The sequence below is a fragment of the Ochotona princeps genome, chromosome 2 (genome assembly GCF_030435755.1).
Source record: "Ochotona princeps isolate mOchPri1 chromosome 2, mOchPri1.hap1, whole genome shotgun sequence".
Taxonomy (NCBI): Eukaryota; Metazoa; Chordata; class Mammalia; order Lagomorpha; family Ochotonidae; genus Ochotona; species Ochotona princeps.
In genome coordinates, this window is record NC_080833.1 from 99,455,608 (window position 1) to 99,527,259 (window position 71,652).

A 71,652-nucleotide genomic window follows, 5' to 3' on the forward strand; every position below is an offset into this window, starting at 1 on the left:
AGTTGGAATTGGTGTGGGCCAGTCAAACAAGATTGCTGTATCTGCTGGGACAGTAAGAGGGCCAAGTCAGGCTGGACCTAGAACCCACTGGTGTGTGCGAGATCTATGACTAGGAGGTGACCTGATGGAGGAGCCTGGGGAACTCCTTTGTCAGGATGCAATCCCTGCAGGTGAGCACAAGAACCAAGATTGGGAGCAGGTCAGATCAAGTTATGTTATAGTACTCACCGGCATACGTGTAGATCAGGTCTGTGAGGGCAGGTTGAGCTGGGCCAGTTCATAGCACCCACTGGCAGATGTAAGAACCAGGACAGGGCGAAACACAGGCTGGCTTTGGCCGCAATATCAGTCAGTTCATATTAGGGCCAGGACTAGGGGCAGTCCAGGCTGGGCTAGGCTGTAGCACCTGCCAGTATAAGCTGGAGATAGGGGCAGGTTGAGCTGAGCCAGTCTACAGCACCCGCCAGTGAATCCCGAAGGGAAGTGAGTCATGCCAGACTGGGCTGCAGCACCCAACAACACTGGTAAGGCCCCTGGGGAGGGGTGAACCCAGTAGGGGGCTGTAAGGGTTACTCTGCTGGGCCAGTGCGCTTCTCTTGAGCGTGAGAGCTGAGACTGGGAACAGATCAGGTTTGGCAGATCTGCAATATCTGTTGATTTGAAAGTGAGCTGGGTTAGGGGGAGAACCAGGCTGGGCTAAGTGGTGGCATCCACTGGTGCATACATGAGCCAGAGTAAGCACAGGCTGTCAGGGTTTTGCTGCAGCATCAGCTGCCAATGTGCTGGCAATGGTGGCAAGTCCTGTCAGGCTGGACTGCAGAACTACCTGGAAAGTGCAAGATCTGGAGCTAGGTTGGGCCTAGTAGGGAAACCGGGGACACCCCCTGATGGGCTGCAGTTCTTACAGGTGAACATGAGAACCAGCCCTGGGTTGGGTCTGGCTGGACAGATGGTGGCATCTGCTGGCATGACTGTGGACTGAATAGTGGGGTCAGTTGGGTCAAGTCAGGCTGCAGTGCTCATTGGTGTGTATAAAAGCCAAACAGGATGCGGAACAGACTGGACCAGTCTGCTGCACGTACTAGCATGCACAGGAACTGAGGCTGGGGGAAGGCCTGGTGGAGGTTATTGGGACCTGGGACCTTGATACTGTGTTTAAGGTATCAGTCCTTTTCTTTGGCCTTGAATTTAGCAGCTGTGAGCTCACCCGCAAGCAGTGATTAGTTCTACAGGTCCAGGTGATTACCCAAGTATTGGATGAAAGCAACAGCTTGAGAGAATCATTTCTTTCTCCAGTGGCTTTGGTGAAGGCATCCAAGCCTGGGCGTGACCTTAGAGAGTGTCTATTCTGCTCAATCATTTTTTCAATCATCCTATTTGTTATTACTCTTTTTTCCATGGATGTCATATGTCAAAATAAATTTTCCCACCACGATTAAGTTCTACTGGCTTTCTTATCATGAAAAAAAATTTAACAACCACAGTGGGTATTTTTCATTTTGGGGCCTGCCCAGCAGCAAATCGTCTTCATTTATTTGGGGAATTTGCCTAATGAAACAGATACTCGGGTCCCCGACCCTCACTGTCCCTGGTTCCCATCAGATGGACGTGAGCTCACAAGGCTCACAACTGGCCATAGGGTGGTGTCACCTGGGATTGCTGCCTCTGGAGGCAAGGGACACAAAGAAGGTGTCAGAGTTTAGAATGCATTTTCTTGGGGGCTGGCATTGTAGCAAAGCAGGGTAAAGGTTCCAGCTACAATGATGGCATCCATACCAGTGTTGGTTTGAGTCCCAGCTGCTCCACTCTGGATTCAGCTCCTTGCTTATGGCCTAAGCGGTGTAGGATGGCCCAAGTGTTTGGGTTTCTGCACCCATGTAGGAGACCAGGAAGTAGTAGCTGGCTGCTGGCATTGCCCTGGCCCAGCCCTGGCTGCTGTTGTGGCCTCTGGGAATTAGCAGATGAAAGACTTCTGTCTCTCCCTCTATCTTGCAACTCTAAATTTCAAAATAAATAAATCTTCTAGAAAGAAAGGAAGAAAGAAATAGAGAAGAAAGAATAAAGGAAGAGAGAAAGAGAGAAAAGAAACAAAAGAAAGAGAGAAAGAAAAGAAAAAAGAGAGAAAAAAAGAGAACCCTTTCTTCCTAGGCAGCAGCATTCCGTGTCCTGAAGTGGAGGTCCCAGCAGGCCAGTGTCTGATGTCCAATGCCACCCCTCAGCCGGCCTGCTCCTGGCGGTAACCTTGGCAGAGAGCCCCCAAGGCTTAGTCTTGCCTTGCTCAGGATCCTCTCCAGAGTCCAGTCCTCTTGCCTTGCCACTTGTTTTAGAACCAACTGCCGTGTTCCATGGACTTCTTTTCTGCTTCAGTCAACTAGACTTAGCTTGTGTTGTTTGCAGCCAAAAATCCTTACCATGAGCTTTATGATTTTACCCACAATGCTACAGAGCTGAGGTCATTCCGGCCACATCAGGAGACAGGTCTATATTAGCTGGTGCAGCCTTTGCTGGCCATCTGCATGCTTTTTTTTTGTTTTTTTGAGCTTTCACAAATGTTCAGAATAGCTTCTTTCCTATTGCTTCATTTCTACTCCTGCAGATCCCTGGGGACTGGGAATTCCCAACTGGAATCCACTGATGCCACTGTAGATCCTCAATCAAGAACATTCAAGCGACTTAGAGCTTCCCAATGAGGATGGCTAGTCTTTCCTTCTTACTGCACATGGCCCCAGAATCTGGGGTCTCACGGAACTCAACGGGAGGTAGGAGAACTGTGCGTGTCTGTGTGTGCCACAGTCTGCTGTTTGGTGAGGGTAGCACTGAGGAAACCAAAAAGGCTCAAGCGCCAGGGAAAAGGGTGAAAATGTTTGGAACAAAATATCTCAGTGGCAGTGGAGACAGAGGCAATGTGACTTCAGCTTCTAGAAAGAGCTCAAGCACAATGTGCAAAAGCAACAGCCAATGACCTGAGTGCTGACAGGACAAATGTCAGCCTCTGTCACGGACCAGATGAGAAGCTCTCCCCAGAATGAGTGCAGCTCTCTAAGGGGAACCCAAGGTTCTTGGTGGAAAGTTCACCAAATCAGAGTGAAGTCTGGGGCCAGTATCGTGGTGCAGTGAGTTAAGCCACCATTTATGATGCCTGCATTCCACAGGTTCGAGCCCTGGCTACTCTGCTTCAAATCCCGCTTCCCGCTGATGTACCTGAGAAGGCAGCAGATGATGTTCTAACAGATTGGGAGGCTACGGGTGGGGAGCTGGATGGGCTTCTAGGCTCCTGGCTTTAACCTGGCCCGGTCTCAGCTGTTGAGGCTATTGGGAGGATGAACCAGTGGATGAAAAGTTTATTTTCTTTCTCTCTTGCTCTCTCTGTGTCACCCTGTCTTTCAAAGAAAAACACATATAAAAAAAATCTTTCTTTAAAGATGCAGAGAATGACCCTGGCATGGTAGCCTAGTGGCTAAAGTCCTCGTCTTACACATGCTGGGATCCCACATGGGTATCGGTTTTAATCCTGGCTGCTCCACTTTCCATCCAGCTCCCTACTTGTGGCCTGGGAACACAGTCGAGGATGGCCCAAAGCCTTGGGACCCTGCACCCACGTGGGAGACCCCGAAGAAGCTGTGGGCTCCTGGCTTCGGATTGGCTCAACTCTGGCTGTTGCAGCTACTTGGGGAGTGAACCAGTGGATGGAAGATCTTTCTCTCTGCGTCTCCTTCTTTCTGTAAATCTGCCTTTCCAATAAAAATAAATAAATGTTTAAAAGAAAAAAGATGTGAGAATGCAGCCACCACATGCTTGTGGTTTGTTCTGTTACCGGGTGACACGAGACAGCTGAACACAGATTTTTCAGGAGCATATTCCCTTCACAGGCAAGCAGATGTATTGGTTCCTCATGGCAGGGGCTTCCCTTGTTTCATTTAGTGTCTTCAGCAGGTTGAGGAGGTGTTGCAGCCTCCACTGTAAGGGTTAGAAACACGGGTCACACTGATTAGGCAGCCGAGCAAACTCACACAGCTTGTCAGAGGTACACCGCAGATTTTGGTGTCATTTTCTGTGTATCTCGGGGTCTCGTGCAGCCCGTTCTACCAAGCCACCTCCCACAGAGGAACTTCAGATCATGAGCACCTGAGATGCTTCTGGAAGGCACTTCTAGTGGAAGAGACGCCATTGACAGAGGTCAGATGTGCGCAGGATGTTGAGAACACGTTCATTGCACAGAACCTTGTGCACTCATCTAAGGAGAAGTAGCAGGGATCCTGTGCAGGGGGAGAAAAACAGAGAATAATAGAGGGAGTGTGGTTAATTAATGCAGCAGGGATTGAAACACGGTGGAGCAAACGCTGATCCCAGAATATGATACAATAAGCAGCTTCATTACAAAGACAATTTATGTGGTAGGAGAGATAATAACAGGAGAAAGAGGAAAATGTAAAAACAAATTAGTCTGCTGGAAAACACTGATGTGAAAATATTTATTAGGGTTGATTTGTGAGAGAGCTTTCTCTGATCAACATTTACAGAACTGTCTCTTTAAAAAAATCTTAAAAAAAAAAAATATAGGTCAGGCTGGATAGATTTCTGTGTGCTTTTCCTCTCCAGGGAGAGGGACCAGCTGAGCTGGTCAAAGGCTCCCTGCATGGTGATTCCAAGATTTCACTTAGGAGATCTCTCTATGACTGTCATTTTTAAAAGCTGGTCAACTCCATGGCCCTATTTCTTTCCCCCTACTCTGAATTCCCCACAGGGTTTAAATTAAGTCAGCCTACATTTGGAGTTGTGTGCTGTTCTCTGGGTACCACACTGTAGAAGGGACTTTGGTGTGCTCTGCCCCTGAAGAAGAGAACCCAGACCAATGGGTGGGAGCCGCTCCAAGGTAGGTTTTGACTCGGTATGGGAAAACCCTATGTGCTGCGATTAAAGCCCTCCAACAGCGTGCACTGTGGCCTCTGGAGAGAGTCGACTCCCAGGAAGCAGAGGTGTCTGCACAGCTGTCCAAGTTTTTCTGGGAGAGATTTTGTTTTACTCAGTTTCTATCCAATTCCGGCACCGTCTGATTGGTTGGTTTTCAAGCTCTGTGTTGTGTTTTGCCAAGTGATAGCTCTGTTTTGGATTTTCTATCTTAATTACTATCCTCTCCTTTTTCCACAGGGGGGAAAAAGTTGACAGAACAGCATCGCTCAAAACCTACAGTTAAAATCCCAAGATCATGCAGTCTGACTGTGTCATGCTCCTCCTACTGGGGAACCTGACCCGGATGTGGCTTGATTATCACAGCTGGTGTCTTTCCATCCATTGAACAAACAGTGACAGCCCTGGCACCTCCCAGTAGTCCTTCGGCAAGATGAGCAAGGGACAGGAACGCACCTTCTAGAACACCAGAGGCTTGTTTCAATGCGTTCTTGTCTATACTCCACCATACACCACCATGACTATCTCGCCTACTCCTTCTCTTTTCTTCCTTTCTTTTTCTTTCTTTCTGTCTCTCTCTCCCTCCATTCCTCTCTCCCTCCTTTATTTCCCTCCTTCCTTCCCTCATTTGAGATTTTTATCTGAAAGTTAGAATTACAGAGAGAGAGAGAAAAAGAGATTTTCCATCTGCTGGTTCATTCTCCAAATGACCACAATGGTTGAAGTTGCGCTGTTCTGAAACCAGGAGCTAGGAGCTTCTTCTGGGTCTCCCACATCGGTGAAGGCTCTTAAGGCTTTGGACCATCTTCTACTGCCGTTCTGTGCCACAAACAGGGCACTGGATAAAGCAGCTGAGACTAAAACCCATGCCTACATAGGATGCCAGTGCTTCAGGTGGAAGTTTAGCTCATCATGCCATGGTGCCATCCCCTCAGCCACTTGTTACTCATCTTTAGTGGCCATGTCTAAATTCAAGTTCTCAGCCTTGTGTGTCACAGAGACCTGCAAGCAATTACATGGCCCCACTGTGATTTGTTTACACACTGAAACCAGAGTCCAGATGAACTTTTTCAAAATCACTGTCCACCTTGTGTATGTTTTTGGCTATCAGCCCTCAGAAGGAGGTTGATTGTAGTCCACGATTCTGGAGCTTCACAGTGCGAGACGGTTACATGGCAACGGACAGGAAATGTGCTTGTCTTTCTGCTCATCTATGTCCATTTTCATAAACTCACTGGGATTCAGTCACAGGACCGCACCCTAACGACTTAATCTAATCCTAATCCCTTCCTAAAGACCTTTCCTCGAAACACCCTAATTGAATGAAATGCCCATCTTCCTGGCGCTAAAGACATTTAGGCCTGTATACCTGAGTTGAGGGGGCAAACACTGAAGGTGTGGATTTCTCAGTGGCTTCCCATCATGGCTGGGATTAAAAACGGCCTTGACCTCAGCCTTTCTTGGCCTGGAACCTCCATGTTCTTCCAACTATGCCTTCCTCTCCTTGCTCTCCCCCGTCCCATCTGTACTGTCCTTTCTTGCACCCACGTCACCCTCCATCATGGGACTCTTGCCCCTCCCTGTCCTTCTTCCTGGGGACAATGTGCTTTCTATCCCTCCTAACCAGGTCAAAACCACCTGACCTTCCAGCTCCTTGTCACTGAAGCTTCCTTGGAGAGGCCTCCCCTTGGCCTTCTGGCTCACTCTGCCCGCCTGGCTCCTCGGTCACACATCTCTGCGTCTCTTTCCCAGTGTCTCCCACTAGCAGCCAATTGGACCTTCATTCCCATGATGACTTGCTCTTCCTGCTGGACTTGGTTTCAGGTAGAGCCTGAAGTATGTCTAGTATGCTGGTTTGGCACCTCTGAATGATCAATGGGAAGAGGTTGGTTATGCCAACGGACTTCAGTGCCCGGACAGAATCATCTGGAAACAGTAGGTGGTTGCTGACATGCTATGCACTAGCCCCACTGCAATCCTCTTCCTCACACCCCAAACCTCCATAACTACTAATGTCAGAGAGCCTACCAATGTCTACCCACTGCTGTGGTTAAGAGCTATCCATGTAATTTAGTCTCCTTTTCTAAGCAATTAAGTTGAGTTTGATCTATTTATAAAAATCTTTCTCCAATAAGACATCATTAAATTCCAGAGAACATGAGGCAGCTGCAGTGCTTGGCTGGAATGATTTAGAAGGGGAAAGGAAGTATGACCGGGGTGCCTCACCCTGTGGATCCTCCTGCCCCTTGCAGGCACCTTCCTGTGGAGAGGTGGCTCCTTCGCCGCTTCTCAAAACACGAGTCATGAGAAGGAAGCACATGAGAGACCTTGAGAAGCCTCCCTGGCCTGTGGGGTGGGGCTGCCCACTTCCTGGGAGGCATCAGGCCACCGCGTCCGCAGCTCAGCAGGGCTGTGTGTGCTCTGCTTCCTAAGCTGTGAGTTTCTGGAGGGCAGCACCTGAGTTTGCCATTTTTGCATTCCAGTGCTCTTCGCAGAACCGGATTTTGGGCTGCCATTTGTGGCAATTAGCTTGCTCTGCTTACACACACACACACACACACACACACACACACACGCACAAGCACACACACAGAAAATAAGCCCCTCTGGCTCATCCACATGCAGCAGCCACATCACATTTTCATTTCTCAAAGACACCAGGATCTTTCTGGTACACCTTCCATAGGGGTAATCCAAGAGACGAGCAATTGCCACCCTGGGCAGTAAGTCCTTGGGGGGAAGAGAGGCAGAGAGGGGCAGAGCTGGTGACCAGTGATGCCTTCTTCATTATTTAACTTGAGGCCATCACGGTGGTTCCAAGCTCACCATGGCTGAGCACTCTCCTTCCAATGCCGCTGGGTGCAGTGCTCTCCCGTCTCCACCTGTCTCCTGCAGCGCCCACCGTGAGCGCCCCACGTGTGCCAGCCCAGTGCTATTGTAGGGCTGGGCTTGTTGCAGGAGCCCATGGTGTGCGTTGTCAGTCCTGGAGGGCTCCTGCAAAATCCAAGACACCATCATCACCCTGCCAGCATCCACGTCACCCTCTTCTTGAGTTGTCCTTACTTTTTAGTTGCTCCATTTCTTTCCTTTGTTTTCCAAGTTAAAGGCTAACTAACAATGAATTGAGAGTACTGCAACCATTTGTGGCCATCATTAATTTCATGGTCCTCTGCATTTATTAAGTCTTATTTCCTCTCCATAATCTCCTTTTCCCTTGATATTTGTGAAAGCACATCTCACTCTTGAGTGCATTGACTGGTGAGATCTAATTCAGATCCCCCAGCCCCCACCCTTACCTTTTCCCAGGAAGCTCCAAGTGAGGCAGCGTCATCTTGCCGAATTCTCTTTTCTGCCCCACTCTTTCCCCACAGAGTACTGAGGACACACTGATCGAGTACCGAGGACGCATTGACCGTGTTTCCCTTTCCCTTTAGAAGAAGTCCTAGGTGGGGCTTAGGTGGGGACCCCTGCTGGCTCCTTCTGCAGGTGATCAGGCAGGAGTTCTTCCTCAGCTGTTTTGCTGCTCGAGCCCATGACTGTGCCTGAAGCAGGAAGGGAGAAGCTGTCAGGTCTCTTCCAGGCAGCTCTGGTACCCTGGCCAGCAATAATGCCGGCCATAACTTAGTGAGGTCAGTGCCCATCACCAGTCACAGGGTACTTCTGAGTTTGCTTTGCAGAGACCCAGGGGTGCACCTGTCATTCTCCCCCTTGGCCACCTGCAGGCATCATGATTACAGCTCTCCCTGGGTGTTTGGCCTTTTGCTTCTCATTTAACCCTTGCCACATTATGCCTTGAATTGAAATTGGCCATTTGCAGGTCCATCTCCTTTATGTGACCAAAAATTCCCCCTCACTCTTTTGCAACCTAAAGATATTTTGGGTCCTGTGGGCCCCATTTCTCTGATATCATTGCCAAAGTTGTTTTAGAAACATCTCTGGCCTCTTTGTTTTAGCCTCTATACATAACCGCAGTGGTGCTGCAGGTTAAGCAGCTGGTTGGGATCCTCACATCCCTTGTAAGATTGCCCAGTTCCAGGTCTGGCTACTCTGCTTTTGATGTAGGTTCCTGCTAAGGCACACCTTGGAGGTGATGGCTCAAGTACCTGAGTCCCTGTCTATTAGGAAGTTTCGCCATTTACCCAAGATGCCAGATGTCAGCAAGTCTCAATGGAGATCTCTTTATTCAGTGTGGAGAGGGAAAGGAGAATGGGGAGAAAGCAGGACAGAGGGAGATGGCCATGGGGAGGGAGGAGAGGCATGGGGGGTTGGTTTCTGCCATTGTGGCAGGAGGGGGGCTCCAAGGGAGCTCAGCAGGGGAGGGAGGAAGCCACAAGTGTGCAGGAAGGAGGGAGGGATGGAGGAAGGGATAAGGAAGAGAGGAGAGGAGAGAAGAAGAGAGGAAAGAAGAGGAGAGGAGGAAAGAAAACATAGGAGTGTTATTGGCGGTACAGTGCAACAGGGATTGGTAGATATGGTGGTAGGCGGGGCTAGGGATATGGGACCCCAAGGGATTGGTAGACAGGGCTGTCAGATACAAAACTGGGCCTAACTAAATAGCTGCAAGGCTTTACAGAAATGAAACTGAAACCAAACTTTAAGGGAATGGAAACATAAAGGGAAACAACTATTTAAAGCAGCAGGTCTAAAATGGTGTGTGGGGGGCGTCTCATCCATCAATCTTCGGGGATGATGTTGGAGTCACTCCTCATGCTTCCCACATGGAGGACCCGAATGAAGTCCCTGGCTCCTGGTTCTGACTTGGTCCAGCTCTGGCTTTTGTGGCCATCTGGGGCGTGAACAAGTGCATGGAAAATCTCTGTCTCTCTCTGTTTTCTTTCACTCTCTCTTGCTCCAGTTCTGCCTTTCAAATGAACAAATTTGTTTAGAAAAAAAATCCCCACAGCAATTGATCTGCTTGGATCTTTAAAGTGTACCATCTTCTCCATTCACACTGGATGGAACTCCCCTGGCCACAGTGGACATTATGGGGTCCAATCCACACTCGGCTCCCTTCTCTCGACAGCCCCCTTGCTTTTCTTTCCATTACCCCCAGGTACTTAAGGGAATGGAGAAGTGGCATAGGCTTAACCAGTCACTGTAACCCCACCCCCTGGCTATTCTCATTGGCTCATGGGTAAGCACATGAGCCAGTTCAAGCCAACGAGACTGGAGAGGACTTTGAGTGAAGACGTTTGGAACAAAAGGCTTCCTTCCCGGCCTTCTGCAAGAGCTTCCAGAAATGGGTCACAAGTTGCACTGAGAAGAGTCCAGCAGAAGTGACGTTAGTGCGGAAGTAATCTGAGCCAGGAGAGAGCCGAGTGCTCCAGCCGCTGCCGGCTGCCCCCCACAGCGTGCATGCGCAGGAAGCAGGAAAGAGAGCAGAGCTCAGAGCACTCAAGCACCCCAACATGGAATGTGTGTGTCCCAAGAAACGGCTTCAACACTGAGCCGAATGCCCACTCCCTCACCGGCCTTTTAACTCCCACCTCAGACTCTGTACCTCTCCCTTTCTCTTTTTAAAAACATTCATTTATTTTTTTTATTGGAAAGGCATTATTTATTTGTATTTGAAAAATAAAAGAGAAGGAGATACAGAGAGAAAGATCTTCCATCTGCTGGTTCACTCCCCAAGTGGCTGTGATGGCTGGAGCTGAGCTGAACTGAAGCCAGGAGCCAGGAGCTTCTTCCAGGTCTCCCTTGTGGCTGTAGGGGCCCAAGGCCTTGAATCATCCTTCTTTACTTTCCTAGGCCATAAGCAGCAAGCTCAATTGAAAGTGGAGCAGCCGGGATATGAACCATCGCCCATATGGGATGCTGGCGCCACAGGGTGGAGGATAGCATGCTGCACCATTGCACCCGCCTCTGCATTTGCTATGCTCTCTGGAATGCTCTCCCACCAGACAGCTGCTCGGTCGCACTCTCTTCCTTCCAGGCTCTGCTGAATCGTCGTCTGTTCACTTCGGCCATTCTTGACTCTGCCTAAAAGAGCACTTCCTCATCACTCCACTGCCTCTTGTCTTGCGTTCTTTTTCTTGGTGGTTTTTATCACCACTGATGGGTTCTACACGAACGTGGTTGTGACCATCTGGACCTTCTGTTTAGAACTCACAGCCTGCCAGGAAACATGAGCTGCTTTGATTGCTGCTAAAGACTCAACTGCCACAACAGCGAGTGGCACACAGCGGGCCCCCCTGGCACTGCCCGTTCACCGATGGAACAGGCTCCCGTGGGAGCTCATGCCTCATGTGAGGGAGGGACTGTTCAGCTGAGTCCGCTTGCAGACCAAGCCCTCTGATACCACCTCTAGTCAATGTCCGCAGACAGATGAGCACTTAGTTATATTTGGTTACCACTTCCATCCCAATAGAATGGCAATACCTGCCTGGTGACGGTCCCTGTGGAATTCCAGAATACTGTCACACTCAGGGTCTGCTGAGCCCTCCCCAGTGGCTAACGACTACCAGGGTCGACACTGCCCTCCCCCGGAGGTCAGGGGAAGTGCACGTGGCTCCGACAGGCCAGGAGCCTTGGTCCTGGCCCGCCGCTCCTTCCACTTCTCAGTTCTGCATTTCTGCCCACAATTGTGCCGCTTTCTAGCCTGGCCTTGCCCACAGCCCTGTGGCCGTGTGAGGGGGGTGTGTTCCATGTGGTCTCTATGCATCCAACACTTCCAATTTCCTCTTCTCTAAGAGCTGATGAAATTCTGAAATTTTCCCGCATGAGATGGTGGGCTCTTTGGGGAATTCAAAAAAAAAAAAAAAAAAAAAGGATGGGGGGAAGCAGATGGCTCTTGGGAGATCCAAGCTTCCCTGTGAGATAAAAATCTCCCTCTTCCCCACCACCCCTGTACCGCCCCTGCAGGTCCATGGTAGCATGTCATCTCCAGCTGCCTTTTGTGTGTCAGGACCATGGCCAAGCAGCCCGCGAGCAGCCAGAACACAGTGCAGTCTCCTGCTGCGGCCTGCTCCCGCAGCCTGGGTTGCTCCTTCCCCGGCTGTTCCCCACGGACAGCATTAGCTTCTTTTTAAATTCCTTTCCCCTTGCTGAATCCACACACTGACGGCACTCAGAAACCCCAGCTGGCACATGGAGGCTGACTTGGTCTCACATGTAATAGATAAAACAGCAGGGGAACATGTCTGAGCAGAGGATGTCTTCCGGGCTGCAAGACTGCAAGAAACCACCAAGCTGCTGCTATGGCTCTGAGTCTGTTCAGGTCTGCTTGGTACATGTTGGGTGCACAGCACTGCCTTGCCACCCTGGGGAGGGATGAGGCCCGGGCTGCATGCCCTGCAAACATAGGCCATGCAAGGTGAGAGGAGGCGTAGGACACAGCCTCCTTTCCAGGGACATGCAGGTGAGAGGTGCTGAAGTGCTGGCATGGTTTTAAAGGTTGTCGGGCCAGACTTCCTCCTAACGTGGACACTCCAGCTACAGTCGCTGCCTGAGACACATGGCTGCCCCACACACGTGGTTGTGGTGCTTCTCAAAGGATGACAGCTCTTGGCCACACGTCAAGAAGCAACTTGCCTTTCCCTCCCCTTCAGTCTGGGCTGTGTGATGCCACCCACTAGTCAGACTCCAGAGTGCAGCTCATAAAAGGCTTGGCAGCTTCACCTGCTCTCTCAGAACACCTATTCCCGGTGGTCCCTCTTACGCTCCTTCCCAGGAGAAGCTCCCACACTTAGAGGAGCCCCAGGTCTATCCATAGTGCCCATGAGGCATGTCTGGGTCAATGGATCCTCCATCTTTCAGGTGCTGGTGCCAGGCATACCCAAGAAGCCAGCTCCAGTTGGCCAGTACCCAGATACTCACAGTATCCTGGCCACTGAAGCTTTCCTGGCAGGTCTCCAGCCCTGACAGTGGGTGGGGGCGGTGGAGTCATGGCCACAGATGCTGTAATTGGAACACAATGGTGGCCGTGTCATGCCGCCCACAGTGTGGCTGTTAGGACAGTGATAGAAGCCAGCACCTAAGCCACATTGCTGAGGTGAATGTGGAGCAGGAAAAGGGACCTGGGTACCTGCTCAGCTCCCCCCTCCAACCCAAACAGGTACACTCCGCTGCCCCCATCAGATCCCCGGTTCCAACCCCATGGAGGATGCTGTCCCCTGCTTCAGAAAATGCCAGATGTGATGTCAGTGGAGGCGCCCTCCCAGCCCCCCGTGAACACAGCCTCCTACGTGACCTACCAGCCCACAGATGGAGAGAGAGAGAGAGAGAGAGAGAGGTGTCTTGGGTGTAGCGCAATGACTCACTTGGCTAATTCTCCTGTTTAAGCACCAAGATCTTATATGGGCACCAGTTCATGTCCTGTCTGCTCTGCTTCCCATCCGGCACCCTGCTTGTGGCCTGGGAAAGCAGATGAAGACAGTCCAAAGCCTTGGGATCCTGCACTCATGTGGGAGACCTGGAAGAAGCTCCTGGCTCCCATCTTTGGCTTGGCTTGGTTCAGCTCTGGCCATTGTGGCCATCTGGGGAGTGAGCCAGCAGATGAAAGATCTTTCTCTCTCTGGATCTGCCTTTCCAATAAAAATAAATAAGTTTTTTGAATGGAGAAAGACAGAGAGAGAGAGGGAAAAAGAGAGAGAAAGATCTTGCATCTGCTGGGTCACTTCTTCAAATGACTGCAACAGCTGGGGTTGGTCCAGTCCAGAGCCAGGAACTCCAATCTGGGCCATCACCTGCTTGCCTCCCCTGGGGGCATTGCAAGGAAGCTGGATTGGATGTGGAGCAGCTGGGATTTGGGTCCCATCCTGCCAAGATCTGTCAAGCTGCTGGGGCTGCCCCGTCTGGCTGAGGCTCAGCGCATGTCCCACCTCCCCGCAGCTGGCATCCCTTTGATGTCTGGTGTCTGGTCATTCCATTTTGGTCTGTCCCTCATAGCCCTGACAATTACTGAGTGAGCAGTTCATTCCTGTTAATAACGCTTGCCTTCCTAGCCTTGAGGGCACGGACCGAGTGTGAGGAGGGTCATGGGGGTGGAGGTGAAGGGGGAGATGGGCTCTGACAGGCCTTAACGTCTTCATCTGCGGAAATATTTGTGCCACAAAGAAATTGTGTGGATGAAAGATTCTTATCTGGAGGATGGGGTGGGGCCGTCTAAACTGAAATCCGCTATGTAAATGCCAACCCGCAAAGCTCCAGCGTTCTAACCACGGGCAGGGAAATGAGCAAGGGTGCAGTTCGGGATGTCGCCAGAGGGTGGCAGTCGCAGGCAGGGAGTTGGCCCTGGTCCTTCGAAGGTCTGCGGCCCCGATGCTGCCGCGAGGGCCTGGCCCTGGGGGTGGGTGGCCCTGCCTGCCCTGTCTGCCCTGCCCTGCCCTGCCCTGCCCTGCCCTGCCCTGGCTGCCCTCACCGCTGCTCTCTGCCGGACTCGCTGCCCTTTCTCCTGGGGAGGAGGAAAGCGCACTCGGCTGTGCTGCCCTCACTTAGCAGTGCACAGGGTAGGCTCTCCCTGGCTGATCTCACCCACCTCATCACTATAGGTGTGTGTGTGTGTGTGTGTGAAAGTGCAGCCCCCACGGCCACGCTGAAAGTCGCCTTCCAGCACAGTCCCGGCGCCGTCACTTCCTGCACCTGTTGCAGCCCGGGAGAGGCTCTCCCAGCTGTTGCTGTGGGACGCCAGCGCTGCCCAGGCCTCAGCCGCCCGCCTTCCTACTGGTGTGCCCAAGCCTGGCGGCTGAGCCCGCCCTCGCCCTGCATCCCTGCTCTGCCTCGCAGGCCCTGCTGGCTTACAGCTAAGAAAATCAGCAAGAAGCAGGGCCGCACAAGGCTTCAAAAGGAGGGAAGGGGTGAGGCCCCTTGCGGGACAAAAGCCCATGGGGCCTTCTCTACCTGTGAGTGTCAGGGTCTCACCCCTTCCCCTCTAGCCCAGTCATCCATGCGTCCATGGCTTCCATTCCCGCCTCAACCAAAGTCCAAAAATATGTCAGGAAGAATTCCAGAAGTAAACAATCCCCAAGCTTTTATAGCAGCACTGTGGGAATGGCTATACTTTGATTGGTGATGGTAACTGATGACTTGTCTTGACTAATTTGCAAATGGAACTTGACCCTAGGGCTGTGCAGTCTATGGGGGTGGGGTGGGGGTAGAGTATTCCAAGGTTTCAGGGTGGATCGGTTGTGGGCTTTCACCCGAGGAAAGCTGACGTCTGCTCCGTGGCCCAGTACTGGGGCCTGGACACGGGAGGGAGAGGGAAGGAGAGGAGGGGGTAGGAAAGGGAGGGGGAGGAGGAGAAGGAAGAGAGGAGGAGAAAGAATGGGAAGGAGGAGGGGAGGGAGAGGAGGACTGTGGGGTAGGAGTTAGGAGAGAGGGAGGAGTTGGGGGAAAGGAAGGGGGAACATCTGACCGTCAGCCCTGGCTGGTGCAGGTCTTCCCCTGGGGTTCCTTTACTGTAGGTCCCTGCAGGAAGCTGGTTTGGGGAGGACACACAACACATGGCCTGGGGGTGACCACCCAGGTACCACGGCCTTTCTGAGAGACGCTGTAACCACACTCTTGTCGTCTTGTGTCACCGAAGATATGTTCTTGTTTGTAGTGGAAAAGGCTGCCCCCTGGCTTCCTTTTCTGTACTTCCCTCTTGAGTTTGTGGGTAGAGGAGATGGGGCAAGGCTGCTAGCAAAGGCAGTGGAGGGAGAGCTGGGTGCTTGGTAGGCAGGTGAGGGGGACGTTGATGGCCTCTGTGTATGTGGCAGGTGGCAAAGATGGCACTGGGGTCTCAGGAGGAAGCAGACAATGTCCTGGTGCGAGAGGCTGGAGGCTGTGATATAATGTGACCAGGCGGGGCAGGTGCACTCCAGAGCCGCCCGCAAAGGTGGGGAGAAGACTTGATCCCTGTCCAAGTTCTCTGTTAAAATGCCACAGCCCAAGCAGTTTGGTTTGGGGTGGACTGTACACACGGTCGCTCTGACCACAGTGTTCATGGGATCTGAGCTTTGTCACTGCTTGCCTTGGACATTGGAGAGGAAAGCAGGGGTCTGGATGTGGGCTTTGGGCGAGTCCGACAACTCACTGCACAGCCAGACTTGGGAGAAAGTTTCTGTCTTCTGTTCTTCGCTCCTTGCCATCTGCTCTCTTGTGTCTGTGCCCAGGAACATCAGTCTGGGTAAGAAAAGAGACCAATGGGGTTGGCGCGATGCTGTAACTGGTTAATCCTCTGTCCTGTGATGCCAGCATCCCATATGAGTGCCTCGTCATGTCCTGGCTGCTCTACTTCTGATCCAGCTCCTTGCTTGTGGCCTGGGGAAGCAGTGGAGGATGGCCCAAAGCCTTGGGATCCTGTACCCACGTGGGAGACCCGGAAGAGGCTTCTGGCTCCTGGCTTTGGATTGGCTCAGCTCTGGCCTTATGACCATTTGAAAAGTGAACTAGCTATTGGAAGATTTCTCCCCTTGTCTCTCATCAATGCAAATGTGCCTTTCAAATAAAAATAAATGTATCTTAAAAAAAAAAGAAACATGAACTACAAGCTATGAAATATGGCCTTAAAATATGAACTCTTAAAAAAAAGGAAAGTGCTCAATGACCGTGAAGCCAGGAACAGCCCACATTGAGTCTTCCCCCGCCCCCTGAGTACCCCTGAAACCTACAGCTCAAAGGCAGCAACTGCACCCCTGTCAGGTTTTGGAGGGCTTACAAAGTGGGAGGCCCCTTGGAATGTAAGAGAAACCCACTGAAAGGTGGTAGGATGCACCCTGGAGCTGCTAGGCTGGCGACAGCAGCTAAGGCGGCAGCACGAGAGCCATGGCCCATCACATGGTGGCAAGACCCTGGAGGACATCCTCGTGGCGACACGCACTGTTACCGAGAAGGTTATCTGCTTAGGCCACCCCTAAATATGCCACTTTGTTCTGAGCTAAAGGCCGCAGGAAAAACTCTTCAAAACAAAGCCGTGAATTTCTTTGAGTAAGGGAAGTCCGGGTCTATCAGGGAAAGGGTGTCTCCCTTTCCTGGAACAGGTGCGAGGGCTCCTAGCAGCTCTTCGAGCTGTGGAACAAACCTCACTGGGCAAACCCTACCACACTTGGTCATCCCGTAACTGGCCTCCCTTGTCTACAAGCCTCCTTTTTTTCTGCCTAGTTCAAGGCGCGATCTAAGCTCAAATCTTAACCACCCCTTGGGGTTGCTCACCAGAGAGTGGGGTGTGTGTGTGTGTGTATGTGTGTGTGTGTGTGCGCGCACACATATGAGCAAGGGCACATATGAGAAGCAATTAGTCTGCGTTTGCTGATTTTCTTGGTTGGCCCCAGCTTTGGGGCCTCCCACACCAACCTAACACAGGTCCAAGAGAAAGACCCTCCCCCACACCCACTCTGCTCTCCGACAATTGTGACTTTTTCTTATTTCACAGCTTGTCTGTGTCATGATTTAGCTAGCCTATTTCCTTCTCTTACACATTTAAATTGTTTCTACTTTTGATTTAATACAGCGGTGTATCCAATTAGAACCAAGACTTAGTGCAGAATCTTCATTCATTTCCCCAAGAAAAACTCATCTTTGTTGGTCGAGTAGATCAAAATAAAAATATTTTGATGCTTTCAATTCACACTGGCAAATTGCCCACCAGAAAATCGTACTTAGCTTCATTTCTATGGGCCATGAATGATGGTACCACCAATCCTGTATGCTTTCATCTAAAAAAATGAAACAGGGAAAATGTATCTGTACTGAAACGAACATTTCTTGATGGAACAGTCAGGTATGTGCCCACAGATGGCCCTCAGAGGTGTTTCTTCTTTGTGAATTGTGCCTTTTAGGATCCTGGACCATGTTGATGTTAAAGTGTCTTTCTTTTTTGCTTACAAGAAACAATTTAATTTTAAGGATATTCATCTTTGTCATACATCATGGGAGCAATTCATCTCTTTGAGTATTTGTTTTTTCTATATTTTTAAGGTTCAAAATTTTTAAAAGATTTGTTTTATTTTTATTGCAAAAGGCAAATATACACAGAGGAGGAGGGGAGACAGTGAGGAAGGTCTTCTGTTCGCTGATTCACTCCCCAAGTGACTGCTACGGCCAGTGCTGCGTTGATCTGAAGCCAGGAGCCAGGAACTCCAGGTCTCCCATGCAGGTGCAGGGTCCCAAAGCTTTGGGCCGTCCTCAACTGCTTTCCCAGGCCACAGGCAGGGAGCTGGATGGGAAGCGGGGGCGCTGGAATTAGAACTGGTGGCCATATGGGATCCTGGCGCATTCAAGGCTAGGACTTCAGCTTCTAGGCCACGCCGCGCCAGACCCCAGGCTCAAAATTTTAAAGTTCATAGGGTTAGATTATGGGTCCCCTGCTTGTTCACGTTTGCTGCTGTGGAATCATGGCTCTACAGGTGCGAAGAGCAGAGTTAATACTTCCAAAAAGAAACCTATGAACTGCCCTACGAGCTCAGAGAAAGAAAATAAGACAGTGAGGGTGTAGCCTCTGCCAAGGCTGATGCAAGTTTAAATCTGGCCTTGGTCATGGCTGGAGGTAGCCTGCAGGTGAGCTGGGCCAGGCTGGAACAAGGAGCTTGACACTCTGTCTGGGTCTCCTATGTGAGTGACAGAGACCTCAGCACTTGGCCCATTGCCTGCTGGCTTCTCAGGTGCATTAGCAGGAAGCTGGATCAGAAGCGGAGCAGCAGAAATTCAAGCCAGCTTATATGGGATGCAGGTGTTGCGGGCAGTGGTTTAATCACCTGCCCTTTTCGATATGATTTGTCAAAAGTAACTTTTCATGTCCTACGGCTAGACTGACATTATTGTATTTTAATCATTATACAATATTTGTTAATATGAATGTCATGTAACTGTTTTCTGGCTGGGATATATCTTTATCTACATATCTATATGACTTACACATTTGGTATTTCTTCCATAAAATATTTCTTCAATAAACTGAAAATTTATGTCCTTTATAAATTCTAAAAACATTTTAAAATTGAAGTTAGTGATATGTCCTGGGTATTGATAATTTGCATATATTATAGATATGTAATGTCTATATTTAAGTGTTTACTTAGTGTTTGTTACTCATTATCTCTTTGCCTATAAAGTTTACATTTTTACTTAGTTGTGTCCAAATTTTCCATATTACTTTTTTTTTAAAGATTTATTTATTTTTATTACAAAGTCAGATATACAGAGAGGAGGAGAGACAGAGAGGAAGATCTTCTGTCTGATGATTCACTCCAGAAGTGAGCCGCAATGGGCCGGTGCTGTGCCCATCCGAAGTCGGGAACCTGGAACTTCTTCCATGTCTCCCACACGGGTGCAGGGTCTCAAAGCTTTGGGCTGTCCTCGTCTGCTTTCCCAGGCCACAAGCAGGAGCTGGATGGGAAGTGGAGCTACTGGGATTAGAACCGGCGTTCATATGGGATCCCGGGGCGTTCAAGGAGAGGACTTTAGCCACTAGGCCATGCCACTGGGCCCCAAATTTTCCATTTTACTTTAAGTGTTTACATATTATTCATGATCTTTTGAACTATGTATAAATTTTACATTTTTTACTTAGTCATGTCCACATTTTCTGTATTACATATTCTGGGTTGTGTGGTATATATAACCAGATGTTTCATATAGAAAGATATGTATCTTCTATGTAGTCTCCTTCACATTGTTATAGTTTTAAAAAATATTTATTTTTATTGGAAAAGCAAATATATAGAGAGAAGGAGAGACAGAAAGATCTTCTGTGTGGTAGTTCACTCCCCAAGTGGCCACAATGGCCAGAACTGAGCCAATTCAAACCTAGGAGCCAGGAGCTTCTTTTGGGTCTCCCAGCGGGTACAGGACTATCTTCTAGTGCTTTCCCAGTCCATGGGCAGGGAGCTGGATGGGAAGTGGAGCAGCTGGGACATGAACTGACACCTATATGGGGTCCTAGCACGTGCAAGGTGAGGATTTTAGCCACTGGGCCATCATGCTGAACCCTCACATTATTACAGTTCTTAACATTCAAAGTTTTAATTCAAATTTTGATGTTTTCTGTGAAAGATGTGAGTTAGGGACTTAGCACACAACTCTGAAGTAAGTATTGTGTGTAGGCTTCCTTTTATCTAATGATCACTATCCATTGGTTTGATATAACTGCACTTCCTGGGCAGCTTTCTGAGAGATCTAGCCATAGTTGTATCTAAAACTGAAAAAAAAGCAACATACATAACATTTATGATTTTTCTTTCTATGTCCTAAGGAGTCACAACATTGGAAGTTCACTCTGGAAGCTATCACTGGTCGTTTCTGTTTCTCTGGACGTTGCCGTGCTGCTGTTTTTGGGGTGTCCCCAGCTCTGCACACTTCTTGAGGAATCACCAGTTTTTTTTTCTTTTCTTCTCTCAGTTCTTTTCTGTGTTATCACTCTTCTTCCTGAACTGTCTGTAATGTTCAACATCTTCAATGTTCCTGAATATTTTCTAATTGTTGCATAGTGTTTCATTGTCTCTGTGCACCTGTGTTTTTAAATAGGTTTTTTAAACCTATGATTTCCCATAGAGTTATGAAATATAAGTGAATCGTAAGTTTGGAAGATTTTGGTATCTACAGCTGAGATGTAATGTGTATGTCTTTAGTTTAGAGCTTTAAAAACATCTTTTGGGGGCCCGGCGGCATGGCCTAGAGGCTAAAGTTCTCGCCTTTAATGCCCCGGGATCCCATATGGGCCCCGGTTCTAATCCCGGCAGCTCCACTTCCCATCCAGCTCCCTGTTTGTGGCCTGGGAAAGCAGACGAGGACGGTCCAAAGCTTTGGGACCCTGCACCCACGTGGGAGACATGGAAGGGGTTCCTGGTTCCCGGCTTCGGATCAGCGCGCACCGGCCCATTGCGGCTGACTTGGGGAGTGAATCATCGGATGGAAGATCTTCCTCTCTGTCTCTCCTCCTCTCTGTATATCTGACTTTGTAATAAAATCAATAAATCTTTAAAAAAAATCTTTTGGACAAAATCCATTTCCTGATATTTCCTACATGTGCATTTTCTGATATTTGTAATACAATAACGGACAGACATTTGTATTCTGTTACTGTGTTTGAACATCTATCTATCCTTAGAGGCAACGTAGTTGAGTAGATGAAATATGGGCTGTGTGCTTGAACTGGCCTCTCGTTTGCAGACGGATGGGCCTCAGTGATTTAGTTAGCCTCTCTTTTTGCTGGAAATAAAATCAACCTTTATATTCTCTTTTTTGGTTAAGATTAAATTGTAATTAGAAAACTCACAGTCATAAAGGCACCTGCATTGGCAAGGGAAAGCCTCAGAAGGGTTGGTTTGGTGAGTGTGTGAGTGTGTGTGCGTGCCTGTTTCAGGCTACGGTACAGGAGAAGACAAAGAGGCACGTGGTTAAGCGGGCAGGGTGGAGTCTGCCAGTCTGACTTCAGTTCCTTCTGCGAGAAGAGCCGAGAATCACTAGGTAATTGACTTCCAAGATGAGACTCCCATGTGAAACACTTGCTTGCTTTCTTCTGATGTTCAGCTTTGCTACTGAAGGTAAGCTGGTATGTGGGGTTTCACTGTCAAGTAGGCTTCTCTGGAAACCCTGAAGTGATCTGGAGAGTCACAGCCCAGCTTTGCATGGCAGGGGATCTCAAGGTCTCAGACACGGTCTTGCTTTTTTGTAGGTACCATCCCTAAGGATATCATCTGGGGTACCCTGGGTCAAGACATCTACCTGAACATTTCGGAGTTCACAGGAAGTAAGGCTATTGAGGAAATACGGTGGGCCACAAAAGAAAGCAGCATTGCACGACTCCGGAATAATAAGCAGGAGTACTTCCAGTTGAATGGATCTTATGAGATCTTTGAAAATGGAACTCTGAAAATCAAACGACTAATGAGAAATTTCAGCAATACCTACAAGGTGACTGTCTACAATACAGCTGGAGCACTTGAGTTGGAAAAATATTTTTATTTGGAGGTTCTAGGTAAGTCTTCATCCCTTAAATTTCTTCATTTCAGTCTGAATGTTATTGAGAATGTTGGAAAAGAATGTCTATGAAATGTCCCCATCTGTGACAGCCAGCCTAAGGTGCTCTCAGGGACGTCAATGCGTCTGCATCTGTCTTCCACAAGCAGAGAGGTCGCGCACGTGCATGTGTGTGTGTGTGTGTGTGTGTGTGTGTGTTTAGATTAGCAGGTAGGGATAAAATACATGCATGTAGAAATGAACAGCTGGTAGACCCACAAGTGCATCTGCCTACAGTTCTCTCTCTGGCTGACTATGGTGATATGGAACTAGGTGACCAACCTGAACGTGGAAGTGCTACTCAGGATGGGGGACAGGTGGGCAGAGAAGAAAAGTGACTGTGTCAGATGGGAGTGGGTGTGCGTGACTGGAGCCAGGGTGTCCTAAGAGAGGCATGGCTGGAAAGACTTGGGCACCCTGAAGCTCAGGATGAACACTATTTGTGTCACATCTTCTCTACCTCAGAGGGTACAGTGGGAAAGAATACATGAGGCAGGGTTTGATGGCACCCATGGCCTAGAGGAGAGGAGTGGATGTTGAAGGTGGAGTCAGGGAGAGCAACCAGAGGCTGCTGCGCTCCTCCAATGACAGGCAAGGGGCTTCTGGGAAACGCTTAGTTCTGGAGTGGGACAGTTGCATGTTGGAACCAACAGGGATAACTCGCATTTTAGATTCATTCAGGTTAGAATTTAGTACACGGGGCTTGGGCCTTGGTAGGGTTTGATGCTACTCTGATGATTCAAGGGAGCAGGCCAAGTTGGCATCCACCAGCCTAGACTGATGGGTACTCACGAATAAGTGTGAGCTGCTCATGGAGAAAGCGCAGATAGGGTGGGTTTGGGCAGAGAAATAGGGATCAGACAGTGGACCTGAAATGACAATGAAGTTGAAAGGTCAGGGGACACTGGGCAGAAGTCAGAGGCAGAAATGGCACCTGGCTTACACACAGGAAGGCAGCAAGCCCTGACTGAGCCTAGGCAGCAAGTTCATGTACACACAAATATTTCCGTGCTTCACACAGGATATGTCACTGGGGTAGAGCCCCTCCTCCCTCTTAGGGCCTGTTTCAAACCCATTCTCAGCCCCCAGATCCAGCAGCAGCTCCACACTCCCACATGTTGCCAACTCCCCTGCTGGCGACCCCTTTCCCCATCCCAGTACTGTGACACTGGGTGCAGAACACCTTCCAGAAGTAGGATGGGGCCGGGAATGGTTCCTGAAGGGGCTGCTCATCATAGACTCCGGGAACAGTGGAAACCATGAGTCCAGCCAGCTAGGCTTATGTACTTTCTTAGGACCTGGGGCCCATGCTGGATTTCCCGGGTCCTGTGACATTTGGCCCCATGGTGGTGATAATGGCTGCTGGCTATGTGTCAGATACTTGTGCAGTGATCTCATTTAAAGCCCTCAGCAGTCTTGAGAGGAAGTTGTTGCTATTTTCCAATTGTGCGTTAGGCAACAGAGACCCAGCCAGAAGGTTTCATTATTTGTCAGGAGCAAAGTTCAAACCCAGGGAGTTACCTCCCCAGTTTCTTGGAGAAACAATTCATATACCATACAGTTTGCTCTCTCTAAGTGTATGGTTCTGGATGAGTATTTGTCACGGTGGTTATGGTACTGCTTTGGATGCCAGCATTCAATGCCACAGCACCTGGGTTTGAGTTTAAGCTCCAGTGCAGATTCTAACATCTTGCTAATGCAGACTCCAGGAGGCAACAGATGATGGCTCTCATACTTGGGTCCTTGCCACCTGAATTGAAGACTTGAATCCCAGCTTCCTAGCTTGGGCCTGGAAGAAATAAACAAGATAAAATTCAAATCTTCCCCCTCTTTAAAGTGCTCTAAAGTGTAGAATTCAATCGTTTTCAGTATGTTCAGAGTTGTACGACCATTATCACCACCAGTTTAAGGTTGCAAAATCCACAGTTATGAAACACTATTGTAATCAACATCTTAATTTCTTCCAAAAGTAACTCTACACCTCTTAGCCAAAGATCATAGCCTCCCTGTTGTGAGAACATGTCATCATCACACAGCATCTTCACTCAGTATCGCTTATCACATGACCCTGGGACAATGTCTTGCCTGTTCTGAGTATGATACACTTCATAATAACCTCAAGGGTTATCCAGTGAGACAACATACGTACAGGAGCCTGGCAGTACCTGGGATACAACACCTGCTCGCTCAACACGCATGCCCTTTCTGTGTCGTTTTCCACACATCTGTGTTGCAGCTTGGGTCCTGGGACTCCCATGAGAGAGCCACTGAAGCGCAGGTGTTAGTGGAGGGACTAATCCCAGGCCCCCAGAGCCCAGGACCTCTCTCCTCTATAAGGTGACCATAACAATGTGACCCTATTGATCAGGACCTCCTACTTTTAGGAAGGCATCTTCCTGGGAGAAAGGTACACACACCACTCCATGAGGTTGTTTGTGGCTATTTATTTACGTGAGAGTCTGGAATGGATTTAAAAGTCTTCTGCAGTTAGAAACGTACTAGCATTTAGAATACATCATTCAAAAGATGGTGGAGATAGGCATTTACTGATGTCCATCAGAGAATTCCATAAGATAATTTTACAGTGAGGGGGAATAGGCAGGCTTGTATTTTTAAAATATCATATGTTGATAGGTATATTCATGCACTGAAAAAGCCTGGTTAAAGACACACATCAAAATGCAGATGAATGACTGAGTAATGGAAGTCCAGGGCATTGTTATCTATTTTAAACCATTTTTTAACATTCCATCAATTTTCTCATAATTGGATATTACTGCTGTAAAGAGATAAAAGAACATTTCTATACTGTGGAGATATGTGGACACTACGAACCAACTGTTGGACTACAGACAGCCACTGCTGTGAATTGTTAATGGTTCTGTGTGTTCTTAATTGTGGGTCACACAGAATCTCAGGATGGGAGGAAAATGGAATCCCTTCTGTATGTTGAGACAGGCATGAAGTTGGCTAAGCGGGTCCATGAGAAAGTCAGAGAGAGGGGCAGTCTGGGAAAGGTGAACTTTCCATCTCATGGACATCGAAGTAAAGGGTGGGTGACCAGCAGCAAGGATGAGAAACAAAAGAAAAGGGAGATAGGCGCACAGGGTGGGGATGAGACTAGGAGTCTCCCCACCAAGGCCAGGCTGTTTTCTTCCATGAAGGGGCCTTGAAATGTCATCATGTCAGAAAAGGGCAGGCAGAAGTGCACTACCATGAACAGAACAAGCAATACCAGACCCGATGTTTTCCTGGGGTATTGTCAGGTGTTATTCCTTTTGTGTCAGGTGGGGACATTATCTTTATCTCCTCAGTACAGATGAGGATCAGGGAGGCACAGTGAGTCGCCAAACAGCTCTGGGCCAGGGAAGGGCAGAACCAGACCTGTGGTTTCCAGACTGCTGTCCTGAATCTTAAACTCCTGAAGAGCCACCCACCAAATGCACCTGCTGACCCTCAGCTCCAAGGACCCCAGCAGGACTGGGGGTGGCCAAGGTCTCAGTCCCAATGATTCTTCCAGGGAAGGCTTGCTCTCTGCCCTTGAAGTGCTGCCCCTCTCATTTCTGAGGCAAGTGGACATCAGGGCGTGATAACTTTCTTAAGTTTCTCATCCCATCTCTTGAACCTGGATCCAGAAGAGTGAGCTCCTGTTCTAATCTGTCATTTTGTAGTGGGTGTTGTAAGACCACACAGCAAACCTCCCAGAGCCTTAGCATTTCATCTTAAATGCAAAGAAAAACAACAGCTTGTTTGTGAGGATCAAATGATGGGTTGTCTGCTATGAGAGTAGAAACTAAGAAGAAGTTGTTCTTTTCAGACTCAGATAAAATTCAAGCCAGGAAATAATGAAGAGGGAGGGTCCAGGTTTGCTTGAGAAATAGTTTCAAGAACCTGTTAACGGCCCTAAGAGACTTGCCGGCTGTATGCATGCACTGCGTGTTTTTGCACACCTGCACTATGCACAGGTTTCTATATCAAAGTTTGCCTTCAACATCTCTCAGATTCATCTATCTGAAAGACCACATTACAGATAGGGACCTCTTTTATCTGCTGATTCACTCCCCCAAATGGCTGCAACTCCCGGGGGCTCTGCCAGGCTGAAGTCAGGAACCTGGAACTCTGTCTCAGTCTCCCATGTGGGTGGCAGGAGCCAAGCACTTGGGCATCCTTTGCTGCCTTCCTGGGTGCATCAGCTTGGAATTAGATCAAAACAGGAGTGGCTGGGACTCACACCTGCTGCCTTTTTTTTAAAAAACACTTTTTAGTAAGATGGCAACAACCTATGTAAGATGCTCCTGGAAGATGAACATTTGTTCAGCATAGACACCTGCCCCTCGAACTGAGACCAGTTTCTGCCTACTGTCTTCAGACCCACGGACTTTGTATTCCAGTGGCTCCTGTAAATTTCTCCCTTTTTGCCTTTCAAACTTCCCTCTACCTTCTTGCAGCTGCCTGATGCTTCCTACGGCACACATTTTCCCATTCCAGTGCTTTGCTTTTCCAAAGCACAAGTGCTTGTTCCTGGAGACTCTGATTGGTATTTAAGCTGACAACATGAAAACATTTTCAGATGCAAAATGTAACATTGGGTAGGACATGCTTTCGACTGGTATAACTCTGAAAATAACAGAAACACATTTGTTCTGTACAACCAAAGTAAAATAAAAGTCGTCTTCAAAATTGGCTGCCTAGGGTCTTTGAAATTGTTCCTACATCCTAGGCTAACTCTATTTTGCCTTCTGTGTCTATTAAAACCGGAAAGCTGCCCCATGTGAATCGGATTTTTGTGTTCTTTTTAGAGATGGTCTCCAAACCAAATCTCTTCTGGGACTGTAGCAACACAACATTGACCTGCGAGGTGGTGAGAGGAACTGACCCTCAGTTAACGCTGTATCTAAACGGAAAATATGTCACAAAACATGAGAAGATCATCACACACAAGTGGACCACTGACTCGAGTATGACGTTCAAGTGCACAGCAACGAACCATGTCAGCGAGAAATACATTGAGGCTGTTGTCAACTGTGCAGGTACATGACAGGATGTCTCTAGTTCACTCCTCAAACACGACCTGCCAGACTCGCGGGAACAGTGGCAGGTGGCACACCTACTCCTGGCACAGGTGCCTGGGCTGGGAGGAGGCCGTGGCTCGGTGTGAAAGGTGATGGTGACCCCTTCCTCCTGGAAACCTTCAGTGGACGAGGTGGTGCTCGTGGCTCCCCACACTGCCCTTAGCATGAATTGAAATGCCAAGAAGGCAAGACATAAAGATGATCACATCCGGGTTACTAGTTCCCAGAGAAGGAGGCTGACTTTGTCCAAGGGGTCTGAGCTGGGGAGTGCCCCTGATTCAGTTCTATCCTGAAAGATTCCTTTTTTAGAAGGGAGCTGCTCAGGGGCCAGTATCTTCTTTGAGGATGAGGGGTGGGAAGGTTGAAGGAACTTTACGAGGCAGGGGCATAGGAAAATGAAAGACTTCGAGACCTGAAAGGCCCATGGACACAGCAAGGCAACACGCCCTGCTCCACAGCCCAGCAGCCATACATCTCCTTTACCCTCCATGGCCTAGCTGGACATGAGCCCCAGAAGTAGTCATTGACGGGAACCCCTTTCCTGCCCGGGGTCTGTCCTGGAAGCTGGAGGCCTGGACCTGAAGTTTGGGTGTGTCCACACAATGACCTGGACTGAGGGGCTTTCCCTTCTTTGGGCTTCATCTGCCTGGGTCATTGAGAAAGTAAACTACATGAGTGCAGGAGCTCAGAGGAGGAGGAGGCCCTGGCATCCACTGCCAGCCTCCCTCATGTGGGCTGTTGGGCTGACTCATGTGTAGCACTGAGCTTTCTAGAGAGGCACAGAACATATGTGTCCGAGCCGGAAGTGGTGGTCTTTTTATAGCTCAATCTTAAATGCCATGGCCTATGGCTTCTACTGTTCTTCTGTTTGTTAGCAGCAAGTCAGAAAGCCCAGCCCCCTTCTCAGAGCGAATGACACCCAGGCAGGGGCGCCAGGAGGTGAGGATAAGTGGGGGCCGCCTCTGCGTCTGCCAACCACAACCTACCACCAGCTTTACCGCACCTGCTAGGCTTGCCTGCCACCCTCCCATGGCCTCTAGCTGCTAAGGCATCACGAGGGAGGCTGCCCCTCCCCCTCAGCCTCTGCCTTCCCTCTTTCCTTTTCAGGGGTTCCTTGACTAGAGTGTTCAGCTTTAGCAGACACAAATGCAGTCTGAGGTCATGGCAAGGATTGACTGTATGCTTAATGCTCGAGAGCGAGCATTGTTTAATTCAAATTCTTGTAGCTTCTCTGGCAACCCTACCTTGCTTAGATCCATCGCACTAGCTTACAGATGTGTTTGTGTTTGGGAGCGAAGGAGGACCACAGGATAAGGCCAAGTCTCTGGAGGCTGACATGAGACATGTCCCTCAGTCTGTGAGTTGGTCCAGCCACCAGCCACGGAGGAGGTTGAGAAGGATAAAGTGCTCTTAAAGGCCCTCAAGAGCTTTGGAGGGTTCATTCTAAAAGGTCAAGACAGGGAGGAGCAATGGTCAGATTCTGGCCTCTTGGTGCAGATATGGGGAGTGCACGTTGACCACGTGTCCCAGAGCAGGTGTGGGAAGAAGTGTGGCTGGATGGAGGCACACTGGGGACACATTTGTAAAAGATGTGCGAGAGAAACTGGAACATCCCCCACCATGTATACCATCAGGAGCTACACTAGACAAACCCCTCTATGCCCACATTCTTAAGTGTGCCCAATGGCAAGGATGTAGCTGCCCAGTCCCAAGACTTAGGCAATAGACAAGCCACAGGAGGCCCACCCCAGGCACCTGCTTTCCACCCTTGGCAGACCTGCCCTGCCCTGCCCTGCCTGGACTCATATCTGGCAAGTCCACAGCTCAGCAGGAAATGGACCTGAGAAGCCCTGACCCGTTTCAAGCCAGTTTCAGCAGATTGTGGTTAAGCCAGCTTCTCTAAGGGCCCCAGCCCTTCCTCTGCCTACCATGGAGGACTTGTGTAACCTACAGGCAGGCAGGCAGAGGGTGGGTCAGTGAGACGCTGCAGGAGCAGACCCTCATGGGCAGGCAGTCTGTTCAGGTAGGCTGTTGAGCCTCTTCAAGTCCTGGCTGGGCTTGGAGCACTGCAGTCTCTCTCTAGGACAGCTGGCTTGGCTGCAGTGATGCTGGGCAGAGCTCCAGCTTTGTTCACCGGATGTACCCATCCCCTGACCCTCGGCCAGCCACAGCTGCTGCCTCTCTAACTGCTATTGACTCACAAAGAGCAGATGGCCCGGGAGCCCTCGTGGGAAGCCGCTTCCAACAGCATGGGTGTCCAGTGCACCAGCAAGAGCGAGACCTCATGTGTGTGTGTGTGCAGCTTTACAGTTCACAAAGCACTGCTCACTATCCATTATCTGATTGTCTTCCTACAGCCGCCTTGTGATGTAGGTTCCGTTATCTCCATTGCACGAGGAAGGAAATAGGCTCAGAGAGGTGGAGTAACTTGCCAAAGGTTACACAGCTGTTGTCTGGCGGAGCCTGGACCCAAACCCACTTTCCATTGACACTGAACTTATTGTTTTCCTTGTTGCATTGGCAGCAACTGAAGTTCTGGGTACAGATGGCTCTGGCCATTGCTCTTGCTAATTCACTGTATGTTTGGGCTTCCCTAGCGGGTCCCTAGAAAATCTGGAAGGGGGTTGCTGTAGGCTGTGGCCTGCCTGGCCCCAGGCAGCTCATCTTCCACTCGAGCTTTTCTCTAGATTGTCTCCAAACTCCTTCTCAGATCTTGAATCCCAAGCTGCTTCCCTGCTAGTGGTGGTGGTCAGGCTTCAGTGAAGGCACAGACAAGCATTTCCTTCTAAGAAGGTATTTTCCCAGGAAGTCTTAAGAGGGGACTTTCCCTGGCTCCTAGACCTTTCTGGAGATGGATGCCACTCCTTCACTGCCCCCTATAGGCGTGAACTTGAGATTGCAAAGTCTCATCAAGCTCTTCCACCTGCTTGCTGGGGAGGCAGGGGTCCTTGGCCTGTGCCTGGACCCCTGCCTCCAGCCCCTGTCTTCTCTTCTTGCAGGAAAGGGGCTGGGCATCTTCCTGATCGTGGGCATCTGCGTGGGAGGCTTCGTCTTGATAGTCTTTGTGGTGCTGCTCATTTGCTACGTCAGCAAGAGGAAAAAACGGAACAGCAGGAGAAGTGGTGAGCCTCTCCCACAACTTTGGTCCCCCTGTGGGCCCTTGTGGAATCCCCGTGGAAACATCTCCTAAGGACGGTGCCTTGTGTGTGTAGGGACGGTGATGGAGATGGGTAGTTTCGGAAAGCCGGCACTGGGACCAGTGGTTGCAGCTTGTTCCATTTTGTGGTTAGCTTGATCTGTGAAAAAACACATTGGTGACAATGTGGGTGTTTTGAGAAGTGTAATCCAGTCTGGCTACTTCAGAAGCCACCACTTGAGGCTGGTGGTGAAAGGCAGGTGTGGAAGCTTTTAAAAAATGATTAGTTTTTTTTTTTTTTTTTTTGAGAGGCAGAGTTACAGAGAAAGAGAGATCTTCCATCTGCTGGTTCTCTCTTCAACTGGCTGCAATAGCTGGAGCTGGGTTGGTCTGAAGCTGGGAGCCAGGAACTCCTTCTGGGTCTCCCACATGGGTGCAGGAGCCCAAAGCCTTCGACCACCACTCTGCTGCTTTTCCTGGCCATTAACAGGTAACTGGATGGGAAGTGGTGCAGCTAGGATTTGAACCAATGTTCTTAAGGGAACATTGGCACCTCAGGCAGAAGCTTAGCTAATTATGACACAGTACTGGCCCCAGGTGTGGAGACTTTAATGATGGTCTATGTGCATGGTGGCTATGGACAAATGTCCTGTCTTTAGGTGACTCTGGGTGTGTTCAGTATCAAGTTCCTGGCAACACAGGTACAACCATGTCAGAAGTTCCCAGGAAACGGTTGTTCTAAAGCAGCATGACTGTGCCCCTTTTCTACCCCCATTGTGTGGGAGGGATGTGAAAGGGTGGGGCATGGGCTTTCCACCAGTTGGGCCTGCCCAGCAACCCACCGAAACCAAAAGGAAAAGGTTAGGCTCCCAAATGGAGGGTGCTGGCTCAGGGAGCATCTGGGACACCTGAGGCAAAATACATCCAAGAAGGACACATCAGGTGTGGGCGTGGGTGCTGGGAAGTGAGTGTCTGCTGGGAGTGTGCCAGCAGGTGCCTGGGCTTCCGTGCATTCTCACAGGCAACAGCAGGGCTGAGCTTGCTTGTTCCAGGTCTCTCCAGAGAGTAGGCTCTGGGCATGCTCACCAGCTACCACTGGCACTGCCCAACAGCCTGGTCTGATCTAGCCTCAGCATGGTGGCCTTGGGCTCTGTGCCTATTCAATTTAGTTTCCTTATTTCATGCTTCTTGCCTCAATTGCCTCCTTGGGCTCTACCCCTCATCCGTCTGCCTCTAACCCTCACCATCCACAACCTAAGCCGTAGGACACCTTTCTAAGCTTAGCACCAAACTTTTGCACCATCATTGCCTCCATATCCTCCACCCTAAAGGGGCAGCCTTGCTGGCGGGGTCCCAGGGTCTCCCAGCTCCCTCATGGCTATGCTAAGCTCAAGCTGTTCTCCATCCTCATCTTCCACCAAGACTCCTGCTCATCACCTAATGCTCTAAGACCCATCATGTGTCTTTCCAAGGTAGATCTCCCATGTCGCCCTAAGAAAAGACAACACCAGGGCCCGGCGGCGTGGCCTAGCAGCTTAGGGTCCTCGTCTTGAGCACCCCAGGATCCCATATGGGCGCTGGTTCTAATCCCGGCACCTCCACTTCCCATCCAGCTCCTTGCTTGTGGCCTGGGAGGGCAGTCGAGGACGGCCCAATGCTTTGGGATCCTGCACCTATGTGGGAGACCCAGAGGTTCCTGGTTCCTAGTTTCGGATCGGCACAGAACCGGGCATTGCGCTCACTTGGGGAGTGAGTCATCGGATGGAGGATTTCCTCTCTGTCTCTCCTTCTATCTGTATATCTGACTTTGTAATAGAAATGGATAAATCTTAAAAAAAAAAAAAAAGACAACACCTGCCATAATCACACTGACACAATGCTTAGCTGGACCCTTGCTTGTGCCTCACTTGAATTACCTCTATGCTTTAGTGTCCCATTCATGGTCTCATTCCACTTTCAGAGGGATTTCTGCAGGCTGACATTAATACAGGTGAAGTAACTTGAACCCAGTGAGGCTAAATCATACAGCCGGAAAGGCAGAGTTGGAGCCAGGAGGAGTCAAGGAGACGAGCAAGCAGAATTTAAGGAAGCCCTTACCTTCAACCCCACCCTGCCCTTGCATGATCCTGAGAACTTTCTTGAGTCTGATGCCTCAAGCCTCAGCCTGGTCCTGACCCCCTAGTTATCGTTCGTTCCCCCTAGCAACAGCTCTGACCTGGAAGATGAGGCACAAATTCTTTTTTTTTTTTTGTTAAAGATTTATTTTATTTTTTATTACAAAGTCAGATATACTGAGAGGAGGAGAGATAGAGAGGAAGTGGAGCTGCCGGGATTAGAACCAGCGGCCATATGGGATCAAGGAGAGGACCTTAACCACTAGGCCACGCTGCCGAGCCCAAGGCACAAATTCTTGAAGAGCAAAATGGACAGACATGGCAGGTGGGGATCAGGATGGAAAAAGACTGGCACTGCCTCACAGCTGGGACCTGGGACCCAGCTCTGTGTGATCATCTCTCAGGCTTCCCGGGCCCCACCCCAGCCACCCCAGGGCACTGGGATAGCACCCAAAATGTGCTCTGTTTCTCCTATGCCTTTCCGTTTGTGCAAAGAGCACAGAGTACACTTGGCTGTCAGAGCCACAGGGCCTGGTTTCAGTCATCACAGTCATGGCGCCTGAGATGTGCACCTGCAGGGGTCAGAAGAAGCAGTAGGGTGGATCCCAGCAGCCCGCAGTTACAGGGGCTACATTGTCCAAGACGCACGTACCTGAAAGGTGTCAATGATTCGCCCCATGGGTACCTTCTCTTCCCGTTTCCCTCTGCAGCCTTTGCAGGGATGGCCTTGGGCATGGGCACAGGAAAATCTCACTCGGGACCCACAGGAGGTGAGAGCAGCCAGTGAGAGGGTGGGGTGGGGAGGGCAGGCGTCTGGCCACCTGGCACCCTAAGAGTTCCTGTGAGATTTTGAAACAGCACTGTGAAAACTGTGTTTCTACTTGTTTGTGGGTCCGTCTTCAAGGGCTGAGCAGAGCACCCTGGTGGGTGAGGAGGAGGAGGAGGCATTCTTTCTCTCCCAAGCCTAGGAGGATGGGTAGTGACTTTCTGAGGAATCGGATAGTTTTTCAAGGGTTAAAAAGCCTGGCATTGTACCCCAACCTCTTATGAGGATGGGGTTCAACCTGGCAGCAGGCTTGGGTGGAAAGTAGAGCTGACGGAAAATGGAAGGGATACCATTAGTCATGTGCCCTGAGACCAGCCGGAGCCATTGTCCCTGCATGCCCTAACTGTGAGGGCATAACCTGGGGTGGCAACTAAGGCAAGGCCCTGGGTCTGCTCCTGGAGCCCCAAGCATCAAGCCTCCTGGTGTGCCTCTGTGTGTGTGTGTGGGGGGGTGCATGCGTGCACATGCACTTGCGCATGTGTGTTCCCTGAGCTCTGCAAAGCCCTGGGCTCTCAGTGTATCTTGTGGAGGGCATTTGCATCTCTCCTCCAAGGCCTGGCGGCTCGGATGGGAGGGCCAGCTTCTGCTTCCTTGCAGCATCCCCCAGGACGGCTTCCAGGACACCTTGACTGGAGGCAGCCGCTGTTTACTCTGATGTTTGCTTGTTGCAGATGAGGAGTTGGAGATTAGAGCTCCGAGACCAGCAACTGAGGAGAGGGCCCGGAAACTCCCTCCACTTCCCACCTCCGCTCCTGCCAGCGCAGCGGCTTCCCCACCTCCTCCGCCTCCTGCTCATGGCTCCCAGGCACCTGGCCATCGCCCCTTACCTCCTGTCCACCGGGCCCAGCAGCAGAAGCAGAAGAGGCCGCCTCCAGCAGGCACACAAGTTTACCAGCAGAGAGGTCCTCCCCTCCCCAGACCTCGAGTTCAACCTAAGCCTCCTCCTCATGGGGCTGTCGATAACTCTAATTAGAAGAGCTGGACTCATCCTTGGCAGAAAAAGGCTCCACGGATTTCTCCAACCCAGCGTGCATGTCCATACCAGCACTGAATACTTTCTACACATAGATGTTCTTGCCTTCTGAGGTGTGCAGGCCACGAGCCTCAGTGTTGGCCCCTCCTAGCTCTGCTGTACGTTCTGACATCTGGGGTTGTTGGTCTCCTGGGCAGACCCAGCTACACAAGGAAGGGATTGTGAGGGAGAGGACTGACTGAGGAGTTGGGGGGCACTCCTGGGCTCCCTGCAGCCTGAGTGCAAGGCATGACAGGACAAGGGGCTGCTGGGCCTCCTGACAGGGAACCTGTGAGCTTGAGATCTTCTCTTGTGTGCCCTGGTGGACACTTGCCCACTTTTCCACGAGCAGAAGTAAAATAAACGCATCCATCTCATCCCATTGTCTGCTCACTGTAGAAAGGAGCCCAGCGCCCTGGAGAGAAAGCTGCTGACTGTGGAGGTGGTCCCTTGGTGACAGCAGTGGCAGATCTGGTCAGCCTGGCTCACTTGAGCCCCCTGAATCCCCATCAGAATGATTACAGTATGTGCCTCCCCCTCCCTGGCGCTCAGCTGCAAAACAGGGCTCAAAAACCTGTTTACAGGTTTGTGCAATGAATTGAAAGTGCTGCGTAGAAACCTCAAGGGGCCCCAGACAACGTCATTATCCTTTGGGCCTCACTTCCTTGACTGTTCATAATGATCTGTAGAGTTGTCCCTGGAAAGGGGAGAAAGGGGAGGTGAATACTGGAGGCGCTATAAGCCCGACAGATGACATGTGGCAAGGACTGCTAAGAGACAACTGTGTTGACTCAAACCCTTGCAAGTTATAAACGAGCAGGGCTGAAAACAGGTCAGATCCCATCTCTTGGGGGAAGTGGAGAAAACAGTTTTTCATTGAAGTTCTGAAACTACGGCGCAGTGAGCAGGCATCTGCTTTGAAATGCTGGCATCATGCTTGTGGCCCCATCCACCTGCCTTCTCCTGGGCTACTCAGACTCACTAAACCTTGCTTAGCTCTGGCAGGAAGCTCTGGGGGCGAAACCACAAAGGACTCAGTATATTCAGGACTTCCTGTGAAAGCCTGCGAAGGGCGGCACTGGTTTTTTCCTTTGAATCTGAGAGTTTGTTGTGTTAGCATCCAGAGGCAGTCTATAAGGATGGTGATGAAGGATATTGAGCCTCACGGCAGCCGGCTTGGAGTCACCCCTGGGGAACAGGGAAGGCTCCTAAAAACTGCCCCCTGTCTCACTCTTCACTGCATTCCTGAGCGACTTCACTGGCCACTAGGCCAGATCGGCCCCCATCCCATTCCCTTTGGGAAGCCTTTCCAAGCTTCCCAGGCCCCATTCTCCATTCTCTTCCTCTGAAGTCCCACGGGACAGGATGCCTACCATCTGTAACCATTCAGTCTTTCATCATGCATTCAACAGGTGTTGCACTTCTGCTCCACAGAAGCCAGGTACCAGAGACATCGCTCCTTGCTAGGCACTCATAACCTAGTTGGGCAGGGGCAGTCCAATTACAGAAGGAACAGAACCGATGCCATCAATCAGGTCTCGCTGGTTCCCACTGCTAAAGAGTATGCCAATTGCAACAGTCGATGTTATAATTCCATTTCTCAGGTGTTCAAATGTGAAAGCAAATGTGCGCAGCAGACTTGATGAAATGCACAGTTCATAAGCTTATTGAGGACGATGACATTTTCTCGATATTACCCATGGCGCTTCACTGCAGATATCGGCAGCCAATCGAGCGTCTGTGAGTGCAGTCCCGGAAAAGGAAGGGCAAGAAACACACAGCCCGTTTGTGTGTAAGACACAGTGCCAACCTTGCTGACAGGACATGTCCTCCCACGGTGCAGCAGGAGACGGGCTGCTGTCATCCTCCGTCAGACACTGGGTGACCTCCCGCTGACCCTGAGTGGACAGGCCAGCTGCAAGACAAGAACTTGTAGAGCCTATTTAAAAAACAAGCAAATGCATGGATGATTCAGTGGTTTGGGTTGGGGCCTGAACAGCTGTGTTTTGAGTGATTAGGCTAGGTGATTCCGATGGGAGTCTGAATTGGAGAGCTGTGGGTCTATGGGTTCAAAAATTATTAATCATCCATGATTTGCCAGAATGGGAGGCTTTGTAGATCCTGCAACATTATAAGAAAATAAAACAGTCATTAGCCAATTAACTATTCCTTAGCAGGAAACTCTCCAATGCAAGGAAGCCAAGCAGGCTGGGATAAGTGGTTGAAGTGACTGGAATGTTCCAGGAGGTCCTATGGAGAAAGGATGTTCAGTTTTCTTGATAGCTTAGCTGCTCTCCCAGTGGGCCATCTCAGCTCCATGGAGGCTGCAGTGTGAATTGGCAAAGACTTGCAAACCCCCTTCTTCCTCTCTTGATATCTCATGTCAGGCTCCTTGGTTCTAGGTTCTGTGCTCCCTGGGCCGCGCAGTCCCCTGGCTTGCCAATATGCCCACTACCCACGCCCTCAGGTCCCTCACCCGCTGTCCCTGCTCCCCCTACTCCTCCCTGCCACATGCTTCTTTCATCTCTTGGGAGACTTCCTGGCTTTCAGATTCTAACATGAAGCTTCCAGGACTGGGGCCTTCTTTGTGCTCAATTCTGGGATCCTCCAAGCCCACCAAAGCAGGACTCACTGACTACAGGAGCGAGAAAGCTCAGAGTTTGTCCCTCCCAAGGGCTTTGTAACTTTGAGTCATTTCTTCAGCCTCGGTGGACGTTAGGTCCTTCTATCTGTAAAGTGGGAATAGCAGCTCCCAGGATCAGAGTGAGGATTAAATGGAAATAAGGTATGTAGGTGCAACTGGTATCCTTGCACAGACAACAGTGAGTGTTCTTGCATGACAGACAAGAGGGAATATTGTGGAGAGCAGATACCATGCTGCACTGATGGGAAAGAGGCACAGCCCACCACAAACTAATAAATAAGCCCTCTCCATGGGGACTGAGTCTGTTCCAGTTTGATTCAGCAGCATTGATCTCCTAACAGCTGGGACTCATGGGACAAATGGATAAAATCTTCTAGCAGGTGCATTAAACATTAGAGGTCAGACCCATGAGAGTACCTCACAGAGCCTGGGTTGAGCGAGCAGCTTATTTCCTGGCCCATAGGCAGGGCTGATTGGATAACATCTCTGGACATTGTTATATGAGACATCCCAGTGGCTTATTCACAGCACTGAGTGAAGGGTATTAGTATAATTTTGATCTTTGAAAATCTACTTCCTTCCACACCAAATAGCAGCTCTAGATTTATCAGGTGATCAGAATTCACAGAGGGGAGACACAGCAAACATTGGGGGGTGGGTAGTAGCTTTGATGAATTCAAGCAAACAGTTCACTTTGAGCTCTAAAGTGAACCAGCACAGCCCCAGCTACCAGACTGGGAAAGCTGTTTTCCGGGAAGGATGGTGCTGGGGCAACAGTAGGTAAGGGGAATTTCCAGCTAATTTTTTAGAAGCTTGACTCATGCATCTGTTTTGTTTCTGCGAAAGTTACATTGAACTTAGTAAAGTAAAAGGCATAAGAAGTAGTAAGCACAAATGCAAAGGAGAAGTACCAACACTACAATCGAGGAGTTTGACAGAGTAGTTAGAAAAATGGCTAAGGAGTTTAAAGGAAATTCAGTTAATCCATGTTACCAGAAAATTTCCGTAGGTTCTTCCCTAAGCTTGGTATAGAAATAGAAACCAGGAGTCGATTACAGATGAAGAAGTCTTACTTGCAAAGTGACCAGGTGAACATGAAAAGAAGAGGGAAGGGGAAAGCACCTCCCAGGTGGGAGCTGGGAAGTGGGATGCCTCTTTTTTTTTTTTTTTTTTTAAGATTTTTTTATTTGGAAAGTCAGGTTTACAGAGAGAAGGAAAGACATAGAGAAAGACCTTCCATCTGCTGGCTCACTCCCCAAGTGGCCCAATGGCCAGAGCTGAGCTGATCCCTGAAGCCGGGAACCAGGAGCTTCCTCCAGGTCCCCTACTCGGGTATAGGGTCCCAAGACTTTGGGCCATTCTCCGTTGCTTTCCCAGCTAACAAGCAGGCAGCTGGATGGGAAGTGGAGCAGCTGGGATATGAACCAGCACTCATATGGGATCTTGACAGATGCAAGGATTTAGCCATTAGGCTATCATGCAAGGCCAATGGGATGGTCTTGGGATTCTAGGCATTCTCTGACCCCTCCTTGTCTGGGCAGGGACCTGCAAAGAAGATGTTCACCATTGCTGGTCTCTCAACCAGTTAGGAAATGGCTAGGCAATTCTTGTGCCACCCACTTGAAGGTGTGGCTAAGATTCAGCGGGCTGGGATGGTCTCAATTCTAAGGTAGCAATGAGGAAAACTGTGATCTGAAATGAGGTACTTCATTAAATCCTTAAAAACATTCAGGAATTAGGGCCCGGCGGCATGGCCTAGCGGCTAAAAGTCCTCGCCTTGAATGCCCCGGGATCCCATATGGGTGCCAGTTCTAATCCCGCCAGCTCCACTTCCCATCCAGCTCCCTGCTTGTGGCCTGGGAAAGCAGTCGAGGCCGGCCCAATGCATTGGGACCCTGCACCCGCTTGGGAGACCCGGAGGAGGTTCCAGGTTCCCGGCTTCGGATCGGCGTGCACCAGCTGTTGCGGCTCACTTGGGGAGTGAATCATCAGACAGAAGATCTTCCTCTCTGTCTCTCCTCCTCTCTCTGTATATCTGACTTTGTAATAAAATAAATAAATCTTTAAAAAAAAAAAACATTCAGGAATTGGTAGCACCAGATACCCTGAGATGTAGGAAGGCTAATGTAGCTAGCGTGGAAAGACTGGTGAAAGCTCTGTGCAAAAAATGAGTAGGTGGAAGATTCTATCCCCTTGCACATCAGTTACTGCCCAGCACAAGGCTGCAGGTTACTCTCAGCGGAGAGCAAACCAGAAGCTGTCTGGGTCTACTTTAAAAGCAGAGGGATGGGGCCTGGTTCAATAGCTTAGGGGCTAAAGTCCTCGCCTTGCACGCGGGCCAGGATCCCAGGATCCCATATGGGCACTGGTTCTAATCCCACCTGCATGGGAGACCCAGGGGAGGCTCTGGACTCCTGGTGTCAGATCAGCACAGTTCCAGCTCTGGCTATTGTGGTCACTTGGGGAGTGAATCAATGGACAGAGGATCTTCCTCTCTGTCTCTCCTCCTTTCTGTATATCTAACTTTCCACTAAAAATAAGATAAATCTTAAAATGAAAAAAAAAAAAAAAACCATCAGAGGGATGAGGGCCTGGTGCAATAACCTAGTAGCTAAAGTCCTCACACTGCATGCCTCAGTGGGGATCCCATTTGGGCACTGGTTTATGTCCTGGCTGCTCCACTTCCCCTCCAGCTCTTTGCTTGTGACTTGGGAAAGCAATAGAGGATGGTCCAAAGTCTTGGGACCCTGCACCCACGTGGGAGACCCTGAGGAAGTTTCTGGCTTCAGATTGGCCCAGCTCTGGCCATTGTGGCTGCTTGGGGAGTGAAGCAGCAGATGGAAGTTCTTTCTTTGTAAGAATTCCTAGAGGTTCAGCATGGGCAAGGCTGAAAAACAAAGACTCCAGGGAGGCCTCCCACCTGCCCCTGATGGTTTTGTGATTTTTATGTCAGGGGCTTGAGCAGGTTCTCATGGTGACAAGGAAGAAGTACATCCTCATGCTTGAGTTAAGTGGAAAGACAGAAGCTGGCCTCTGTGTGAGTATGGGGCCTTGGGAGATAGGATTGGAGCTGTTTACCTGGAAATGTGTACAAAGCAGCCCAGCATTTTACACCACAAACACCTCCCATACTGTCTCCCCTCTAACCTCCATAACTTTAGCGCTAGTCCCACACTCTCCCCAAGAAAAGCATCCCATGAGAATTCTCTTCACCCAGGGGCAGCGTATTATTCAGTCTGATAATACTGAGTAAGAAAAGCTTGGGAGGAACTCACCTGCTTCATATCCAGGAAGTTCTTTGTCCAGAAGAAGAAGGAGGGAAGGGAGAGACAAAGGGTTGGAATAAGTGGACCCCTGCCCTCATTAGCCTCAATCTGAATGTAGACTGGGTGCTCTCAGATACTGTGCAGACAGGTGCCTATCCTATCCTGACAGTGCTTTACATTCACATGGCTACCTCTGTCTCAAATCAGAGCTCTTTCTTAGGGAAGATGAAGAGCCTCTATTCCAGCCCTGTCCATGTAAGCTGCTGTAGGGGAGGAAAAAACAAACTGTTGACAAAGGACTCAGAATACTCTGTGTTTTACAAACTCTCCCCTCGGGAGAAGCTGCAGGCCCAGAGTCTGGCCTGCTGTCATTTGGATCAGATGCTAGCTGTACTGAGGGAAGAGAAATACTTAACTCCAGAGTCCCCTGGCCAGCCAGCCCCACCAAAAGAAAACACCGAGAAACACAAGCGGAGATCACAGAGCAGAGGCACAGGAGTCCTTGTGTGCTTCCCCTCCCCCCCGACTTAGCATCTCAAGACTGAAGGCAGGTTTACAGCAAGCAGCTCCTGCTCCCCACGGTGTTGTGTCCTGCTACCAAGAAAAAAAAAATTGGGTAGTATACCAAAATGCAATTAGTCAATACTTGTAATAAACACAGGGTAAAGAAACAGAGCAAACATTAGAGTCAGACTCAGATCCAACAGGGATGCTGGAATTACCAGATTGGAAATTCAAAACAACTATGATTCAGAAGACAAAAGTTTCGAAAGATAAAGTCGTTGCTGTGTAGGGGTCGGCACTCAGCGCCAGGGTTAAGGCTCAACTTGAAGTCCCTGGACTTGAATCCTAGCTCCACTTCCAATCACCTTCCTGCTAAGGCACACTCGGGGAGGCCGCAGGTGATGGTTTCAGTGCTGGGTGCTTGCCACTAAGGCAGGAGGATCCAACTTGAGTTTCCACTTCTGCTCTGCCCAGCTTTGGATGTTGCAAGCAGTTAGGGGAGGGAATCAGCAAATGAAAAAAAAAACTCTCCTTTACTTTTTTTTTTTTTTTTAAAGATTTATTGATTTTATTACAAAGTCAGATATACAGAGAGGAGGAGAGACAGAGAGGAAGATCTTCCGTCCGATGATTCACTCCCCAAGTCAGCCGCAACGGGCCGATGCGTGCGCGCCAATCCGAAGCCGGGAACCTGGAACCTCTTCCCGGTCTCCCACACGGGTGCAGGGTCCCAAAGCTTTGGGCCGGCCTCGACTGCTTTCCCAGGCCACAAGCAGGGAGCTGGATGGGAAGTGGGGCTGCCGGGATTAGAACCGGGGCCCATATGGGATCCCGGGGCTTTCAAGGCGAGGACTTTTAGCCGCTAGGCCAGGCCGCCGGGCCCTAACTCCTTTACTTTTCAAATGAATAAGTAAAATACCGGGACAACTATGGTTGTGATATACACTTCGAGTGAAAATCAGAAAGAGAGGAAAAGGAAATATTTAAAACAGTAATGACTGTTTCCCCAGTTTCATGTCAGACACCAAATTGAGGCATTTGGAAACTATAGATGGCCAAAAGAAAGGCAAAAAATATCCTGACAGAAGCCAGCAGAGAAAGCACTCCACCCACAGAGCTGCATCTGTAGGTGCTTTCCCCCTATGGCGCACATCCCAAAGGATTAAAGGTAGCTTTGGAATTCCTTGGGAAAAAGTGGAAGAGAAAGATAGGCTTTCTCAGGCAAACACAGATGTGCCATGAAGAAAATGTTAAATGATGTTCCTTAGAAGAAAAATGATGAAGTTCAGAAACCTGCATCTACGTGCAGAAAATGAATAAGGAAAGTAAAATGAAAACTTGTGCTTTTTTGTTCTTAGTTACCACATTTACCCAAAATAGTGATAACAACATTGTATGGAATTGTGTAAGTTATATACTTGTGAACATGAACTATATACACACATGCTTGAGAGGGCTTGGTGTGATGGCTTGGTGGCTGGATCCTTGCTTTGCATGTGCTCAGATTCCATGTTGGGGCCAGTTTGCGTCCCAACTGCTCCACTTCCCATCCAGCTTCCTGCTTGTGGCCTGGGGAAGTAGTAAAGGATGGTTCAAAGGCTTGGGACCCTGAACCCACATGGGAGACTCACAAGAAGCTGCTGGCTCCTGGCTTAAGATTGGATTGGCTCAGCTCTGGCCATTGTGGTCACTTGGGGAGTGAGCCCGTGGACAGAGGATCTTTCTCTGTGTCTCTCTTTCTCTCTGTAAATCTTCCTTTCCAATAAAAAAAATCCTAAAAAATTTTTTTATGGAAATACATTTTCTTTTAATTTCATTTTTTCATGAGCAGTTAAGCTTTTCTTCAAGTATGCTTATGTATAAGCAACATGTATAATGGTAATGATACAAGGTGTAGGCTGGAGGAATCCCAGTTACTTTGTGGAATAATTGGTACATTGTTATTTGAATGTGGGCTTGGATTAGTTGTAACTGTACATTGCAAGCTTTAAGACAACCATTAAAGGAAGTTAAAAAAGAATTATTGAATTAATACACTGAGAAATGAGAGAAAGTGGAAACATGTGAAATGTTCAACTGAAACCACAAAGGGAAGAAAAGGAGGAGACAAAAAGTGAAACTAAAATAAATAAATATACAACAGTAACCAGTACTGCAGAAATGAATTCAATTTTACCAACTATTACATTGATCTAAATGAACGAATGGAAGAAGGAATTGTCAGAATTATCAAGAATTCTTAAATACACACTGTCCATAAGAAGCCTATTATAAAACACATATAAATTAGGAATAAAAGGATGGAGATGGTCTCTTTGGCTCTTTAGTAGGCTAAGCCTCTGCCTGTGTTGCCTGCATTCCATGTGGGCATCAGTTCAAGTCTAGGCTGCTCCACTTCTGATCCAGTTCTCTGCCAATGGCCTGGGAAAGCAGCAAACGATGGCTCAAGTCCTTGGGTCATTGCAAACACATGGGAGACCCAGAGCAAGTTCCTGGCTTCTGGCTTATAACTCATCCAAATAACTGTAATTTGTCACTTGGATTGGTTAAGCTTTGGCTGTTGTGACCACTAAAGAGTGAACCAGCCGATGGAAGATTTCTCTCTGTCTCTCCTTCTTTCTATAACTCTACCTTTCAAATGAAAAAAAAAAATTAAAAATGAATAAATGGAGAAATGCACACTATACTGAAAGTATATACACTGATCAAAAGAAAGAAGGAATATCTGTATTAATTTCAAGCACTTAACACCAAAGACAGTCATTATGGATAAAGACATGATTTTATTAGGACTGTGTGGCCCAGTGAGTTAAGCCATCACTTGCAGTGATGATTTCTATACAGCCACTGGTTCCACCACTCAGGTGATTTGGTCTCTCTACCACATTGGAGACTTGGATGAAGCTCCTGGTCCCCAGTTCGAGCCTGGCCCAACCCAGGCTGTTGTGTCCATTTGGAGTGTGAGCCAGTGAATGAAAGCTTGCTCTCTCTCGCTCGCTTAATCTCTCTTTTCCTTTCTCTCTGCCTCTTCCTCTATGTTACTTTGCCTTTTAAATAATGAAATACATCTTTAAAAAGGTATCATTTCATGCTAATAAAAGGATCAATTTTCTGAGGAGACAACAATTCTTAAGATGCATGCAGCTAACAACAATATCAAAATACATGAGCCAAAAACTGGTAGAAGTACAAGGAAAAACAGAAGAATCCACTATAGTGGCTAAGTATTTCAACATCCCTCCAACAGAAATGGATAGATTCAGCAGAGAGAAAATCAGTGATAGCTTCATGGAACTTAGAATTGCTAATGAACTGAGTAACAGTCCTCTGTAGACCACTTCGTCAAACAGTAGCAGAATACACATTTTTCCCAACCTCACATGGTACAATAAATGAGACAGACCAGATTCTTGGCTGTAAAACACATATTAACACATTTAAAAGGACAAAAATAATGAAATATTTGTTTTCAGTCCATAATGGACTAAAAGAATCAAAACCAGAAAGATACCTAGAGTGCCCAGCGGGATAGCCTAACAGTTAAAGTCCTCACCTTAAATGCGCTGGGATCCTATATGGGCACTGGTTCTAATCCCGGCAGCCCCGCTTCCCATCCAGCTTCCTGCTTGTGGCCTGGGAAAACAGTCAAGGATGGACCAAAAGCCTTGAGACCCAGGACCTATGTGGGAGACCCAGAAGAGGCTCTGGGCTCCTGGCTTTGGATCGGCGCAGCTCTGGCTAGCCATTGTAGCCACTTGGGGAGTGAATCAACAGACAGAAGATCTTCCTCCCTGTCTCTTCTTCTCTCTGTATGTCTGACTTTCCATGTGGCACAGTAAGGTAAGCCACTGCATGAGATACCTGCATCCCATATCGGAGTGCTGGTTTGAGTTGCAGTTACTCTGTTTCTAATCCAACTTTCTTCTTAAAAAGTAATGAATCATGGCCCGGATACTTGTTCGCGTACCACACATATGATTTCTGGGCAGGCATATGATTGCATTGTTGCAGGCATCTGGAGAGTACATTGGGGAAAAAAAAAAGCCAAAAAACCAGAAAAACCTCTTTTTGTCTCTTTTTTTTCCGTCATTCTGCCTTTCAGATAAATAAATCGTAAAGAAAGAAACATAAAGCAATAAATATATAATTATATAAATAAATATTATATAATTTTATAATTAAAAAAAGAAACATAAAGCAGAAGTCACAAAATACCTAGAAATTAATACACTTCTAACTAACATGTGTACAAGAACTCCAAAAGGTAATTGAAAAAACACTTTGAGAAAAGTGAAAATGAAGCACAATCTGTCACAAGTTGTGGACTGCAGAGAAAACGATTCTGAGAGGAAAACAGCACCGAGTGAACGTTAGGATCGAAGGAAGATCTAACACTAACCACCTAAGCCACTTCAGAAATCCAGACAAGTGGGAGCAAACCGAATGCGTGTCAACAGGAGAAAAGAAATAAAGCAAACTTCAATTAACTTAAATTTCTCAATAGGGAAAATCAACAAAAAGAAAAGCCTGGCTAACTAAGTTTGAAAGAAAGGTGTCACTGAGGAGTCAAGATGGTGACGAAGTGAGACCCATGTGACCGAGGGTCCTGAAAATTAGGGAGGGGAGCAGACTGAAGTGAGCCTGAGAGCAGCAGAACCGCGGGGAACACTGTGGGAAGTCCCCAGTGCCGCCAGGACTGAGAAAGAAAGGTGTCAAAACAAAAAGCATAACAAATGAAAAAGGAGAAATAACTACGGATACTAAGGACATAAAAAGCGAATCAAGAAATGCTAAGAACACTGGACACACAAATTTGATAACCTAGAGAAAATAGACAAACACCTTAAAATATACAAACTGACAAAACAAAACTCAAAAAGGAAAACAAGACACTCTTGGGCCTATCTCTATGAAAGAAGCTGAAGCAAAAACCAACAACCTTCCAAATCATGAAGCATCAGACTGAGGTTAGTTCATTGAGAATTGCACTAAATATTAACAAATTATATCAGTTCTCTAAATCTCTTTCAGAAGTCACGAGTAGAGTACTCCTAAAATCATTCTAAAGAGCTGTTACCCTAATATCGAAACCAAAAACATTACTGCAAAAAAAAGGCCAATATCTCCCAGAATACAACTACAATTTTTTTTTCTTTTTTTTTTTTTTTTTTTTTTTTTACAAAATGCTAGGACAGCAAATTCAACAACTACCAAGTCAGGGTCTATCCCAGATATGAAAGGCTGGTTCATATGCATGAGTTTGATGCACTAAAGAAAAACCACATGCTCCCATAATTAGATGTAAAAAACAAATCTGACAAACTCCAAAACCCATTTTTAATAATTTTTAAAAAAGGCAGTATCTAGGAATAGAGAAGAACATTCTCAACCTTGGTAAAGATGATGTACAAGGCCCCCCACACATCATACTTACTAAGACACTCAAAGCTTTGCAGTTAAGAAACAGTGAGGTAAGAATGACTGCTTGTATCACAATTTTCAATATTACCCTGGAGATCCTGGCTTAAACAGTCAGACAAGAAAAGAAAATAAGAGATTTGCAGATTTAGGAAGGAAAAAAAATGTAACAGACTTTGTTCACAAATGGCAGGATCTGAAAATCTGAAACAATCAAAGAAAAAAATTCTTGGAGCTAATGAGTGATTATAGTGCAGGATTCAAGGTTGATACAGAAAAGATCAGTACTGTACAACAGCAATGAAAGAACTCAATCTGACACTAAAAAACACTATCTAAATTGACACTAGAAAAATTAAATTCTTATTACAAATCATACAAAATATGCCATGGATCTATATGAAGAAAGCTACTAAACTCATGAAATAAATCATGAAATAAATCAAAGAACAACATAAATGGAGAGTTTTTAATGGTCATGGATAAGCAAACTTAATATTGCAAAGATGCAAGTTCTTCCCAAACTGATCTACAGTTTCAATCCAATCTCAATTGAAATCTACTTAAGTTATGTTGTGGCCATCGGATATTTTTTCTAAAGTTTATATAGAGAGGCAGAAAGAACCAGAATAGCCAACACAATATTGAATGGTAACAAAATTGTAGGATTAGCATTATCCAACTGCAAGACATATTATCAAGCTACTGTAATCAAGACAGCATGGTATTGGAGAAGTATAAACAAGCAAATCAATGGAGCAGAAAGGAGAATTCAGAAATAGACAAAGAAATGAAGGCAATGCAATGAGAAAACAATAGTTAGCTGACAAATGATGTTGGGACAACTAGGTGTCCTCATGCCAAAGCTGGGGTGGGGAAGAATGTAAATCATTCAAATGACAAAACTACAGAGCAGCAAAAAGATCAGTATTGTCAGGGGCGGGCATGAATCGAGCAACTCAGGGGATTTTTGGGGCATTGATTATGCTAAGTATGATACTAGACAAACCACGGAATTCACACACCAGTGGTGAGGCCTGAGGAAAGCAGTGGGCTCCAGGTAATGACGATGCGTCAGTGTTGATTCATTCATTGAAACGAAGGAACCACTCAGATGAGGGACGTAATGGGGGAGGATATGCAAGTGTTGAGACTAGAGGGATGTGAGAATCACTAAACCAGGCCTTGAATTTTGCTGTTAATGTGAAACTATGCTGAACTCTGTTTGAAGTGTGTGTGTGTGTGTGTGTGTGTGTGTGTGTGTGTGGTAGAGTTCCCCACAAGAAAAAATGAATCTATACCAAGATCTTTTATTGTAAAACTTCAGAGCTCTAGGACAAAGACAAACGAAGGAAAAGAGGTGGGAGGCAGAGTAGGGGCAGGAGAGAAAGCAAGAGAGAAAGAGAAAGAAAATATGGATAGATACAGTTAGATTGGCTCTGGACTTCTTCACAGCTACGTTAACCAGATGCATAAAGCCAACAATGTTGGGAATTTCCGGCTTTTGTAGCCTGGAGAAACCAACCACTAAGTGTGGGTGTCGAACAAAAGTTCTTTGAGACATGCACAGCTCTAGAAAGACATCCTCGATGTACGCCCTTAAAGAGGAAGCCATGAGAGGAAGATGCTTGGCGAAAAGGAGGATTTGCACCAAAAGAGGGGCTAGACACTGCAGGGTGAGCTTGTAGGTCATCTAGTGGTGACTGGAGCACCACAGAGGAGGGACTGCAGGAGAAGTGCTCAACATCACGAAAAGAACATTAGTATGTTTAAGCACACTGAGAAAAGACTTTACATGTCTGAGGGGGAGTTTGGGAACAAACTCATGACACAGAACATATTTTCAACAAGCCAAAGACAATAATTAACCGCAAGGGAGAAGAAAGGAAGGCAACTTGCTTGGGAAAGCACACCGTTGTATACCTGATCAATGAGCAGTGCGTCTCATTTATGTGATTGCTACTAACATAGACACTGAATATTTTTTAAAGATTGATTTCTTTTTTATTGGAAAATCAGATATACAGAGAGGAAGAGCGACAGAAAGGAAGATCTTTCATCTGTTGATTTACTCCCTAAGCGGCCACAACGGCCAGAGCTGAGCCAATCTGAAGCCAGGAGCCTGGAGCTTCTTCTGTGTCTCCCACGCGGGTGCAGGGTCCCAAGGCTTTGGGCCGTCCTCGACTGCTTTCCCAGGCCACAAACAGGGAGCTGGATGGGAAGCGGGGCTGCCAGGATTAGAACTGGTGCAAATATGGGATACTGGGCGTGCAAGGTGAGGACTTTAACCACTATGCTATCCCGCCAGGCCCTAAACACTGAATATTAAGTTATCCCAAACTACCAGATTTCTTTTTTGGGAAAATTAATGACAAAAAAATGCACAATGCCAAAAATTTAAAAACTAAGAAGCAAGGATATAATCTTGTTGTATAGAGAAAAAGATGTGAATACTGAAAGAACGAGATTAAAAAGTTGGAAATGGGGCCCAGTATGATGGCTCAGTGGCTAAATACTTGCCTTGCCTGTGCCAGGATCCCAAATGGGCACCAGTTCAAGTCCTGGCTGCCCCACTTCCCATCCTGCTTGTGGCTTGGGATAGCAGCAGAAGATAGCCCAAAACCTTGGCACCCTGTGCATGCGTGGGAGACCCAAAGGTAGCTCCTGGCTCCTGGCTTCAGATCCACTCAGCCCCGGCCACTGTGGCCACTCAGGGAGTGAACCAGCAAACTGAAGATCTTTCTTTCTATATCTCCTTCTGTTTGTAAATCTGACTTTCTAATAAAAATAAATAAATAAATAAATAAGTTGAAAGTGGTTTTCTTCATGAATGGGGAATCTGTGTGAGTTACAAGGTTAACTTTCTGCTGTTTAAATGTGCTATCTTACCCTCAACTATATCCAAGTGAGATGTGGTGTGCTTATGAGAAAGCCACCTGCAACTCCATACTTGTAGCAGCAAAATTCTCAGTGAAGACATTGAAATAATTCAGATGCCTGTCAACAGATGAATGGATGAAGAAACTGGTACATCTCCTTTCTGGAATACTACTCAGTCATAAAAAAAATTTAAATCCCATCATTTGCAACAAAATGGTCCCAACTGGAGACCTTTATGCTTAGTGAATTAAGACAGTCCCAAAAAGATAGCTATCATATGTTCTTTGATATAACATTCAACTATTTATAAAAATGATTATGGTTATTTTTAAAAATATCTACTTATTTTTATTGGAAAGGCAGATTTGCAAAGAGAAGGAGAGAGAAAGCGAGAGACATCTTTCATCTGCTGGCTCACTCCAAATGATTGCAGAAGCCGGAGATAAGCTGACCTGAAGCCAAGATCCAGGAGTTTCTTCCGGGTCTCTCAAGTGGATAGAGGGGCCCAGCGTTTGAGGCATCCTCTGCCGCTTTCCCAGGCCACAAGCAGAGAGTTGGATGGAAAGTGCAGCAACCGGGACACAAACCGGCACCTTATGGAACGTCAGAGCTTGCAGTGAAGAATTAGCCAAATAAGCCATAGTACCAGCCCAGTCACTCAATTCTTTATACACAAAGTAAATCTTGATAAAAAATAAAAATGAAATCTACCAATGAAAATAAGAAAGACATATTAAGGGAGACTTTTTTTAAGTCTGAAAAATAATAGAATATACACTCAGGAGTCTGAAAGGTCTTCATGGTGGGGAAATTGAATTTTGCAACAGAACAGACACTGGTTCAAGTGGAATCATTTTTGTGAGGCAGAGAAAGCTCCCTCCTACTGGTTCACTCAGTGGATGCCCATACTGGCTAGGACTGGGCAAGGGTCAAAGCCAGCAGCCCCTGCATTTGAATGTAGGAGCCCGTCTTTGCGTCATCCTCAGCTGCCTCCCATGTCCCGTGTAGCAGGGTGCTAGAGTTGGGAGCTGGAGCCAGGTACAGGACACCAGCACCCTCACCACAACGCTAGGCTATCTGCCTGAGCTCAGAGGTTTTTTTTTTTTTCCTAAAATAAAAGAAATGAATGTGATAAGAAGAATGAAGATAAGCAAAAGGGCCAGCACTCAGATATGAAGAATTCTGCAGAAGAAAAACAAGAAAGAAAACTAGATAAGAAAATGGAGCCTATGGTATGGAAACAGTGGAATAGAAAACATCTAAATTAGATTGGTTTCTCTAGATGAGAATCACTGAAAACTAAGAGAAAATTTCAAATATTTTCCATGGTAACAGCAGTTCACATGCAAAAGAACAAGCATCAAGCTTCCTTTTTACTTCTCAGGAGCAATGCTGGAGGCAAGAAGACAGAGAAATAGTATTTCTTAGGTTTGGTACATTGAATTTGTAGGCAGTCAAATTGCTACTGAGGTGTGAAGGTACAATGAAAATATCTTGAATGTAACAACCGTATCTTCTGGCATGCAAAGTCTCAGAGCCTGTGACTACAGAGACTCTCTTTTAAAACACTTTTGGAAGAGCTATTCATGTGAGAGGAAAATAAATCTAAAGCAAAGTTGCAGAGAAAAGCAATGTTAGAAAGTTCAAATAACTCAGCACATTTTTTGTGTTAAAAAGCAAAATTTAAAGGAAAAGCTATGTTCATAAGAACCCAGAATTAGCATTCTAACCAGATTGTGTGTCAGTACTGTTTCTGAGTGTGTGTGTATGTATGTGTGTGAGGGGGGATATTGTTATTGTGCACTAAAGGTGAGAGAAGGAATGTGCTAATTTGCATTGTTGGGTGGTGCACAAGCAAATACGTGCCTTAAGTGCAACCACCGCTCTGCTTCCCGGCTCATCATGTGATGCCTGCTCTGCACATGCCCTGTCACCTTCTTCAGACACCAGACCAATGGGGCTACCTGACCTTGGACTGTGAATCTCCAAATTCAGGAGCCAGAACTAACTCACTCCTTCCTTCCTTCCTTCCTTCCTTCCTTCCTTCCTTCCTTCCTTCCTTCCTTCCTTCCTTCCTTCCTTCCTTTCTTCCCTCTTTCCTTCTTCCCTCCCTTTCTTTTTTTGTTTGTTTATTCCCTCCTTCCTGAGCAACTCTTTCCAAGCGCATAGCTCTAAAGATAAAGAAATCCCAATCAACTCTGCAGCTGGCTATGACCAAGTCATACAGTTCTGGCAGAAGGGCTGAGTGGCTGCTTCATGGAACCTAACCTCTGTCTTCATTTCTTCTTTGGTCATCATACCTTGGATGCAGTAACTATGGCTGGGGAACATCTGGGTCACAGGATGACCGTTTTGCATCCTGGAGGAAGTACAGCAGTATTTGGAAGCAGCTTGTGTAATCAGACTTTTTGAAGTAGAACTGTAGGAGTGGGAAATTAACTTGTATGTTTGGATTTCTGTTCATTCCACTGCAACTAATCTTAATCAACAGAGGGCTTTAAAAATTTTTTTAAGTACAATTTGAATTAACTTAATATTGTGTCTTCAAAATATACAGTGCAATATTTCAGCATTTATACACAGCACACATTGACCATACTGGGCAATAAACTTTCGTTAACTCATTTTTGTTGTTGTGTTGGGAGCTTGCCAGCTCCTCTTCCCAGTCTTTTACATAGTATATTTATTATACATTATTAGGAGTCAAGATCATACTACTGTGCTACAAAACACCAAAATCTATGTGTCTACACTACCTTGATTTGGTTCCCATTATCTTACCTCCTCTATTTTCCCTTCCTAGCCTCTAGTAATTATTGTTTTAAATTCGGATTAAACATATATTAAATATTGGATCATATTATATTATTTTGCCTTTTACATTTGAGAATACATGTGATGATCTGGCTTATTTCACTCATTCATTTTGATACTAAGGTCGGAATTTCTTTTTCTGGTAGAATGATACTTACTGTGCATAAGCCACCTTTTCTTTATTCACCCACTATAGATACTGAGATTGACTCCACATCTTGGCTGTTGTGAGTAGTGAGTGCTGCAATCTGTGCCCGATATACTGACTGGTTTGAAGATAATACAAATAACAGTTGAATGTGTTATAAATATAAAAAATTGAAACAGTACAGAAGTGTTAGGGCAAGAGTGGAGTCTCTTGCACCATGCTCAGCCTCACTTCTGTTTGCTGCTAGTACTTAACAGATATGTGAAAGTCAGTGAACCTTAGTTCAGAGTTTCTAGGGAAGATACGATATATTTTTGCCATTGCCATCTAAGATATTTTTCTGTGTATTTTATACATGTGTCACTTGCATGGCTTTTGCTCTAGAATTTCCTTTTTTCACTTGACAATATACACTGAATAGTTTTTTTCTTCTCACTAGATTTGGAAATATCTCATTCAGGTTTTTTTTTTAACTTTTTAAAATTATCATTTTATGATACAGTTCCATAGGCCCTGGGATTTCCCTTATTCCTCCCCAGTTCCCTCCCTGCTCACTGAGTTCCCCTGTATCATTACTATAGTATAGTTCTTCAAACACAGTCATATGTCCATCATTGCTGGCATGGACAATGGCAAAGAGTCCAGCATCCTATTGCCAAGATATAGTTAACAGTTTCATTGGGAGTTCACCTTTGATCTGGAAGTAGAGATGCATACTGCATTGTAGCCTCACATCTGGATATGATAGTTTTCATTACACAGTTACTATACATTCCCTTAAGTAAAACGCCACAATACAAATCAACAACAGGAAGAAAAATAGAAATTTGATACTTAACATGTTTCATGTTTATACTTTAACATTAAAGTAAATGTTAATTCCCTGTTAAACGTAGTCCTAGTTATCATTAGTGTGACTCTATGTATGTGTTGTTCATAACAAACTTCAGTTTTAGATTATATGTTTCTATTCACAAAATTGCAAACATACCTTCAAAATTTAATTTTTAGTTAATGTATTTTTTATGGCAATACATAATATATGCATTAGAAGTAATTCTGAATTGCTGCTAGGAGACAAATGAATTTATATCTTGCATCTTGATTTTAGTATTGCTTTGTATTTAAAACAAGCTAACAGTTCAATGTCATGAAGTACACAGAAAACTAATATGTAAACTTTTATTTCATAAGTTCTTTTTATTCATATATTTTTAATTTGAAATACTCTAGACCACATAAGGTATTGATGAGAGATTAGAAAAAATTAAGCTTTAATACACTAAGTGCAACATATATATGTAGATACATACATATATCTGAATCTTATACACATATACGTGTAGTATTAGAGCATTACGAAAATGAAGCATGTTCTTTGAAATCAGTGAAAGAAAAATACCCAAACATGAGTAATGACTCAATGACTAAATCCTCAGCTTACAAGCCCTGGGATCCCATATGAGTGCCGTCCTGGCTGCTCCACTTCCCATATGGTTCCCTGCTGGAGACCTGGGAAAGCAATTGAACATGGCCCAAAGCCTTGGGAGCCTGTGCCTATGTGGAAGACCCAGAAGAGACTCCTGGCTCCTGGCTTTGGATCAGTTCAGCTCTGACCTTCACGGCCATTTGGGCAGTGAACCAGCAGACAGAAAATCTTTCTCCTTGTATCTCCTTCTCTCTGAGGATCTGCGTTTTCCAACACAGATAAATGAAATTTAAAAAAGGAAAAAAGTTAATTCAGTGAAAAGTATAAAGATCATGAAGATATATCAGTAATGAAGAAAAGGAAAAAAAAGAATATTAAAAGAGATGGAAAAAATAACTCCTAATATAGTGATTATAAAATGTGAATGAATTAAAGCAGCAATCAAAAGACAGAGAATCTCCAACTGAACATTTTAAAGATTTAATATACATAATTTGCAGATGATACCTTTCTAATAAAAAATTTAGAACAGTTGAAAATAAAAGGATCTCAAACAAATTTGATCCAAAAGGAACCTAAAGGCAAAACTCTTTTTTTTTAATTTATTTTATTGGAAAGTCAGATATACAGAGAGGCGCAGAGACAGTGAGGAAGATTTTCTGTCCGATGAATCACCCCCCAAGCAGCCACAGCGGCTGGAACTGAGTCAATCTGAAGCCAGGAGCCTGGAGCTTCTTCTGTGTCTCCCACGTGGGTGCAGGGTTCCAAGGCTTTGGGCTGTCCTCTACTGCTTTCCCAGGCCACAAGCAGGGAGCTGGATGGGAAATGGGGCTGCCGGGATTAAAACTGGTGGCTATATAGGATCCTGGTGAGTTCAAGGTGAGAACTTTAGCCACTAGACTACAGGGCCAGGCTCTAAAGGCAAAAGTTTCAACACCTGATAAAAGATCCTCAGCTCTGGAGAGCCCCTGCTCTCCAGCCCTGCTATAGCCTAGGTCTTCCTTCACCTTGCAGGTTGTGGCTGTTTGCAAACACCTGTCTCAGCTACATGGTTCCTTCCTCCAGCTTCCCCTAACTTTAAGTAACACCTGCAGTGCCACAGCAGCTTGGCCTACTTTAGCTTTGCTGGATGCAGTTGATCATGCACACCCACCCAGGATTCACAGCCCGTTTTCCAGTAGACCTTAGCTTTGGTGAGTGCCCTGGCTTCTAGCCCCATCGCAGCCCAAGTCCACTGCATTATAACCCCAGCCTACTTGTGCTGGTGGCTCTGGTGGTGGCAGACATGTGCTTGGGCTGTGTAGCTCCTTGATCTAGCCCACCTTCATTGTGGTGAGTACCTGAGACTGTAGCCTTGCTGTGACCAAAGACTTTGCTCCAGCTTTGGTGTGCACAGGTGGCCATACATGCATACCCTGAACTTGAGCCTGGTGCTGCTTGCTATACGCTGAGTTCTCCTCGTCCTTATTGGAACTGAAATAAGATCCTTTGTGCTAGCTGCTATTGCCATCGTAAATACTGAAAGAGGAAATAGAAAAATTACATTTCAGCATCCAACTGTAACTAACGACAACACAACCTTCCACACTGACACTGATGACATATTTTCAGCAAGAAGGCTACAATTCATGACAACCACTCTGAAAATGGTATAGAAGTCCACCAGATGCCCAAACATTAATGTAGGGACACAGAAGTTAAAAAAAAAAAGCAGTGTGATGCCCAGAAGAAACCCAATAATGCTTTGTTATTAAATACCACAAGAAAGATTACAGATGAGATGGCTGGCAAAGAATTCAAAAGGCAAATGAGAAGGATACCCAAAGAAATACAAGCGATTGCAGATAGATAAGCACCTGAAATTAAGTAACCAACGCATGATCAGAATGAGAAATTCAGTAGAGATAGAACTCTTAAAAAAGAAACAAACTGCAATTTTAGAAATGAAGAACTACATAAACAAAAAATACAGTTAAGAGCTTCAACAACAGAATAGATCAAGGAGAGGAAAAAACATTCAAACTCGAAAACAGGTCTTTTGAAACATCTGTCAGACAAAAACAGAAAAGTAAAAAAATTGACCCTGAGATTTTGGGGACATGAGTGAATGAAGTAATATTTGAATTATGAGAATTTTTGAGGTAGAAGAGAAAAAAAGGCATAGAAAACGTGGTCAATGGTGTAATAGTTGAAACATTCACTGAACTGGAGAGAGACTTCGACATCCAATACAGGAGACCCCTTGGAACCTCAAGGACAGTCAGAAGGGATTCTCATCAGCACATGTTAAGCCAAAACTCAGAAAATACAGTACAAAAACTCAAGTCACTTTTCAGGAAATCCCCCACCAGAATAACAGATTTTTCAACAGAAATCTTATAGCCAGGAAACAATAGAATGATATATTGTGTGTTCTGGAAGAAAATAACAGCAAACTAAGAATGCTTTATTCAGTGAAGCTATCTTTAGTAAATGAAGGTGAAATAAAGGCAAGTAAAAATGGAAAGAATTCATCACCACAGATCAGCTTCACATACACGGCCTAAGAGACTCCTACACACAGAAACAAAGAAAAATAACTTTAATCATGAAAGTGTGTAAAGACACAATATCCACTAGAAAAAGGAGAAGGGATATTAAAAAGAAATAGAAAAAATATTTCAAGTGATAGGACTGAGTCATTATCCATCAATAATAACTTTAAATGAAAGTGGTATCAATTCTTCATTTAAAAAATACAGATTGGCTGAATGACTTTAAAAAAAAAACTAGACCCAATGATAACGTGCCTATCAAAAATGCACTTCACCAGAAAAGACATAAGCAGACTAAACTAAAAGAATAGGAGAAGATAGTGCATGAAAATGGAAACCAAAAGTGAGAAGGAGTAGCTATACTTCTATACTTATCACAAACTGGATGTAAGATACGAGCTGTAAGAAGAGACAAAGAAAATCACATTCATTATTTAAAAACTGAGCAAAATAAATCTAAGTATAAATTTAACAAGACACCATGATTTTAAATGTATTTGTACCTAATATTGGAGCACTGGATTTTGCAAAAGGGACATGTAAGTTCTGATACAATATGATAATGGAGAGATTTCAACAGCCTGCTTTCATCAAAGGACAGATCTTCAGGACAAAAAATCAACAAAGAAACTCCAGGGTTGAACTCACTGTGAACCAGATTTTACATGTATGAGCCATTCAAGTCAACAGTGGCTAAATGAATACTTTTTCATTGTATGTGTGACATTACAACTCTCAAAAAAAAAAAACTAAAAAAACCAAAATTGTATGATGCATTTCCTCAGATTATGTAGTAAAACTAGAAATAAACAAAGAACCTAAAACTTACACAAATATATGGAAATGAACAACATGCACTTGAATGAACAGCGGGGTCACAGAAGAAAAGGAAATTAAAGTTCCTTCAAAGAAATAAAAATGGAAACATTGTGTACCGAATCTTAGTATATAGAACAAAAGCAGTAGTAAAAAGAAAGGATCTACATAAGAAAAAGTAAAGAAAATAAAGAAATGAAAGAGGAAATTAAACTATGCATATCAAGGACTTAGAAAAAGGAAAGTAAAACAACTCCAAAGCTAATAGAAGGAAAGAAACAACAAAGAGCAGAAATAAAAGAAATAGAAACTTAAAGATATGTACAGTTCAAGAAAATGAAGAGCCGTTTTACAAGATTAACAAAATAATTCTGAGAAATAACATGACTAAAAAAAAAGTAAAGATGAAAAAGATATTATAATTGATACTACACAAACACAACAGAACACTGGGTATTATTTTAAACCACTATACACCAACGTATTGGGAAACCTAGAGGAAATGAATAAATTCCCCCAAGATTGAATCACAAAGACACAGAAAATCTGAACAGACTAAGGTCTTGGCTTGGATGGGTCACTCCCCAGGTGTCTGCCACAATCAGGGTTAGGCTAGGCTGAAAGTAGGAGTCGGAAGCCAGACCCCATCTCCCATGCAGGTGACAGGACAGAAACTTAACAATTTGGGCTACTATTTGTTGCCTCCCAGGGTGTGTATTAGAGGTGAACTGGAACCAGAAGGGCCAAGTCTGAAACCCAGACACTGAAATGAGTTATAGGCATCCCAAGCGACATTAACCATCACACCAAACACGCCTAAAATATTTTTTAGAAAATGAATGTGTATAAGGCATCTTTACTCTTGGTATACTTTTGCCTTAAACTGATTAAAAATAATCTATGTAATATAAATAATGTAATATAACAGTATTTAAAGATACTGCATTGGATAATACATAAAGAGCTGGGTAGGCATCAGAGCAGCCAGACGTCACAAGCAGTGTCTTCAGCAATGCCACAACATGAACCCCAAAATGTGTACAACTTTGAATGTACTTAGCAAGATATGAAACTGCCCCATGGACATTTCACAGAGGTTACCTAAAAAAATGATCCCAGAGATTCTTTTTTTTGCATGGAATCTGAAAATCATTTCAGTTTTGTATTTCTTTTTGTGCCAATTTTGCATATACGAATATATCAAATTTTCCTAATTTAAAAAAATGATTAGATCTACTACATCTAAAACAGTTCATTTCTACCATACATACGTTACTTCAGCAAATACAGCACTAATAAAATATTGCTTACTAAGTTTAGAGGCTGATAGCATCTCGATTCCAAAACTGGATAAGACTTGTATAGGAAGAAAAAAAGCATACATGCCCCCTTTGTGGAAGCAAATAAACATATACTACATGTCCCACTCACCTATTACACGTGACTGCACAGAAACCCTTGCTGAAGGACTATGTTTTTGAGGTGTTTAGCAGTGTTGAGTCAACTCAACAATTTGTACACAATATGACTTTCCAATTCCTATAGATCTCTTATAGATAGGTAGTCTAGGAGGAGACCAGGAGGACAGATAAGTCAAGTGTAGCATTTACTCGAAATCATAAGTGGGAAATAGAAACAACAATTAAGTAAATACACATAGTAAGTGGGCATCTTAAATAGCAGTTTTCAGTGACAAGTAGTGAGAAAGAGGCGGCTTGAGGGTGATCCTTTATAAGTGAGGAGTTCCGTCTTTTGACTGTGGTGGTTACCAGAAACCATGAATGGGCTCAGTTTGCATAGGACATGCACTTGCTGGGTTCGCATGAAAACCAAACTGCAATGTGTCACTTCGCTAACAGTTTCGTATCAGTATCTGTGTCCTGGTTTTGGTACTGTGATGCTGTTGTGTAAAATGCCACCACGGGGGGAAAGTGGGATGAAGTTTCTTTGGCCTCTAGGGCTGTTCTTCCCAACATGCTTGGATTAGAGTTGGTAACTGGGTAGACTATTCCAGAAGAATGAGGCACTTTATCAGACAATACAAAGAAGCAATCAAAAGTAGGAATAGCAAAACAACATCAACAAAAACTGTTTATGAAAATATTGAAACCAGTAGGGAGACAACGGTAGCACTAGGGAGAAAACTGTCAGGGATGTCATTAAAACCGACTCGTCCTTGGATCTTTATTCTTACAGTTTCATTTAATTTCATAACAAGAAGGTTATGGCAGATTTGATCATGGCATGAAGCTCTTTGGCTGATAGGCATGGGCTGTGCTGAGCTGGGTGCTCAGAAATTCCCGTAATGTCACAACAATGTATGCTTTCTAGCCACGTTAGTTCAACTGTGATGAAACGCCAGCCTGCTTAAAATCCATTTCATGTCCACTTCCTCTAAGAAAAAAATTCAATTTATCACTGCTGTGTTTCAAAGTAATTCCCCACCCAGTCCTACCTGCCTCTTAGGTGGCGATTCTTCCCTCTCCCACCCATCTCTAAGTTCCAGGCAAAGCCACTTTATTCGGTTCTTAAAAAACAACAAAAAGATTCATTTATTTGTAAACTTGAAAGTCAGAGTCACAGACAGAAAGCAGGAGAGACAAAGAAACAGATCTTGCATCCACTGATTTACTCTCCAGATAGCTGTAATGGCCAATTCTGGGTCAAGCTAAAGCCAGTAGCTTCTTCTGGTTCTCCCACATCGGATATAAGAGCTAAAACCCTTGGACCATCTTCTGCTGCTTTCCTGGGTGCTTTAGCAGGGAGCTGAATCAGAAATGGAGCAGCTGGGACATAAAGTGCTGCCCATATTAGATGCTGGAGTTGCAGGTGTTGGCTCTCTCTGCTCCTCCACAATGTCAGCCCCTATTCTGCTAAAGATGCCATTTGCTCATATTCTGGGCCTTTGCACTTGCCGTCCCTGCTGCCCTACTTAGCCTACAGCTAGACCTTCGATTTCTAGCTAAAGCATTGTTATTTTTCCCAAGAACCCAAACACCTTTCGGCACTCTGGACTCCTCCCTGCTGCACTGCCCACAGCACCCTCAGCAGCCCCTTCTATAACCTTCTTAAGGCCTAAAGCCATCACCTTTGTGGGGCTCGCCTCCTGCACCAGACTATCCCCTGGTTCTGCTTTGTTTATCCCAGACTTGCTCTGCTGCCTGGAACATGGTAAGGGCCCAGAACATATTTTTTAAACAAATGGATTGGTATGCATAACAGTCTATTTGCTTGAGCATGTCTGGTCTGGGAGAAAATAGAGAGTCTGCCCCAGGAACCACCTCTGGGACCTGGTTGGGATCTGTCTGTGGTCTGGCACAGTATTGTACGTGTGGCTGCATTGACAACTGGGACCAGGGGTAAGAAACCAGAAGGGTGGCAGCCAGGGAATAGCGCAGGGACCAGAGACAGGTTGGCTGTCACCCTGGATGATCCATACATGAAGTGACCTAGAGAGAATAGAGAACAGTTCTCAGAAAACAAAGGCATCAGTTGGGGTGTTTTCATCTTTTTTTCCCCGACTGTTGCAATCAGCAGGTTGCATCGCAGCCTACAGAGGGCTTTGGGAAGGGAGTTTCCCACCAGGGAGCAGTCCCTGAGACTCCCACTGCTCCACTGTGCTCCGTCTCAAACTGGGGCATCTGGGCTGAGTTTCTGCAATGCCTTGGGGAGATGCTGGCAACCCTCACTTGGTGAGTACTAATATGAGATGGGCATTGTGGCACAGCAAATGAAGTTACTCACCACTTATGATGGCTGCATTCCTCCAAGAGAGCTCCAGTTCAATTCCTGGCAGCTCTAATTCCAATCCAGCTCCCTGCCAATTCACCTGGGAAGGCAGCAGATAATAATCCAAGTCCTGCCACCCATGCAGGAGACCCAGATGGAATTCCAGGCTCCTGGCTTCAGTGTGGCCTAGCGTGGGTCATTGAGGCCATTTGGAGAGTCAACCAACAGATGGAAGATCTCAATATGTCTATGTGTCACTCTGTTTTTCAGGTACAAATAAATAACTAAACTCTTTTTTAAAAAGACTGCTAGCATCGCTGGTGGCCTAATGACACCAGAATTACCCAGAACAAGGATGTGAGTCACTGAGTGTTTGCATGAATGAAAAGGTCCCGTATCAACATGCCCATCAGGTGAGGCAAGCCCGGAAGGAAGCTACAAGGTGGCTGTGATCTCGACTGCTCACTGTGCTAATACCGGACTTTGTCCGGCTGATAAAGATTTGCAAGAGGAAACAGATGGGCAGACATTTCTCCTACTTAGTAAGGGAATCTTCAGTCTCTGTGGCACACCTGGCTGATCAGGAACAGGGACCTCCTGGGAAGCTTTGGTTAGGAAGGAAGTCTTCGCAGAGATCCCAAAGACAGCCCATTGCACGATTTCTGAGTGTGGGGGTGCAAGGATGTTTCTCCCTGAACCTCCCAACCCATGCACCTGGAACAGATCCTCAGCTGATAGCAGAACCTCCACTAGTAAAACTTGGGGGTTTCCAGTGGGAAGTAGTATGGAGTAAGCTGGGAGCTGCCTGCAGGGTGAGTGCGCAGGGCTGATGAGGCGGGAGAAGGCCACACCCACCTTCTCACGGAGTTTTTGACTTTATCCATCAGACTTTTCCAAATAGGATGCTCAGCTGCATTTTCCTTTCGAAGGAAAGTTAATAGGACACAAGCAAGGTTGCTCACCTCTGGCTTAGGGGCTTGAACCTGATTAGAACGCGCATCCCTCCAGAATGGCCCGTGTGTGTGTGTGTGTGTGTGTGTGTGTGTGTGTATGCGCACTTAGTAATAAACCCTGTATTTGAGGTTCACAGCAATATTGAGAAAGAGATGCCTCCGCAGCCACAGTCTCCCTCACCATCAATGGCCTTCCCTAGGGCGCTATCATTGCCACACTGATGGACCTGCACAGCCATCGTATGACCATCCAGATGGACCTTAGGGCTCACACCTAGTGACAGGCAAGTAACGCTATCACTTCCTGAGGAGTAGTTCTACTGCCCAGAATGGCCTCTGCACAGTGCTGTCTGTCCTCCCCTGACCCCAGCATCTACTCACTGCCTCCATTGTTTTGCTGCTTCTTTAATGTTACACAGTTTACAGCTGGCTCAGAGTGGCTTCTCTTACTTAGTAATAAATGTGTTTAAAGTTCCTTCATGCCTTTTCATGGCTTGAAAGTTCATTTCATTTATAACAATATATTGTTGCTGAATAATATTCCATTTTCTGGATATACCATAGCTTATCCATTCTTGTACAGAAGGACATCTTGGTTATTTCTGAGTCTGGGCAATTATGAACAAGGCTGAGTGCAGTCTTTTTCAAAGGGAACTGTCCTTGGGGGAACACTCTTCAGAGGGCACACTTTTCAGGGGGACACTCTTCAGGAGGCGCACCCTCAGGGATTTCCCCTCAGGGGGAACTTTCTAGGGGAATACTTCTCAGAGGAGCGCTTTTGTAGGGGAAGCTCTTAGGGGGAGCACTTCTTGGGCAAGATTTTCCTCTACCCCATGCATCCCCCAGTACAACTTTTAGAAGGTTCTCAGAGCCAGAGGTGTCCCTGTTTTTTAACATCCCTGTTTTAGAGGCAGGGTGGGCAAGAAACTGGCCTAAGATGAGTGGCCTATTATGTGACAAACATTACCGATGTCACATTGATCTCTTGAAAAGAAACAGGAGCTGACCAACAGTGGTCCAGCAGACAGACCCCAACCACCTTCTTGCTGTGGGTAGATAAGCAAAAATCAATATTTCCCTGCTGATTTACTTTTGCTTCATTATAGTGATCAAAACACAACCCTGGGAGGAGGCTTCAACATGCAAGCTATGCTGGAGCGTGCTCTCCCGACTGTGCCCAAGTGACAAGGACTCACCCTGAACTCGGTAAAGGACCCTCTTATTGGTAAAGGATGCCACACTGAGCTGGGAAAACCTGGTAAAAGAAATGATCTATACACACACTGCTCATTCACTCTCAAGATTGACCACACTCCCCCCTTTCAGTGTATACTCTTGTTCTGGTACTCAGTCTTGTCTTCCTACTCACTTTTGTTCGAGTCCCATCCTCAGAGTCTTTCCTGTATTGATGACAAAAGCCTGGCTCCCTCTCCCCCACCCAATGACATCATCGTTTATTTCCTCACTGAAAATATACTCACACAGTGACACTGTGTGTAGGAGGAAAGGTGTCTTCTAACCTACACAGCCTTGGTTTATGAATGAGGCCAGGAGAGACTAATGACAAAATCATACATATTTATTTTTTTTCTTTTTAAATTATTTATTATTTTTAATTCATTAATTACATTGTATTATGTGACACAGTTTCATAGGTACTTGGGTTCTCCCCACCCCTCCCCAAACCCTCCAACCATGGTGGATTCCTCCACCTTGTTGCATAACCACAGCTCAAGTTTATTTGAGATTCCCCATTGCAAGCGTATACCAAACATAGAGTCCAGCATCTTATTGTCCAGTCAAGTTCATCGGCTTCTTAGGTATACCCTTTCTGGTCTGAAGACAGAGCCAGCAGAAAGGAATTGAAAGCAGCATGGGAACCTTTACCAGGAACTGAAGACCAAAAAAATAGATAAACTTGAATATTTTTTATGGTAGGGGTGATGAAAAGTGGACAGTAGTAGAGAAATATGATAGTAGGATGAAAGAGGTAGGAGCTAATGGCAATAACCCCTCAAAAAACTTCATAAGGCTTGTTTGAATTCCTTTCCTAGTTCATCGTTCTTTGGCGATCACCATGCAGCAATGGGAAAGGCTCCACCTGCTTTAGATCTGTGACGTCTTTATAGAAGATCTTCCTGCACATGTGATTTTCTCAGACTCATTTGGCTTAAAATATTTTGCTCCTGAACTTCATCAACACTGATGTTTTTCTTTGCCAGGATAAGAGTAGTTTATGGGAAAGCTTGGCATCCTCTAGGAATTCCAGCAATGTGTAAGCAACATAACCAAGTCTCTCTGAGGATCCCTCTCCTGTACCAAGGCTCCTGGAGGAGGTGCAGACAGATTTGGTGTGCTGTCCTGGGGTGTGAGAGCATCTGGCTTGGAACCTTTGAATCATTGTCCCTTTAGCCCAGGGATCTGAGCCTACTGAGCTGACAGGAACTCTCCAGAGTATCCGCTGTGTTCTGGGCCTGTGCAGGTGCTGTCAGCACTGGTGACACTGTGAAAAACGTTCATGGAAATAAGTTGAACAGGAAGGTGCTGAGAAGTCAGAAATACCTTGTTGAATATAACAACAACAACAACAAAAAAGGCTAAGTACCACATAAGAACTTGTTTTTAGTGGAAATAATTTCTTGTGACTTATCAGTGTTCTCCTCTGTACCAATCAGGACCCTGGCAGGAAGCAGACTTGCACTCAGAGTGTTCCATTCAGATAACTGCAATGAAGAACCACTTAGGACGACTTGGCAAGGTTAAGAGAGCCAAAAGGGATGCTGAAGTACTCAAGAGACTAGGAATGGCAGGAAGGCATTATGGCTCTAACTGAAAAAGAAAAGGGGTCCAGTGAAAGCTGGAGCTGTGGAGAAGGGGGTCCTCTGAGGTGCAGCAGTCATGGAAGGCACGGGAAGGCACAACTATAGTCCCCAATACAAAGCCAAAGTAGGGTAGGAGTCGGGCACAGAAATAGCTTCTCTGCTCGCTCTTACCAAGTAGGGGCTGATCCCACCAACAGCTAAATGATAGAGCCCATGGAAGTCAATTTCCTGATAGGCAGAAAGCAGAGCAGGATAAAGTGGAAGATGGACTGCAGGCTAGAGTCCAGCTGAGAATATCCGGCTCATTCATCGTCACATGGGGTGCGTATGTTTCTTAGAATCGGCACCGTTATTGATTACATCATGGAGGAGAGACCCTGCAACGCTGATGTTCTCATACTTTCCTACTTTAGAGATGCTTCCTAGGAACCAGACTTATCTTGATGAATCCTGAAGCCTGCTCTGGGCCTGCCACAAATGAGATGCACTCTCTTTCTGTTCTGTAGAAGTTTACCAATGAAATGTATGATGAGGAAAGCACTGCAATGGCATTGGGGAGCATATGTATTTGTGGTAATCTTTTTTCATTACACTACTTCAGAAAACCAAGTTTATAATGAAAAGAGGTTTATTTTTGCTTGTGAATCAAGTGGTTTACAATCCAGGATCAGAAGGCTGCATTAGTTGGACATTTAGTGATAGCATTTTTTCCACCTTCTCCTCTAATTGATAAGGGAAGGGCAGGCAGCTAGCTACGTCTGCTGAGTTGGAAGTCATAACACCCTCCTGACGCCATGTAATTCCATCCTACTACTTGTCAATCAAAATGTCCTCTTTCCTGGTATGCATCAGCCCTTACCTCATGAAAGAGGCCGACATTGGAGAAGGGCTAGCTCTCTTTCTTCTACAATAGACCACAGCTGGAGGAGTTTGTGGGTGCATACTCACTCTGTCTCTCACTCTCTCCTCTGCCACAGTCCATGGCTGAAGATGTAATGACCAGAACCATCTTGTTCTTCTCCCACCCCCATCTCCCCTACTTTTGGGTAACCTTCTGGGTAACTGCCCACTCATGAGATTTCTCCATATGGGGCCACACAGGCTCACATGCGTGTGTATTTACTTTCTTGCCTTTTTGAATAAGTCGTGTTACTTTATCTACCTCAATGTGCATCAGCATGTACTATGCTTGTCTTTGTGTATGATAAGAGCTAATAGCAAAACAACTAGTACAGCCTTTACCCCACCACAGTCACCTACAGACCTCACCTTCTAACCCCATCAGGGGTTAAGTTTCCATCCTTAGTATCAATAACATAAGACTTTGAGGAATCGAAATTTTAATATGAGGATCACTGCATTAGAACCAAACTAATACCCCTGGAAGTATCCATAGGGATTGATCTGCTCCCAACCTCTTTGCTCTGGATGGAGTTTCCCCGGGGAGTACATAGTGTGACAGAGAGAGAGTCTATGATTTCATGAATCTGATAAGAATTTGAAATGTGGGGAAAGAAGGCAGCAATGAGACAATTTGGAATTGTTGTTGGCATTTAATGAATCCCCTAAAATCACTTAGAAAGCTCAAGGAAATGCTTGGGCCTCTTCAGAAACTAATTTGCCTCCTGCGATTTCAATTCCTATTTGTTTTTCTATTGGAAAGACCAGGAAAATGCTAAGATGTGATACTCATTTACTCATTCACTCAGGCACTGATTTCTTCAATAATGTTTTAAGGTGAATATTTATCACTCCAGGAACTGTATTAAGCACTGCAATTAGATGCATGAAAAATCGTATAGCTGGGCCAGAAAACTCACCCTCCAGTTGAGATGCACACACGACATCAATTTCCCAAGTCTCGTGAGCCTTGGGGATAAACAAGAGCACGAGTGACGGGGATGATGGCTTTTGACTCCAGGCACCCACAAGCCATTGTTAAACTCCAAGGTCTTGTCTGAGTTCCAAAGGCAAGCACTCCCTGGGGCCGCGATTATTGCAACCATTTCTCCTGCATCATTACCTCCGTGTCCACACCGTTCCCACCTCCTGCTGCTGCTGCTGCTGCCTGAGCCAGAGGATGGCGCCTGGGGTGGGGATGGGGAAAGGTTGATCTCCACACTGGGAGCTCTGGGGACACTCATGAAGCTGCCACCACATCAGCTGGGATTTCCACATTCTCAGATGATGCCTTTTTGCTCTAGAATCTTCTTTCATCTGGGCTGCCATACTTTCACAGTCACACACACACACAAAAGGCAGTCACATTCATGGAATCATCTGGTTATTGTACCTGAAGCAATGTCAGTCAATATACATATGATATCATGGGGTGGTATTGTGGTGCAGTGTTTTGTGCCACCATCTGTATTGCTGTCATCCCTTATGACAACTGGTTTCAGACCTAGTTGTTCCTCTTCAAATGCAACTCTGTTGATGTACCTGGAAGCAGTGGAACATGGTCCAGAAAGCAACACAGAAGAGACAAGATCAGACGTTCTCATCTCGTGCCCTGACCCAGGGTAGCCTTGCTGGGATGCAGCAGACAAATAAGGACTGTGCACTTTGCACATCCCATTGAGTGACACAGGGTGCCTTAGCTGGGTCTCAAACTCCTTCTGGGTGATTCACATCATGCCTGACTCGCCTGGTCTTTGAAAAAGCTCCATTCTAAGGCATAAGGATCCCTTGAAGCACCAGGTCAGGAAATTTCCTCTGCTAGGTTAGCTCCGTAGTCCATCTAGACATCAAACAGCTATATACTCATCTAGTCTGACAAAGGACTAGAAAATGTCTAAGAAAAAGCTCATTCCTGCACTCAGCTTCTGTCCAGAAAGGTGACACGCAAGTTGTTTTTTTTTTTTTTTTTTTTTTTTTTTGCTGCTGTTTGCTGCTGTTTGTTGCTGTTGTAGTGCTGGGAAAGCAAACCTCCCAGAGCTACAATAGAAGCCAAGGATGGCTTTGCTGCCAACACTTGGGTCTTGGAAAGGGCCAGTTGTTTCTTTCTTGTTTTATAAAAGATTTATTTATTTTCATTGAAAAGGCAGACTCAAAGAGAGAGAAGGAATGACAGAGAAATCTCCCATCCATTGGTTCACTTTCTAGATGGTCTCCATAGCTGAAGCTGGACTGGTTTGAAGCTGGGAGCCGCAAGTTTCTTCCAGGTCTCCTATGTGGGTGCAGGGGCCCAAGAACTTGGGGTTATCTTCTGCTGCTTTCCCAAGCTATAAACAGGAAGCTGGATCAGGAATGGAACAGCCAAGATTGCAACTGGTGGCCATATGGGATGCTGGCACTGCAGCCAGACAATTAGCTTACTACACTGCAATGTTGCCAAGCACCAGTCTTTTCACAAAAGATACAGGAAATCTTTCTGAGAGCTCTTATATTAATTATATTATGTTGAGAGAGCAGGAAGTGACTGACAAAGTACTGGGCAGCTCAGACACAGATGTGGGGCTTGGCAGCGGGTGACGTGGAGGGAAAGAGTCAAAGCTACTGCCCGGGAGAGGAGATTGGGACCATCCAGGCAGTGGACTCTGCCTCCCCAATCTGTTCTCTTTGGTGGACCCCTCGGCTCAGCAGCAAGGCCTGTGGCTGGGATTGAAGCAGGAATCCATTTAGAGATAAAGGAAAGTCAACCCTGGGACCATGGATGTGTGCAGAATGAGCTGGAGCGGTCAGCCTGGAAGGAAGAGTGGTTTCACATTCTTTGGGATCCCATGAGTGTGTCTGGCCCAGCGGAATCCATTCCCACCCCACCTTCTGTCCTTCTCTCCCTTGCACGCCTGGATAACAGAGAGGGGGAAGGAAAGAGGGCCTGTCCCAGGATTGATTGAGCAACAGTGGCAAAGTGGCTCCTGCTTGGTTCAATCACCTCCTGGAGGAAAGATGGGTGCCCAGGTTGTAGCCGGGCAGGGAAAATACGCAGCAGTCTTCACAAAGCCCACAGGAGGGAGATCTTAATGCCTCCCATTTTGATAAAAGAAAGGTTTGATGAAGGAAGTGACATTAAAAGGGAGCTTCAAAGGACAGCCATCATCTGGGGCTGTGGAGACAGATGGGGAGGAAAATTGTAAGCAGAGGGAGCAGAGGTGAAATGGGAATGGAAATGAGACGTGTAGTCTTTATTTATCAGTGGTGTCGTGGGACATCATGTGGAAAATCAGTGTGATTGTTTATCTCCACGATGCTGACCTCTTCATGTCTTTGAAATAATAACCTTGGCAAGAACTTACATAAAATCCTGACTGGAACCAAATATTCATTTCTTATTCTTAAGTAGATCACAGATAAAAGAAAACTTGAAACACAGACACGGACACACACACATACACACCCACCCATATATCTCTATGTTTGAATCAAACAATAGGATCCTACATACATTAACAGACTATGGAAACAAAATGGCTGTTAAAAGAGTGTATCTTTTTTAAATTCTGAGTTATTTTTCTCTTCTAAATAAAACATTAAACTCATTCTGATAGTCTGCATTGATAAACCTTCTCTTTGTTAGCACGCAAAATTCAATGAAGTGGGACTCTTCCTAATGATATTGATTTCTGCACGTAGCTTGCAGAATTAGTCTTCATAATTAAGCCTCGGCGCATTACTATATCCACAGGGAATCTGTCAAGGTCCATAATTGAAAACGCAATCACCTACTTAGTCAGTTTAAGCAGAAAGAAAACTTATTACAGGCTGTTAGGTATCGCATACATTCCCTGGGAAAGACAGCCGGTCAGGAGTGGCAGCTAGGTGATCGAGTGTATTGCTTGGTACAGGACTATGTGTTCAAAAATCTCAGAGGGCAGCAGCAGGAGATGTATTGGTGATGCAGGGCACTGTGCTTCAGGATCTTGGCCCCTGGCCACAGGAGAGGCACACTTGTGCAGGAAGCTGGGCCCCGTGTGTTCCTGTTCCTCCCATGTTCCTTTCCAAAGACAAGTCTGACATTGGTAAATCTGATGTGCAGGGTCCAGCAGCATGTCTTCCCTCTAGCCCTTCACTGGAACCTGGAGCCATGGCTTCCGCTTTCCACCTTGAGGCGTGCACATCCACAATGCGAGAAGTTCCTTCAACACAGCAAAGCATTCAAGTTGCACAGGGGTACCACAAAGGCCACCGCAATTCGGTATGCATGTTGGTGGGATTGTGTGCCATGGAGCCATGTCAATCAGTTTTATTACCCATAGTCAATCTCAAGAAACACACAGAAGGTTTCTGTTTCTAATGATTTCTGAAAAAAAAAAATAGTCTGAGAAAATGTTCCATTGTGAGATATCCAAAAATGTCAGGAAAGATCTATCAAATCTTTTCTGAAAGGTTTAACTGAGCTTGGCAAAGAAAGGTCTTAAAATATCTGCTCAGATAAAAATTGAAGTTGGACAATCAAATGCTGAGCTGACTCGGAGGGCAGAGCTCCACTTTGGAGATTTGCTGTCGTCTGGTATTCAGACCTTGGGGTTTAATGGTAGTGTAAGGATTGGAGTTCAAGACTTGAACTCTCTCCAGAATGAGAGTTAAGGGCCCAGCGCAGTGGCCTAGCAGCTAAAGTCCTCGCCTTGAACGTGCCATTATCCCATATGGGCACTGGTTCTAATCCCAGCAGTCCCGCTTCCCATCCAGCTGCCTGCTTGTGGCCTGGGAAAGCAGTCAAGGACAACCCAAAGCCTTGGAATCCTGCACCTGCGTGGGAAACCAGAAGAAAGTTCCTGGCTCCTGGCTTTGGGTGGATTCAGCTCTGGCTGTTGCTGTCACTTGGGGAGTGAATCAACAGACGGAAGATCTTCCTCGCTGTCTCTCTTCCTCTCTGTATATCTGACTTTCCAATAACAATAAATGAATCTTTTTTTTAAAGAATGAGAGTTAAAGCAAAAATCCCCATTTAATGTCGACATCATCAGCATTCAAGAAAACTGAAAAACTGCCCAAAGCAAGGAGAGGTTTGGAGGAGGAGAATTTTTATTTTTCCCATGTTGGCCTGAAAGCTGACTAGAAAAAAAAGTCTCTTAAAACTCAGAGTTTGGCTATATTCTGCATTATCAGTGTAGGCCAAGGGTGTGTTACCTAGGAAATTCACTGTTAGGCCGCCATGGTGACAGGTGAAAACAAACAATAATTGCTTGTCAAATGCATCATTTTAATGCAGGTCTCTCAGGAGTCCCACAGATAAAATTCAAACACAAGATTACATCATGAAATCTAAAGCAATGTAAGGGAAGAAGCTGCCACGAGCAAGATGAACAAGCAGTTGAGTCAGATCATCCGATCAGATGTTACCATTCAGGAATGCTCTAAGTGTTGAATGGAAGAGGAAAACTAATTGAAAGCATGAGAAGGGGAGAGGGTAGTTTACAAAAACAATGGATTACATGATCACTTATACACAGCTGGAGAGAGAAAGCATGAACAGACAGAAATCATCCAGGAAGGAAAAAAAAAAAGAATGAGCCAAAACTATTGAAAATATAAAAATGGAAGTTAAGAGACATAAAAGCCAGAATGAGATCTAACATAAATGAGTTAGAATTCCATAATAGCAGCGTGGAGAGACTCAGCGGTCTAGGAGGAAGACCAGTAATTGAAACTGCCTTCTCTGTTGTGTTCAGAACCAACTGAGTATGCTGGTTCAGACAGGTGGAGATGAAACTACCAGGTTCATTGGCATGCCCTCATAGTAGCCTCCTCCTACTGCATCTCAGCAGGAAGCAATTTTTCCTGTCCTATAACAGACAGTGCCATTCCCTGGCTTCCCCAGCACCTGAACCACAGGTTTAGCTGAGTGCTCAAATACTTTATACTGGCAGAAGCAGTCATCTTCCCTCTCCAGGGAGGAGGCAGCCTGTTGAGGGAGAGAGAAGCCACTTTCAAGTGTCACTTTCGAAGAATCTCTTCCCATCATTGGAGAGGCAGTATTTTAAGTGCACATAGGGATTTTCCAGAATCCTTAGAGGAAAGAAGCAAAATAATTGCTGGAAAACATATATACAAATAGTCTCCATTGGGGCCTGGCACGATGGTTCAGTGGCTAAATCAGGACTGAGGAGGGCTGGCCATGTCAGGCTGGGGAGCAGCACCTGCTGGCACATGTGAGATCCTTTGCTGGGAGTAACTTGGGGAACTCCCCCGCTAGGCTGCAGCTCATGGGTAAGTGTGAGAGTCAGAGATAGAAGGACAGACCAGGCTGGGCTGCAGAACCCATTGGCATACATATAAGCCGGGTTTGAAGGCAGGCTAGACTGGCCACAAGCCTGTGGGCCAGACAGCACACATTGGCATGAGTGAGAACTAGGATGGGGTGCAGGCCAGACCAGGTTGGATCACGACACCTGCCAGTTCACATTAGGGCTGGGACTAGGAGTGGGCCAGGCTGAGCTAGGCTGCTGCACCCACTGGTGAGAACTGGACTAGGAGTGGGCTGGGCTGAGACAGGCTGTGGCACCTGCTGCTGAATGCCATGTCTGGGGTCAAACCATCTCAGACTAGGTCACAGTATCCACTGGCACGTGCAAGACCTGGCGCTGGGAGTGGGCCTAGCAGGGGAACCTCTGGGACTTCCCTGTTGGGTTGCTGCTTCCATGAGAGCTGGGACTGGGGGTGGGCCAGTCCACACAGGGCTGTAGCATTCAGCAGCCAGTACTTGTGCTTGGTCTAGGGGTGGGCCCAGATGGGCTATGCTGCTGTACC

The 71,652-nt window shown here is 46.5% G+C and overlaps 1 protein-coding gene across 2 annotated transcripts; it reads left to right on the forward strand.

Moving 5' to 3' along the window:
- The first annotated feature begins 21,253 nt into the window (after positions 1–21,253).
- CD2 (CD2 molecule) lies at positions 21,254–34,380 on the forward strand. Of its 2 annotated transcripts, none has more exons than XM_058660107.1 (5): positions 21,254–21,368; positions 21,500–21,802; positions 26,643–26,873; positions 29,915–30,037; positions 33,663–34,380. In XM_058660107.1, the coding sequence occupies exons 1-5, from the start codon at positions 21,308–21,310 to the stop codon at positions 33,962–33,964; spliced, it is 1,020 nt and encodes a 339-aa protein (XP_058516090.1). In that variant the 5' UTR covers positions 21,254–21,307; the 3' UTR covers positions 33,965–34,380. The 2 variants fall into 2 exon arrangements, with proteins under 2 accessions (XP_058516090.1, XP_058516091.1); XM_058660108.1 differs by having other exon boundaries at positions 29,915–30,034.
- Positions 34,381–71,652: the final 37,272 nt, after the last annotated feature.

Coding starts and splice junctions, on each gene's coding strand:
- CD2 (XM_058660107.1), top strand. CDS start 21,308: ATGAGACTCCCATGTGAAACACTTGCTTGCTTTCTTCTGATGTTCAGC. Junction 21,803..26,642: donor TTTTTATTTGGAGGTTCTAG/GTAAGTCTTCAT, acceptor TGTTCTTTTTAG/AGATGGTCTCCAAACCAAAT. Junction 26,874..29,914: donor GGCTGTTGTCAACTGTGCAG/GTACATGACAGG, acceptor CTCTTCTTGCAG/GAAAGGGGCTGGGCATCTTC.